At 41.2% G+C, this 72089-nt stretch overlaps 2 protein-coding genes across 3 annotated transcripts; one reads left to right on the forward strand and one right to left on the reverse strand.

The window, feature by feature from the left end:
* Positions 1–1282: 1282 nt before the first annotated feature.
* On the reverse strand, positions 1283–5396 carry AP5M1 (adaptor related protein complex 5 subunit mu 1; the record flags this gene model as incomplete). Its single annotated transcript, XM_082058663.1, is given in 12 exon segments — positions 1283–1859; positions 3320–3416; positions 3668–3712; positions 3716–3777; positions 3879–3906; positions 3910–3948; positions 3952–3964; positions 4609–4621; positions 4624–4645; positions 4647–4694; positions 4698–4748; positions 5190–5396. Coding segments are annotated over 12 exon segments (753 nt in total), but the record flags the coding sequence as incomplete, so codon positions are not given.
* A 6065-nt stretch (positions 5397–11461) lies between these two features.
* On the forward strand, positions 11462–34522 carry EXOC5 (exocyst complex component 5). Of its 2 annotated transcripts, XM_082058662.1 has the most exons (19): positions 11462–11619; positions 15632–15723; positions 18434–18581; positions 18967–19161; positions 20767–20831; positions 21269–21297; positions 21445–21554; positions 22038–22082; positions 22178–22318; positions 23376–23458; positions 23921–24130; positions 24389–24424; positions 25312–25459; positions 27060–27168; positions 27888–28008; positions 28122–28208; positions 30938–31046; positions 31504–31719; positions 32161–34522. In XM_082058662.1, exons 1-19 carry the CDS (start codon positions 11593–11595, stop codon positions 32347–32349), a joined length of 2160 nt encoding a protein of 719 aa, XP_081914788.1. In that variant the 5' UTR covers positions 11462–11592; the 3' UTR covers positions 32350–34522. The 2 variants fall into 2 exon arrangements, with proteins under 2 accessions (XP_081914788.1, XP_081914787.1); XM_082058661.1 differs by lacking the exon at positions 24389–24424.
* Positions 34523–72089: the final 37567 nt, after the last annotated feature.

The raw sequence follows: 72089 nt of genomic DNA on the forward strand, positions 1-72089 counted from the left end.
AAGACTTATGAAACATCCATGAGAATGGGCTCTTCCCAAAAGCCAAGCGTAGCCATCAGGTCAAGAGAAAGGCTTCATCTGTTTCACCACCAACTGATCCAACAACCTTGTCCAATAACCAGAGTTGTTGCACAAACCTGTTGGAATAAGACACGTGCCAATTTAACCTCATGTTTCGCTGCCTGACTCGTTCATGGATGCTTTCCATGCTGCATACGACAGGGTCTTATATTAATTTTTTGCTCCAAAAGATGCTTACTTTTTTACATGTATAGCTGACTGGATGCTATTTAAATTGACTTTATGAACTGTGACTAGGGCTTATTTTTGGAGTAGGGCTTATATTTCGAGCATCCTCAAAAATCCTGAAAAAAATCATGGTAGGGCTTATTTTCCAGGTAGGGCTTATATTTGGGGAAATGGTATAAACAGAGTTTTATGGAGCAAAGCCTTCTAATAAATCAAAACAGGTGATGGATGGCATGAAGTTATAGAAAACTGCTCAATGCTAGAAGAGAAACATCACCCACCCCAAGAACCTGACAAACAGAACATGATCTAAACCCTTTCAACAGAGAGATCCCCTCTCCCCACTCACATCGTGGTGTCCAGACACACTGACTGTAACAGGTACGGGCTGGATTCTGGGCAAAAAAAAATCATCAGTTCACCTTTTGCTAATTAAAATGGACACATCACCTGTGTGAAATGAGTCAGAGCATAGCTCTGTTTTATAGGTTCAGCTGAACGACGTTTCACGTTAATTAATCCACCCTTTAGAACATTTAGCCAACCTGTTAGATTACTATCTCAATCTAAGCATTTTTTAAATTATAGCTTAAAACTTTCCTCCTTACATAATCACTTATCATGCAGTTAAACAAGAGGTATCGGAGCAGCCGGCACACTCGGTTATTAGATGGCATTCTTCTCTTTTTTTGTGCTGCTCTTCAGGTTCTTCCATGTTTTTCACCAGCCTTTCCCAATTTGCTCATTTCCCGATAACTTTTTTAATGTGAATTTCCTGTGTTCCTGCAGATACCGATTCTCTTCTCAAAATCAGAGGTCTGCCTCTGTAAACTGAGTCCTTTTCTTTTACGCCTGGTTTTTTTTCCAGGGAAAATGGCTTGGCGATGTTGTTCTGGAACCTTCAGCAAACTCGGCTGGTTTGACCTGCTCAGAGCTAGGCCTGTGATTTGATAAAACCAGCCTCACACCTCTGGATCATCACTATTTCTGGGTTTCACAGCAATGCAGTTCGCTGGCTTGTATGAAAGGGAACTCATCACTGACAAAGGCAATAAAAACCCCTCTCTTATCTCCCCTTTTAGAAGCGCTTCTCATGCCATGCTCCCCTCGCCCCCCCCAAATCCTGTACATTATTGACTCATATGTATTCTGTAAGCATCTTATGAAAATAGCAGGTCTTGCTCTTAACTGTCCTATTAATCTGGGGTCTAATCAGATTCTTGTGACCTCATGACACATCTGTACCACTGGCTGCTTATTTTGTACCAGTTAATGTTAGAAGGGAAAGTAAAAATAGCCACGGCAAGTACATTTCAAATTGTCTTCTCTAAGCCGTTATCCACAACTAAGCAATTTAAAGCCAACTAATATTTTTAAGAGAAGGGACTTCTTTTGTTTTTCCTCAAAAAAATTGTTAAGCAAACATGCAAACTACAAGTGCTGGAGGATATTTATTTTCACTGTATCATGAAGTTACTCTCATTAGCTGTCCGTTTTGTTTAAATACAAAAATAATTCACAAGCAAATGAGTCAAATAAGGCTTTGTACACCATAGGTGCTGGTGCTTTGGAATTCCAGATGTAGCAATCAGAAGAAATTAGTTCCAGGGCTGAAAAAGAAAAACAAGCAATAAAAATAAGCATTACAAGGTGCTTATAATCAGACATTCCTTCATCCAAGTGAAGAGACTACTAATCCATCCATACCAGTTTACAGAAAAGGTATAATGGCCTCTTTAAACTCTAAGACTCTTCTTATTATTTGAAAATTGTTTCTGATAATGAGAAATTTAAAGTCTCAGCTTCAATTACCTTTACCAATGTATCAGTCATGAGCTTAAAATTCAACCAGAGGTTAAGTCAAAGGCAGGTGAGTGGCTTGGATTTTGTTCAATGAATATAAATTGCATACTCGATGTTAAACATACAGTATGAACATGTTGATTTTTGTGTTACAATTTAGGACTGATTGCGACCTGTTGCAAAATTAAGTGCAGATGACAGTTTTCGAAAGGCTTTTACAGACTTCTGTTAGCGTGACTGACAGAAGTTGCAATAGATAGACAGCAACAAATGACAAAATGGTTCCATTAGGCAGCGCTGCTCAGATTTAATGAGTGCCTATTGTGTTCCCAGTTTGCATATTTTTGGCACAGACTTGGAAGCAGGAATGTGGTAAGTCAAGAATAAGCAGATTTGGTTTCTGCTCCACGGATTTTACATAGTGCCACATCGAGCTGGAGCTGGTTCTGTACCTGGGTACTTCCAATCCACGTATCGTATCTCTGACAAAAGCGTCCTAACCAAGAGGCCAGACCATGGAGAGAGATTCTCTGCCCCCCCAGTAAAATTTCTGCCATGCAGAGCACAGTAAAACACCACAGGGTGAAGGGGAGAGAGCCCAAGAGAGAGCCTGAGCTTCCATCTGAAAGGGAGATGACAGCCCCTACTCCAGGGATGCATTAAGCATCACAAGAAAAAAATATAAAGCAGAAAACAATATTTCTGGGATGTCCCAAGCAAACCTGGAACAAGTAAACCTTTGTCCAACTTTAACTACTTAATTGTAGGCATTGACATCCAGTTCAGGATGGGGCAATGAAGGTGATGAAGGGAGTGGAGCATCTCCCGTGTGAGGAAAGGCTGAGGGAGCTGGGGCTCTGGAGCTTGATGAGACTGAGGGGGGACTCATTCATGGTGATCAATATGTAGAGGGTGAATGTCAGGAGGATGGAGCCAGGCCCTTCTGGGTGACAACCAGTGGTAGGACAAGGGGTAATGGGTTCAAACTGGAACACAAAAGGTTCCACTTAAATATGAGAAGAAACTTGTTCATGGTGAGGGTGGCAGAGCCTGGCCCAGGCTGCCCAGGGGGGTTGTGGAGTCTCCTTCTGTGCAGACATTCCAACCCGCCTGGACACCTTCCTGTGTAACCTCATCTGGGTGTTCCTGCTCCATGGGGGGATTGCACTGGATGAGCTTTCCAGAGCCCTTCCAACCCCTGACATTCTGGGATTCATAACTACAATACGCAGTTCCAGTTAAATAAACGACATTTTGAACAACTCACATGCAGTAATTTTGGGTTTTCCTGGTGCGAAGATCTGAATAGAATATTGGTCTACGTAACATCCAGTAAGTGTGGAATCTGGGATCCTAAAATACAGCTACAGAAAGAAGGAAAACATGACCAGATGCATATTGTCATACTGGCAATCCGTGTTACATGCTCTTGGTGCACAAGAGTACCCCAAAATGACAGGATGTCAAATCCTGTAAGCAAGAAAACAGAAGATTCCATGCTCAGCACAAAGAGGTTACCAATTATGTCTGATCTAAAATCAACATATTTTCATAGGCCATTTATGATAATTAAAAAAATTACTACTAAGGCCTCTTTTCACAGCCTGCGACTTACTTTTACATAAGCAGTGTTCCCAGCGCACACATAACCAGTTGGGTGCTATTTGCCCACAGTGCCAAAAGACACAGTTATAGAAACTTCCAAAGATTTAGGGAACTTCTGTCCTAAAGCCAGAAACAACATCTGTAAGAAATTCTACAGCTGTGCCTACACTATACAAAACCGACTGGGGAGGAATTAAGAACGCATGGGGTATTCTTCTTACCGATGACCCAAACCAGTAGGCTCTTCTCTCATGACGAATCCAGTTGGCCATAGCTAACTTGGGACTCTAATTAAGCGATTGGGCCCCTGCAGTATAACAGAGGAGAAAGAAAAGCACTGGAATTAGTATCATTCAGTATTTGTTAACGCCCATTTTGTTAATGCAACAAAACGCTGAAAGACGTTATTTATGCGCATACAGACAAATCACACTTATCTGAGCACACCGCTAATTTGTGGAAAGAAATTACAGAGCAGGAGGAAATCACCATGGTCTCAACCTAGTAATCATAAAAGAGCTGTTGATATTTTACTGTCTTTAGTTCACTGATAGTGTTTTACTAATGCTATGATCAGCATCATCAACTTTGTATCATCCCATCTTTAAATTTCGATGATAATTATGTGACAGCATAGCCATTGCAGTTGCCGGAGAGGCTTAAATGAAAACTATCGTTTTAATTTTAAATAACTATATTTTGGCTAAGCTGATCTGTAGCTAGGATTAGCAGTCTTAAGGAACAGGTAACCCTGGGTTGTTAGTGATCTCAGGACTTAATCCACCTGAAGGACTGTGGCAGCGTTTCAATGAAAATATACCACAGGGGAACAGGGTGCGCAACACAAGTATTAAGAATGTTACTAAATATTCTGGTATGATTCTGTATTCTGGAAACTACAAGAATTCCAAGGGGGCTGCCTGACATATGCAACGATTTCTTTATTCTTACCTGTTGAAAAATGTATACGAGCTTCACAGTGCTCAAAAAGAACTCTTCATGCTTTCATGATGCTTTATGTTAACCGTTATTTTTAACTATGAATCCTCTTCGATGAGTTGATAACATCCCAAAATTGGTGCAACAGGAACCTGGAAAAAACTATATTCGTTCTCAAGATGAATTAACACCATCATCATAAGATCAGTTATACACTGCTTAAATTGCTAAAGTACTTTAAAAATAACAAACATATTAATTGTTGACTGTACCAAACTCTTCAGGCTGCTTGCGATAAGTAGATTTGTGGTATATGCACTTTATATCTCAGCCTGGATATATTTTGTCTAATTATGGTATCTAAGTAGTTCATTAAAAGCAAGATCAGCTGTGGCAAGCAGTCAAAGGTACCGGCCTGTCCTGAAGATGACTCAGGTGACTCAAATCCTGAAGTTCTTTCCAAGCAGTTTATTATATAAAAAACATTTTACCCGCCTGTATCAGATTGAGACTCATTCAGACACGTTCAACAACACAGGTGGTTTTATTCCTGTGGGAGACTGGAAAATAACATGGGTCAGGGATGTTATTACCTGGGAAGTGTAGTAATGCAAGTTGAACAAATCTGAAGGAGGAATGAAAGGAAACTTGTACGGTCTGTTACACACAGAATCATCCAGGGGCTCGGCACTGCTGGACATCAGCATGGCAGGGTCAACAGAAGTGATGGATCTTGGAGCAGAGGCCCATTCGTCGGGACACTGAAGCTTTGGGCTGCGTTTGGTGCAGATCGCTCTACGTCACACCTGAAAAAATGAAGTCAAGAAGTTATTCTTGAATTTTCCCCTCAAGCCAGAATTAGATGTTAAAAAATGGAATACAAGAGTTAAAAAAATCACATTACATTTTTCAAACATTAATACTGACAAACACTTCCAAAACCAAGTCCCTTCCCCATTTCTGCAGCCTTTCTCACAGCAGTGCTAGTGAGGCTGTCTTAGCTAAACACCTCTTAATTACCAAGGACTCTTTAGCAAGAAAAGAGCAGATAAGCAAGCCACGGACTTACTGTACAGCTATGCTGGAATGAATGTCACATAAACACACTTGGTGATAGTCTAATTAATTCAGTGACTTCTCGAACACCTGCTTAACGGATTGAAGTGTGCTATTAATGGCCCCTGTGGTCCCACGTCAGCTTTCTCCTGGGCTTCTCTGTTTTTCAAATATAAGGTTATCCACTCAACAAGTCAACCTAGAAACCTGTTCCTCTGCAAGCAGGAACCTGTTCACCCCTATGATCTCGACCATCATGGCTGGTGGGAAGTCACCCTGTCTTCAGAAGGGCAATACTTGGGTTGGTTTCCTTCAGAGATGAGTATCCCACCTCTTGCAAGTCATTAAATTACCGCGATCCACTTTATTAGGTCTTTTTCCTCTTAAAACACTGGCAGTTACAAAGAGTACACTGTGATGATGTAGTGTGCTTCCTGTGCATAATCCAGGACAAAGAATCCTAAATACACCAATTATAGAAAACACAAATATGAATGTACTCCATAATTATCTATTCAGCCAGTATGCCCCAAATTCCAGTATTAACCAATGAAAATCACTGTCACATACAAACCAATTCGAAGTAATTATACAACCAGATTTGTTCACCAGATTCTGTATCAACAGTTTTTACATCGATCCAACAAACAGTATTTGTGGATTCAAAAGGTTGCCGTAATAGAATAAAGTAGGGTAGAAGATTAAACTTTCATTTGGTAGGAAAATTAATTAAAAAATGGTCATGTGAAGACACTTATAGAAGACTCACTCAGAAATCACATTTCTAGTAATTATTTAACACATTGCTTATTAGTTAGCTAGAGATAAACTTGGTGTTAGCACTACTGTTTCTAAGTCTCTATATGCCAAGGCTTTACAAAATGATTTCTCCCTATTTCATTTTAAATAAGAAAAATTTGGGAAAATACATGCAACGTAGCTACTGCTGGAAATTTAAGTTCCATAGTTACTGAAAAAACGCTTGAACGATCCAGGAAAAAACAGTGAAGATCAAAATATAAAAAGAAAAAGCACTGCTGACATGTCATTTTAATTTGTAACAGTTTTTTGCACTTATTCTCACACCCGGCTTCATTTTTCCAACTCGGAGAGCTGCCATCCACAGTGCCTAAGAGAAGAGCTGGTCCTTGCAAGAGCCCACTGATGGTAAGGAGGGGAGGCCGTGGCTCCAAGGTCTCCTCAGTTAGTGGAAGACACTCATTTATCAGACCACTCTTCTGAAAAGCAAGCATGGGCCAGAGGTCCCCTCCTTTGCCCTGAACTGAATAAACCGATGAATGATTGATGCTCCACAAAAACATGGTCATCTCTAAGTCTCAGTTCCAAAAGCAAGGCTTTAAGAAAGGCGCTGTGCAATGGTGCAGGCATGTGTTGACCTGTTGAAAGTCTCGGAGTGTGTTTCAATGGTGGGGTAACGCCTGTGACATGTGTCATTTAGAGCCACGAAGATGATGGAGGCAGTGGAGCATCTCCCATGTGAGGAAAGGATGAGGGAGCTGGGGCTCTGGAGGAGACTGAGGGGTGACCTCATCAATGGGGATCAATATGGAAAGGGTGAGTGTCAGGAGGATGGAGCCAGGCTCTTCTGGGTGACAACCAATGGTAGGACAAGGGGCAATGCGTTCAAACTGGAACACAAGAGGTTCCACTTTTAAATATGAGAAGAAACTTCTTCATGGTGAGGGTGCCAGAGCCCGGACCAGGCTGCCCAGGGAGGTTGTGGAGTCTCCTTCTGTGCAGACATTCCAACCCGCCTGGACACCTTCCTGTGTAACCTCATCTGGGTGTTCCTGCTCCATGGGGGGATTGCACTGGATGAGCTTTCCAGGGCCCTTCCAACCCCTGACATTCTGGGATTCTATGAAATAAGAGCATCTTAGCATTACTCATCTTTTCAGAGAATCACAGAGTGGTTGGGGTTGCAGGGACCTCTGGAGATCCTCCAGTCCAACCCCCCTGCTAACGCAGAGTCACCAGAGCAGATCACACAGGGTCGTGTCCAGGCGGGTTTGAATGTCTCAGAGAAGGAGACTCTTTTCCCACCCAAAATACCATATCAGCAGAGTTTCTAGACTCAATTCCTTTGCTGGCTGTCAGAGAATGCAAAAACATTATAGAAATCTTTGGAATATTGATACAATCAAGGATGGGTTTCTCTTAGCTATTCAAATAACTCCCAAAAGCCCCCCCGGACCTCAAAGTAACCTTGTTCAAGCGGAATCCATCAGCATCCCGATGGACAGAGCGACAGCGTCAGCACCTAAGTTATTGTCAATAAAACTATTTCACATGTAATTAAGATTCATTCTAGCTGGTGGATTTCTACTGGAAACTTCGAGCAAATCCATTCACTCATTTTTTTAATAAAATGTGAGTCTGTCTGTCCACCCTTCCTGCTGCACGAAGGTAAAGGGTGTTTAAATGGCACCAATGAACCCAAGGACGATTCACACCAGTGCAGCGAAACTTCAACAGCGAGATGTTTCTAAGAGACCAGATCACACTGCAGACAAGTTTTCAGACATTTAAGAAAACTGATGTCCCACATAATCAAATTCAACTAAAAACTTTACAATATTATAAATATTTTACTGTGCACCAGTCAATTTTTTCCAGCAAGAGCTGGTTTTAACGGGGGAGAGAAACGGATTCCACCCTGCAAGTGCAATATATGTGACTTAAAGCTTTTATGACTGTTTAATCATTTCAATATTTTTTTTTGAGTATTTAAGATGTAATCATGTCACAGAGACACAAATTTTGTACATTTTAAAACTGCTATGCCGCACCAACGTATATATTTAATTTCAAATTCCCTAGAGATAATGTTTGAGAAAAATCATACTAGCTGTTAATGCTACATCTGGGATTTTTTTCTTCTGAAGCGGTATTATTTTTTAAAGGAGAGAGGGATGAATTTCTTCTCAAGCTAACCTCAATCTATCAAGAGGAACTGGAAAGTTGTCTTTTAATAAATGAGAAAAGAAAAACTATTACTTCCACAAATGCATTGTTTTTCATCCTTTCTTGGAACTACAGACTCCCTGAGCGTCTCTTTTTAAAGACACATCCACAGTCTGCTTCTTAAATTGCCATGGAACTTGTAATGCCAGCAACGTGGCACTTTGTTTTATCTCTAACCTCCATATGGAGCGCTCCCCGTCTGCTCCTGAACACTTGCACGGTTCTTACCCCGTTACCTCTAAGTCCCACCTACACCAGCTTTTCGCAGCTGAGGAGCAGAGTCGCTTGCTGGAGGCAGCTTCATTTCCTCAGGCTTATTTGCAGCGACTGTGCTTTTTTTCTTTGATTCTTAATCAGGCATCTAGGGCTTTTTTATTTTATTTATTTTTTTTCAGTAAGGAAAAAGCAAGAGAGAAGCCAGAGCCACGAGATCCCTAAACAACAGTAGATAGAGACAACAGTAAAACACCTCATTACAGCCTCATGTCTATTTTGAAGAGCAAACAGAGTGGTTTTGCAGCTTGAAAATTCAGGAGCAAGGTTGTTGATAAGAGGCTACGTGTAACCTTGGTGAGCATCTCTTATTTTCAATGTTCCCAAAACAAAGGAAGGGGTGATATTTTGGTCTAGTTTTGTCTCACTTATGTACCAACCTGCCTGCTCCATTTGCTGAAGTTGTCCCCACACCACCGCAATCTTCTCCTCCTCCTGCTGGATCTCCCCAGTTTCAGCTGAATCATTAGATGATGATTTAGCCCTTCAGATCTCGGTTCTTCAGTATTCCCTTCTAGAAAATGATGAAAACTTAGAAAGATGACAGTTTCCAGGGATGAATGAGCTTTGGTGATTCAACAGAGACACCGTACTTGTTGCCCGAATTAAGTTATGATCAGCTCAAAAAGAAAGGGCGGAATGCTTTGATGTCCCAGATGTCTTCTCCGAGGTTAAAGATCAGGGCTTGTGTATCTCCAGCTGAGTGCGTAAGTCCCGAAACCAACAGTTTCCATGCGATCCCGCATTCTTTATATTGTTTGCGCGCTTTGTTGAATTTAAGGTCAGTTAGGAGGATAAACTTGGGGTTTCCACAGCCCTATTATTTCCTCTGGGAACGTGAAAGATCTAAGTCTGGAAATCACTTCAAGCATCAAGTCGAGTTTGCCCTTTTCAAAGGGGCTACTCCTTGTCTCTGCCACTTACTGTGTGACAAGTTACTTCACATATCCCTGTCACTACCCCCCCCTTTTCCTCCATGGCGATTACACTCTCAGATTTTTGGGACAAGGCTTTCTCTTTCTCTGTGTTTGTAGAGGGGAGGCCTCATCTCTAGTCTCGTAGGTAATACAAGGACTATAATACTAATCCTAAAACAATCAGAGGAATGTCCAATGTGGAGATCTGTCTGCATCTGAAGATGGAAGATAGCCTACTTGCTCTTTTTTTTTGTTAATCCTTCTCGGTTCCCTTTTCAGTTCTACCGAATCCAGACTAGGACTGTAGGTCCTGTCTCTTTAGCCAGTCTCCCTACTTTTCCTTTTCCTACCTCCCAAGTTATTTTTCCTCTCGCTCTCTGGAACTGAGTCCACCAAAATCACGCACGGAAACGGCGACAATCTTTACCAGACCAACAAAAGCAGCCGGCCTACTTAAAACTCTCTAAGAGTTCTGAATCAATTCCTCCTTTGCTTCACTACCTTAAAAAAACTGCCCTTGAATGCAAAAATTGAAATAAAATTCAATTACAACAGCTTTTTACTTATAGCATGCTACTACTACAGCTTTGCTACTCTACTAAATAGGCTATTTATGAGACAGTATAAGGGAAGTTACTTATAGACTGGTCCTTCTATGCAAAAATTAAAATCAAATGGAAAGTTAAATTTCAGCCTGAAAATACTATCCTTTTAGTTCAAGTACGGAACAATGTGAAGAGAATATGAGCAAAACAGAAGCAAAATACACGCTTTTCCACTTTGCCCATTTTGTTGGCCTAATCACTTCATAATCCCCACCTTGTCCTTTGCCACATAGGGACAGCGAGAGCTCGGTAAAATCTTTAACAATGATTACTTCTAAACTGGATTTTAATGGGGCTCGGTCCAGTTTAGTTTCATTTATACAGACCAGATCAAATAGAATCAGAGGAAATTAGAGTTGTGCAAAATGTAGGAGAAAAGAAAACACAGCAAAAAAACCCCAAACAAACAAAACTGAACCAACCAAACAAAAGTGAAAAGAAAAATAAACCAATCAACCCCACGAAACAGAAACAAGCAACAAAACCCAAACAAACACACCAAAACCAAAACAACAACAAAACACACACAAAAACAAACAAAAAAACCAAAATCAAACAAAACCAAAACAGATTTAGGCGGCTGTGAAAAGCACGTTATCTGAATCTAGACATTTTCAAAACCAGGTTCACAAATGTCCAGCGGCCGGGGCCGCTCTGAGGAGCCAAGGGATTTATGAAACATCAAACTATTGTTTGTTTCGCGGCCCCGGCCGCTCTGAAAACACCGGCGGCTCCGACCCGAACCCGCGAACTTTTCTCTCTCTCTCTCTCTGCCCTGAACCGGGACCAGACGCTCCCGACGGGCCGCGGGGAGACGCGGCGGCCGCCGGCTCGGCTGCAACCCCCCGCCGAGCTCCTGCGGGCACGCAGTCCGGCCGGTGTCCCCCCCGGTCTCCACACGCCCGCGGTACCTGGGGAGGAGCCCGACGCCGCCATGAGCAGCCGCAGCCCCGCGGCGGTGCCGGCGCTGAGAGCGGCCGCCTCGGCGCGCAGCTGCCGGCCCCTCCCCGGCCCGGCCGCCCGGCGCAGGCCCATTTCCGGCGGGCGGAGGCGGCGCCGCGGCGGCTGCTGCTGCTGCCGGGGCGGCGGGACACAATGGGCGGCAGCGGTGGGGAGGGGGTGGCGGGCCGCTGAGGAGCCTCGCCGCCCTCCCTGTGGCCATGGCCACCACAGCCGAGCTCTTCGAGGTGGGTGCGAGCGGAGCGGGCCGCGCTGGGCCCGGCGGTGGGAGGCGGTTTTGGGGCCGGCCGGCGCGCTGAGGGGATGCGGCGGCCTCATCCTCCGCCCCCGGACGAGCTCCTGCTCGGGCGGGGAGGGAAACGGGCCCTCCCGCCCAGGGTGAGGGGGTGTGGGGGGAGAGCGGCGCAATGGGGGACCTGAGGAACTGGGGAGCTGAGGGGAGCTGCCCCGGGGGGGCTGCAGCCCCTTCCTTCCCTCAGGCCAGCGGGGTTTCGGTCCATTTTATGCCTGGGTCTCCTTCCCCGGGGCTCTGCAGCAGATGGGTGCTGCTCTGGGCAGGGTGACAGGCCAGGCCCCACCGACAAGCAGATAATGTGTCTCCTTTTCTCCTCAAGGCACATACTCAGATGACCTCAGTGCCTGGTGTGTCAGTGCAGCTTCAGCTTCTCTGAAATAAGGAAATAACTTTACCCTCCCTTTAGCTGCAATGCAACAGAGGTGCAAAAAAGCCTAATAACTTACCAGGGCCACACGTGAGCAGGGAAGGAATATAGACTGGATATTAGGAAACATTTCTTCATGGAACGGGCTGTTGGGCATTGGAACAGGCTGCCCAGGGCAGTGCTGGAGTCACCATCCCTGGAGGGTTGAACAGACATGGAGATAAAGCTCTTAAGGATATGGGTTAGTGCTAGTTAGGTTGGACTCAATGATCTTAAGAGTCTCTTCCAACCAAAATGATTTAATGATTCTCTAGGAAGAGTCTGGGAAATTCTTTTCCCCTGGAGTGGACCACAGGCTTTCATGATGTGACCTGTGATTAAGAGAAAGTGTTTGCCCCACTGGCCGGTTCGTGGGGATGTGTTGTTGCTATGTACCCTGTGTTTGCTCTCTGAGTCACTCAGGAGCCGGTTGTTCGTTTGGTGTGTTCACACTGGGACACGCTTTGCCCAGCCTGCAGGAAAGGTCTTCCTGTTTCTCTGGAAGATCCTTTCTCCGTGGTTTATATCAATGCATTGTGTGTGCTTTTATTTATGAATCGCTGTTACAACACGTGAATGTTATGACTCGCATCTTTTGGCTTGCATGGTTTAAAAAAATGGCAGGACTAATATATTATATGCAAAGTAGCTCGGTGCCAGGTTTTGTGCCTTCTCTAGCCATCCTAGGGCTATGTTGATTTCTCGACATGATGACAATGCAGTTCTGTTCTTTGTGGGATGTGGAATGTGAGATAATTTGGATGTGGAAATGAAACTGCATGTTTGGGCTGCTTTGGGCCGTGCAACAGTTTGTTCCATTTTGCAACAGCAATAAACATGTAATTGCAAAGTAGGTGAGACCTTTACCCAGAGATGGGGCTTAGAATTATGTTTTCCAATATGGAAACCAATATTTCTTTCTCTCCTCGTTCACTCCAAAGCAAGAGAGGTTTTGTTGCTATTCACTAAATTAACGTTGCCTACTCTGTTAGTTTGAAGTCACTGCCATGAAGGTTTAGAACATGAAAACATGTTCTCATTATGGGATTAAGCCTGAGCTGCCTACTGAGTGTAGTATTTGCCTGAAATGTTCCCATGAAAGTGTATTTGAAAGTCATTTTCAGTGTAGTTTTATGATGTTGTGTAGAAGGATCTGTGCTGAAAATGAACCCAAGATGGACTCAATTCTCCTTTGTGTAATTTAACAACGATTGCTTCTAAACTGGATTTTAATGTGGCTCGGTGTAGTTTAGTTTCATTTATACAGACCAGATCAAACCAGGTTATCACCCACTTCAGGCATATCTCTTATTAAATCTGTGGTATTGGCTGAATGGATGATATCCCGTTAATTCATCTACGGCTAGAGGGAAGTTCAAAGCTGTGAAGAAATTGACTGTTGGGGCTCATCTGATAACAGGCAAAGGACTTGCAAATGACATTTGTAGTAGCTGATTTCCAGCATTTTCTGCAGAACTGGATAGGAGACTTAAAATAGGAATTAGGTGGTCAGCCGTAGGTAACCCTATTATCAAGATGGCATTAAAAAGAGCAAATGTATAGGGAAGATTAGATATACAAACAAAACTAAAAAGTTTTGGATTTGCAGTGGAATGTGTGAAGTCAGGTCTTAAAAGACACTGTTGAACCTAATTTGTTCTTTATAAATCAAGTGGGTTATTTTTAGCACACCCTTTGTGAAAATTTGGAAGAAAAAGCTCTTTTTTTCCCTCTGTTGGTCAGTATTCTACATGTAATAGTATCCCCACGGTTAATATTTCTCAAATAACAGAGAACAGAAGAAATGCTGAGAAGAGCCATAAGGCAGTTGGGAAGCTGGAGGGCTCCCCTGAAAGGAATATTACTGTATTGAATGGCTTGTTCCCAAATATTTAGATGTAAAGGTGAGATAAGGAGAGAATTTACACTTGATATGACATCACTGCATTGTGACTTTTGTTGGAAAGGATTCCTGTAAAGGAAACTTAACGTTGTGTATCAGGAAGAAGTGGGTTAGAGATGAGTGACTTGTAGAGGAATTGTTTGTAAGTGGTATCATCCAGTTATTTTTCAAGTTTAACCATGGAGGGTGAGCAAAACACGGTTACTCTGGTCAGTTTTTGAATGAGGAGTGACTGGGTCATCTCTTGAAAGGGTGAAACTTCTGTCCTGTCTAGCAGGATTCAGCATGTTGCAAAGTATATTTAAGAAACTTTTATATTTCTGTTTAATAGCCGGACCTGACTCAATAGGGCATAATGTGTTTTTGAGGAATGACAAATCTTGAACTGGCAATATTTTCTTTCCAACACTTGTTTCTAGTGATTAACACCATAATGCTGCTTTTCCCCTCCCTGTTACTTCTGGGAAGGTCTTAGACCTATTGATACAAGAACAGATTTGATACCTGTGGAGGTCTGTTTATTTTTGATTAATTTTTTTAAACCAAGCTTTATCAGAATCACTGGTGGCACGTTCATGTTTCGTGATCACAGATGAGTTGTGGTAAATGCCACTGTTAACCAGAGCTGCTCCCAGCTCTGTGTCGGGTGATGTTTCACAGTTAGAACCATTGCTACATGGAGTTGTAAAGTTTTCCATGAAATCCTGGTGGCTGGGAGAATACTTTGTGTATCCTTTACCAATGAAACTGAAATGATAAATTGTCGTTTTTTAAAGGATAGGTGGTGGACTGTGTTTGGGATATTTAATATTAACTATATGAAGAAACGTGTGAGCTGGCTTAAATATTAGGCCAACTAAAATAGGAGTTCTTGGCTTTATTATGAGCCTTCAGAAAACACTGTAGGGTGGAAAAATAATCTTAACTGTTTACCATTGTGCAGTATATTTATGGAAGATCCAGCAAATATTATGAAACTTCAGTGACCTTGTGGTTTTTAGCATTACTCATGCCTTGTTTTTCTTTCTTGGGAAAGTCAGGTCCATCATCCGTTTTTTTGCTTGTTTGGTGGGTTCTTTTTCCTTTTTATCTGCTTTGTTTCTACAGCTGCGGTTTGATGTTGCATAGTGTCCAGTGCCAATCTCGCACTGTTTTTGCTGCCTTGGTCAGTTCTGCTTGTGATGCCGTGTTGTCAACTTCATCAGAGATCTGAGCGACTGCAAAGAAAACTTAATTTGCGGTGGAATTTTTAGGCAGATCAGTTCTCCTGTGTGATTCGCGATGGAATATCTCACATCAGTGTAGCTGCTGCACGGTTGGGACACTTTGTAATCACAAGTGTAAGGTCACCTGGAAATAAGATGGGTAATTTAGAGCCAGCTCTTCAGAGACCTGCAGCAATTTGTTTGTTACTTGTTTGGCAATCTCAAGACTAGATGTTCAAACCCACCACATTAGGAACAAAGTTCTCTATATTAAATACGTAAACATAAGAGGTGACGGGGTAATTGTCAACACTTGTACTTGCTCTCGATTGTGGTAAAGCTTCCGAATGCTTTCAAAATGATGTGTAAGCAGCTGCTTAAGGACTGACCTGCTGTGGCACATTGTAAGGAGTTTTTATTCTGTGGCCAGGAGCCTTTTGTGGCAGATGAATACATTGAACGTCTGGCATGGAGAACACCTGGAGGAGGTTCCAGAGGTGGAGAAGCTTTTGATCCGAAAAGGTAAAATGAAATCGCATAATGGTCAAAGTGAATGTAACTCTAATTGTACTGTTTTATTACACATGTAACAAAAAGCCTGTATGTAGCATTGGTGTGTGTCCAAGGAGGTTTCATTTGGGAGAATTGCTAGAATTTGTGACCATGAGCCAATTATTCACAACCAATTATTCAGTAACAAGAGCAGGGAAAGTCACTTTCCGATTTAGACCTTTTGAATGAAGGAGAATTGACGTTACTTGTCTTTGTCAGACATGAATGTTTCAAAGCACTGGAGTTGCTGGATTAAAGCATAATATGAGGCTTCAGTGCTATGATAGTTAAGTCAATTTAATGAGTTTCTCGCTAGTTTAGATTCCTGAGCTGGCTTGTTTTAAGACCCAGTGGCTTACAGTCCTGGCTCAAATAAAAGGCACAAGCAAGTAGGATGGGAAGAAAGGCAGGAACATGGCAATGTTGACTTAGATGATTTTAAACTGAATTTGTATAGTCTGAACCAAAGTCTGCTGCCCAATGGAGCTGGGCTTGTGCCCCTTTTGCTCTTAGCTACACACTGTGGTGGCTCATCTTGAGCAAGTTCTAGGCGTGTAATCCCATGATAAGCTAATCTAACTCACTAAAATGTCAGAAAACTAACCTGATGAGAAAGAAATAATCTCTTTTTTTTTCAAGTTGTGTGGGAGATTTGAGGGATTTTCTTGAGGTTGTTGTGTGGATGGGTTTCTATTAGATGGAGACTTATTTCTGAACTAGCCAAAGGAATCTCAAGGCCAGCGCGAAGGCTGAAAAACACCACCTGCTTTGGGAGTGAGGCAATTCTATAATAACAGGGCCTCAACAAGATGTATATTAACGAGACCTATTAGCAGTGAGACTTGGGCGTGTGGACAGCTCGTGAACATGGACAATATCCAGTCAGCTAATGCATGCTTGGAGCGTGGACGCGTGATCAAGAAGTAACTGCATATATAAGGAGGCTTGTTTCTGTAATAAACGGCTTCGCTTGAATTCATATTGGATTGTGTGGTGTCCATGAGTTTTCACCCTCGCAAAGTTGGATTAGCAATCTGGGGGGACTGGAAGAGCCTGGGAGCAGGTGCAAAGGAAAGAGGTTGTGTCTCTCTGAGCAGGTGGTGAGAAGGAATGTAGGTATAGAAAGGAGCAAGCATAGGGTAGGGGAAGCAGGCAGGGAGGAGGTGGTGCAGGACCTGTTTGTCCTGCACTTTTTTGCTGGCTTGGTTTTGCTCAGCCTAAGCTCAACCTCAGCCTAAGCTGCCAGCTCTGTGGTTACCAGGCCAGCAGCGGGTGGTGCTTTGGTAACTCAGATGGCACCGTTTTAAACGGTGGTTTTCAACACCTAAAGCTTCTGTTCTCCAGACCTCTGGATCTTCTTTTGTTTTGAAAGGAGTGACTCTCTCAAATGGTGCTACTTTGTAGCTTTTGTACCATTATTGGTAGTCTTTCTAGGGATGTAATTAACTCAAGTGTTTTCAGTTTTCATGTGATTATAATTTAGGGAGATGAGCTTGACCTTCTTCCTGTTATAGATATTGGTCATTTTAGCAGCAGAAGTTAAAACTGAAATTCAGTGATCCTCCATGCAATTAAAGAGAATTGCATTAGTATCATTTAGGTATTGCTTGGAGAAAGCTCTAGATCGGGGGTGTCAAACTCACTTTCATGGGGGACATATCAGCCTGGTGGTTGCATCCAGAGGGCCAAATGTAATTTTAGGATTGTATAAATGTAGAGGTGGGAAGGGCTTCACGTTCCCCGTATACCTTCTGAACAGATTATATGTGAAAATGCAGATTCCTGAGTGGTCTAGAAATAGCTCCCAGAAGGGATTCCCATATTCTGTTTGACATTAAACCTGGACAGCAGAGTTCTCAGATCTTTCATATGTTTTCAGTTATTGGCATGGGTTTTATCACCATGGAGGATCTGGGAATAATCCATTCCCTGAACATCAGTGACTGGGATCTTTAGAAAAGTATAAGCTGAATAGATGACTGGAATGTGACAGAATGGACAAAAACAGGAATGAGAAAGAGAGAGATCTCGGGAATGGAATGGAAAAGAATTGAGGAAATTTAAGAAAGCATTCCAATGTACTTACTGTGTTTGTCCCAAAGGGTAAAATGTGAGCGTGAAAGAAAAATCAAAGTGATGGGAAAGGACAGGAAAAAAACCTTAACATGGCTTATGTTACAGAAGAAGTGAAGTCAGGAAACAACGTGGTTATAACCAAAGCAACATTATGAGACTATCTGATTGTATTCATTGCCTATTAATGGGATGCTGATTTATAAGTTTACAGTAACATCTACAGGACAGTAGAAAATGTTTTCCTGTTATAGCCTTTGCATTGAAGGGATGTAGTGGCCTCGACTCTCTTTGCCCTGTTGAGATTTATTTAGGAAAGATGGGTGTATAGGGATTTTTGTGCCTGTGGTGGAGGCACATTCTTGAGTAATTAGTATTTAGTTTTTCCCTTGTCCCCCAGCATATCATGTATATGGTCATATAGTTTTTATGTAGGCATAGAGTTCTGCACAACTAGGGTGATGTAGTTTAAAACAAAATATCATTTGTAAGTTAGACATGAGCCTCATAGGCAGGTTCTTTTTTTCTTTGAGGTTTTTTAAGCTCTCTGCAGAAGACAATATATTTCAAACTAAAGTCTGCTTTACTGTATTTTATTTTAAATCAGATTATTGGAGGAATTTGTAAATCATATCCAAGAATTACAGGTAATGGATGAAAGGATTCAGAGGAAGGTGGAGAAACTAGAACAGCAATGCCAGAAGGAAGCCAAGGAATTTGCCAAGAAAGTACAAGAGCTGCAGAAAAGCAACCAGGTAAAATCTAAAGACTATAGTCAGTGCTAAGCTGTGCAAGTTTTAAAAGCATTACATGGTCTATTCACATTTCTTGGTACAGGGTGCTACTGTTCCAGATAAAAATAAAGAGAGTTTGATGGAAAACAGTTTCCCCTGTCAAAGGGGGCTTATCTACGTGTTCCGTTAACGAGCATAGCTGTTCTGAAACTCTTCACAATAGTTAAAAGGAAGATACTAAACCTTAAGCAGTTGCGTATACTTAATTAGCGGTTCTGAGTAGTTCTGAGATACAGCACCTGGAAAGCTGGTGCCTGCATTCATCGTGCTTTTTACTGAAGTAACTCTGGTGTTTCCTAAAGCACAGTAAATGGAAATCCTGAGTTCTGTGTCTCTGTTCTCCCAGGTTGCCTTCCAACATTTCCAAGAACTAGATGAGCACATCAGCTATGTAGCAACTAAGGTCTGTCACCTTGGTGACCAACTGGAGGGGGTAAACACGCCACGGCAACGGGCCGTGGAGGCTCAGAAGCTGATGAAATACTTTAATGAGTTTCTGGATGGAGAGCTGAAGTCTGATGTTTTTACAAACTCTGAAAAGGTAAGAGCTGTCAGCGGGATGAAAGCAGTTCAAAGCAATAAGCAGTACTGCCCTAATTACAAGCTGCTACCATGACTTACCATGGTCAGGCTTCAAACCAGTGAGTGGCTGACTTGTTAAAGTTTCATTGTTCTGAAATGGAAATTAACAACACTAGGCTGCAGATCGCTGATAAAACATTTGTATTCCGTGATGCTTAATGTGGCAACGTTGGCATTTTTAATTTTATGAAATTATCGGAGATTTGAGAAATGCTGGGAAGGAGACTTTAGAGCACATACAATATCTGCCTTTTTCCTTTGAACCCCTTGCCTCCGATCCACCCTGTAATGCAGAATGTTTCTGAATACAACTTCTTTGTGAAACTTTACTCTGTTGGGTCAGTCCACTGGCCTTGGATACCTTTTTGTCACAGCATGCCTTTGGGCTTTGTGTAGTCCTGTGGTTATGTCTCCACCCTCTGAATTTAGAGGAACCAGGCAGGAAAACTTCAAAGAAACGTGAAAGCATTTTGTTTTTCTTCTGCTTCGAGCGTATGTTCATAAAGCAAACGTAATCTGAGTGGTGTGGCTAATAGAAACATATTGAAGGAAAAGTGTTCAGCTGCAAGCAAAAGGGCACATATTATATTTCCCATTGCAGTTTGAAAGAACAGTAAAGTGTGGTGGGTTTTTTTGGTTTGTTTTGTGGGTGTTTTGCTGTTGTGTTGTATTTGTTTTTTGTTTTGTTTTGGGGGGTTTGAGGTGTGTCCTAAAGAATCTTCCCACTCTCCTCCAATTCTGTGCAGTGCTGTGGTTGCAGTCAGGAAAAACATTCCAGTACGTGGAAACAGTAAAAACTTGGTTTGCACATTCAGCAAAGATACGTGCTTAAAATGCAGCTCATAAAGGAACCAAGAATAGGTTAATAGTCATCCCCTCTCTACTGAGCTGAAGGTATCTGTCAGGGAAATGAAAAAACGAATCATTTCAGGTAGTTGTATTCCCAAGAAGTCAGTTGCATAGTGACTTTTGATTGATGGTCTCTGGATCTATGGTAATTGCCAGTTGATCGTTTGCCCTAATCAAACAGGGAGCACATAAAAGCTTCTTGACTTCCAAGGAAAACAGAGAGGTTTCACCTAACAGAAGTTCTTCTACGGACAGCCTTTTCCAGACCTGCATAAGTTTTTCTTTCTTTTTTCCTAAGTAGAAATAAAACATACATTTACAAAATATTTAATGGTAACATGGCAAATAACAAAACGTAATTTAAAGAGAATTGTGTGTTGTCTGCTGAAGTATCATATAGAATTAAACTTTCACTTATAACTTGAAGTTTCATATAATTTTCTGTTAAAAACAAACAAACAAACCCCCACACAAAGCAACAACAACAAAAACAAACAAAACCCCCTCAAACACAAAATCAAACCAAACAAACTAAAACAAAAACAAACCCCAAAACTTTAAGCATCATCAAAGTACATATGGGGACTTTAAGTGGGTGATTTCTTCCATGGGTGCATCAACTGCACCTATAAAAATTAGGCAGTGGAGGGGGAGGAAAGGAATAGCCCACAATCAGACCTTCTTTGCTAATTATGTCATGTTTTACTCTTAACAGATTAAAGAGGCAGCTGATATTATTCAGAAACTGCATTTGATCGCCCAGGAACTGCCTTTTGACAGGTACAATTCTATCTGAACTTCTTTGGGAAAAAAAAATCTTCGCATAAGTATAATTTTCTCATGCTTCACTTGTCTACTTTTTTGGTGCTTTACTTAGTGATTCATGTAGCCTTTAAGATGGATTGTGTCCTTATTTCTCTCTTCTATTCTCAAACTTATGTTTGCGCACTCATGTTGTGGGATCATCCTTACATACACATCCTAAACTGCTTAGCAGACTTTTAATGGGATAATTTTGCTGTGCTGACTTAGTGCTAGATTTGAATTAGATGCTTGTAGGTTTTTGTGGATATATAGCGTGTAACTTTTCTGTCATCTTTGTGTTACATGTTTTCGTTTTGAAGCAGAGTGGCTGTTATTCATGATCTAGGATGGCTGTGATTCTTCTCGTGATGTGGATTTGAATTTAATCGTGGTGTTTTTTTTTTTGTTAACAGGTTTTCTGAAGTAAAATCAAAGATAGCAAGTAAGTTATCAGTTCTGTTCAGTCTATGTTCCTGTAGTTGAGTTGTTAAATATGATTAAAGAAGTACGCAATACTGTCGGTGTTACGGTTTTGGTTGGTGCTTGCATTACGTAGCCTGATGGATTTTTGTTGTTATCCCCTTTCCAGGTAAGTACCATGATTTAGAGTGCCAGCTAATTCAAGAGTTTACCAGCGCACAGCGGAGAGGCGAAATCTCCAGAATGAGAGAAGTAGCAGCAGTTTTGCTTCATTTTAAGGTAAAAACCAAGGGTTTCCATTTAAATACATAAATAAAACAACCCATGATACACTAAGTGCTTGTTTTAAGTGAACATGTTTGCATGGGCACAACCACCACACCAGATAATGTGAATAACTTTAAAAATACTGAGATGTTCCATCTGAAATCAAGTGCAGGGGAATAAAAGAGGCAGACGATGAGGCATTGGAGGTGGTGTCAGTAGAGACTATTCCAAGATATTATTTTCTTGTATATGTATGAACTGACTTCCATGCTCAAGGAAGAGTGTTGAAACTTGTGGTGTGTATCCACATAGAGTGGTGAAAAGTGATGTTATGTTAGGCTTGTGACAAAAATGGGTTTAAAAGAGTCTACGCTTTCAATGAATCTATTTTTTTTTTGCGCTAACTTTTTCACAGGGATTGTTCCCTTCATTTAATTCTATAATGAAAGCACAGAGAACCTGCTTTAACACCAAGTTGTTTTGCTCCTTCCACAGGGCTATTCCCATTGCGTTGACGTGTACATAAAACAGTGTCAAGAGGTAAATGCGTTTTGTTTTATATGTATCTCTTTGTGTGTTGACTTATTTATCGTATAGTTCTGAATATATTACAAAACGTGCTTCTGAAACCCTAGGGTGCGTTCTTGAGGAATGACGTCTTTGAAGATGCAGCCATCCTCTGCCAACGAGTGAATAAGCAAGTTGGAGAAGTCTTTAGCAATCCGGAGACTGTGCTAGCCAAACTCATTCAAAATATCTTTGAAGTTAAACTTCAGGTATATTTTAGATTTTAACACGTTGAAGTTTGTTGAGGAAACTTTTCGTTAAAAAGTATTATATCTAGTAGTAACAATTAATGAGAATTTATAGTATTTGTTATCTTGGATGAGGATGTGGAGTCACAGCTGATTGCTCTGTAACAATTCAGACAGATAATCAAGCCTCTATCAAATAAAGCTGCTTGTACTTTGAACACAGTGCGACTGAAAATAGTCAAATTCAATATGTAAAATTATAAGGGAATCAGTGTGTTTATTAGCTAATTCACAAGATGCATATTTAATTTCCTCTGGATGCCTTCTATCAAGAATATGTCAGGAAGTTTCACATTTAATTGTTCATCCTTGGAATTGAGTTTCATGTGTAAGGTTAGCATCAAACAAGCCATAATAGCTTATGTTGTGAATACTGTCTCACAGCTACTGCAGTATTTATGTGAAAGTCTGGAATAGTTGGAAATATTAAGTTTCCCATCCTGCAAATACAGTCACTTTAATGTGTGAAGTCAACAATGTGACAACTTGTTGCAAAAAGCACTGTCCCTGTAGACATAATTCTCCTTATGGTTTAGAGATCGAGCTTGTGTTTCAACCCCAAATTTGTGTGTTGGGTTTGACTTAGTATTGTGTGGTAAATTATATTTGTCCAAATAGTCAATGACAAGAAGGCTCTAAGCTTGCATCTGCTTTGTGTATGTTACAAGAAGTGAATACGTGTCTCCTTTGCTTACTGTCATCTGCAGAAATGCCCCTAGGCCACTGGTGTTTTTTATTCTTGAAAAGAGGAGATTTCATGATTGTTGGTCAAGCATATTTTCGAACCAATCTGTCTCTTGTCTTTGCTTCACACACTACTGCTTTGTATTCCTAAATAATTTTCTTCTAAGAGATGCATTTAACTGTATACATCTGTAAATTAGAGATTTAAAACCAAAGAATATATGAATTACCTTAAGATGTACACTTAGCAGTAAATTACATATAATCTAGCGAATCATGAGTATGATCTGTGGTTGCTAGTTTATCTTCTAACAGATGTACCCAAATTTTACAGAGTTATGTGAAGGACCAGCTGGAGGAACACAGGAAATCAGATGCAGAACAGTATCTTAAGAACCTCTATGATCTATATACAAGGTATTTTTATATTGATGATGAAATTATTGTTGTAGATATTCTCTTGTAATACACTGATTTATTATCAAGACGTGAGAAGAGAAGCCAAGTGTAAACTTCTCATAAAAACTGAAGGTTTTTTGTGGGCATTAACTTCGACAGTGTTTGCTTTCCTGAAGAAAATTTAAAATTGTGGTTATTATTTTTCATGGCAAGTATTTAGTATAGTGATCTTTGAGAGTAATTCTAAAAGTGTGCAAAAGCCAGTCGTCTGCATCTCGCCAGCGACTCATTTATTGCAATTGTACCATATAGAATTGAACACGAATTATGCAAAATTCTCGACTTAAATGTAGAGCTGCTAGAAGTCTTAATCGCAATCAAGATTCTGTTGTGCTATGTGCTTTACAAACATGTAATACTGTAATTCATACAAATTCAACCCTTTCCTCCTCTCCCTTTCTTTGTTTCTTTTGCATAAAGAACTACTAATCTGTCAAGCAGATTGATGGAGTTTAACTTGGGTACTGATAAGCAGACTTTCTTGTCTAAGCTTATCAAATCCATTTTCATTTCCTACTTGGAGAATTACATTGAGGTGGAAATTGGTTACCTGAAAAGTCGGAGCGCTATGATTCTGCAGCGCTATTATGATTCCAAAAACCACCAGAAAAGGTCCATTGGCACTGGAGGGTAAGTTTCTTCTGTCAAGTTTCGTGCTTTTGAAATGAAAGGGGGGCGGTAAGGGGAGAAACAGTGTTTGCCATGTCAGATGATGAACTGCAAGAGAGCAGGTGGCTAAAATGACCTGCAGCTTTTTAGAATTTGCTGTCACTATGTTAACTTCTGCTAAAAAAGTGTCTTGCTCTCAGTACATGTGAAAGGTGATGCATGATATTTGTATGCTCGTGGGAAATGAAAAATACCAGTTAAACCTATGTTTCAACTTAGGATCCAGATCCACAAAAGGACTGAAGCAAAATTAAGGTACCTAAAGCATGTATATGTGTGTATCTAAAAGCATACATTTTTTTTCACCTGCCCAGGTCTTGTGGTCCCCTCCCAAGACCTAGGAAGGGGAAAAGACCATAACAATGTCAGTGAGAAAGCTCTTAATGAGCCCAGAAGATGCAATGGACTTAGAGAAAGGTAAAACAAGACTTCATTATCCTCAGGGTAGAGAAACTCTAATAAAGGAGTAGCAAGAAGTGGGAAAGGAAGAATTAAAACTTGTGTGAAGTAGAGGTGATAAGAATATTGCACCTTTCAAAGAGCTACTGGGTTCAGTGTGTCAAGAATGAGAAGTGACTTGGAGAGAACAGCAGCAGCAAAAGTAGTTAAATAAATTAAAAAACAAAGATGAAAATTTAATTTTCCTGGGGAAAATTAAATGGATCGTAGTGACTGACTTTATGAGTTGTTTTATGCATGGAAATGTGTTGGAGCATGCTTGACTAAATCAGGACCGCTGAGATAGTGGATGAGGATGAGAGGATTTGTGGGTATGGCAGAGATAGAAAGCTCTCATTAGTGCTTTGAAAGTATTAATACAATGTATGACAGAATGTATGGAAGCTAAACTTTGTCCACAGACCATAAGTGCCGCAGGATTCGATTGAAATGACTCTTGTTCCTTATGAGGAGCAGCTGGTGTCATGGTACAACACAGCTGACCACGCGATCAGACGCGATAGTTTTGCATTTACTGGCAATTTTTGTTAAGCTTGCAAGACTGTCTCAATGCTTGTGTATCCTAAACCGTGTCTTGAGTTCTGTTTTTTAAGTCAACAACTAAAACATCCAAAGTCATTGTTGAATTTGAGCATTAAAATTGCCACCCGGTGAAATCTTCTTGTGCTATGTCTTTGCTCTAGTATTCAAGACCTCAAAGAGAGAATAAGGCAACGTACAAACTTACCGCTGGGGCCGAGTATTGACACGCACGGAGAAACTTTTCTGTCGCAAGAAGTGGTGGTTAACCTTCTGCAAGAAACTAAACAAGCTTTTGAAAGATGTCACAGGGTGAGTTTGCTTCCCGTGATCTCCATTAGCGATGGAATTTTTCTGTGCGGAATTAAATCTCCAGGTTCGAGTTTTGATTCAAGTGTGATAGGAAGAAAGGAAGGACATTATTAAACAAATTAATTCTCTTGTGAATTTTTTCACTGTATCAGGGTCATGGTGGAGTCCAAGGATTTGCTTTTTGAGTGTGGGTCTAGTTGTATTATATGGGTTTTAATACTATTTTTAGAAGAAGGGAGGAGGGTTAAACCTATTTATCTGTGTTGCTTTTCTTACTAAATTAGACCTGAGATGCCTTTCATGTAATTTCTTTTTCCTGCTTTAAAAATATAGAGAATAGTTCAACAGTTGTTGTCCTGTGTCAAGTGCCATTTCTTTGGGCATTAGAGAATATCACCAATAAAATGCTGGGAGAAATAATCTTTAACATTGTTTCACCTTGTTAACTCTGTATTGTTCTTTAAACGCTTTAGTCTAACAAGAACAGAAAAAAGGTGTTTCCCTTCTGATTAAATTGCTGGTTTTACTGCCTGTCAATTAGTATTTGGTACTTTAGTATAAATTAAACCCCTTGAAATTTAATTGTAAACTTAAATGCTAGGAATTTTTTAGTAACTAAACACGCTGATTTCTAATGAAATTTAATGCCTCTAACATTCTAAATTAGCTCAGTGCAGGAGAACTTAACATTTCAGATATTAAGAAGTTTTAATATTTTATGAACTTAGAGGGGCCAAAGATATAACAAAACACAAGTACAGGGCTGTAACCTGCACACACTGGGATAAAAACCTTCTCAGTGGTGAAAGTCAGTGACTGCAAGACGAACAGGTAGATGATTTTTCTCAATACAGTAGTTGCTAGAGATTGTTAAATTAATGATATAAACAAACTTTTTGCAGTTGTGCACAAGTTTGGTTGTTTTATTATTTTCTTCCCTGTTGGGATTAGATTTTTTTCATACTTGTTCTAACAACAAGGGGATGTATTTGGGTAGAAACCAGATGTTGGCAGGTAAGGAGATTTTTAGAATTATAAGTTTATAACTTCTCCATTATCATACACACCTCTGGGGTTTTGTTTGTGGTCAGGACACCTCGCTGTGCAAAAGAAATTAAACGTGTCCCTGGGTAATTAATTGTTGTATTGATATTACGTGACAGATGCGTGCAAATACACAGCATGTCCCAACTGTGACTGCTTTAGGAAAAATCAGTTGTTGATTCTGAATGTAACCATCTATCGGAATATTTTGGTGTTTGGAAACCTCTGTAATGGTGTTTTGTTGTTGGGGTTTTTTTGCTGCGCAAGTGATCCTAGAGCAGCTGCCCTGGCTGCTTGAGAAGGTCCATCTAACCCAGGCTCCTGTCTCTGGCCAGAGGCAGAAGCTCAGTAAAAGAGGAAAAAGGCATTTTAATGACTATTAAACAATCTCTACCCTTAGTAATACTATTATTATTAGAAACACTTTATACTTTTCAAAATTCCAATTATTCTGGAATGCTTGTTATATTTTAAGCTTAACCCCTATGCGAGATCAGATAAACTTTCAAATGTATGTAGAACTGACCTTTGGGATGACTTTTTTTCTTCTTTAAAGCTCTCTGATCCATCTGACTTACCGAAAAATGCTTTCAGAATTTTTTCTATGCTTGTGGAGTTCTTATGCACTGAACACATCGATTATGCATTAGAAACAGGCCTTGCTGGTGAGTATAATATTTTCTGAGCATTTCATCTCGTTGGCCTTTTTGGGCAGCTGATCTTTGCGGGTCCTTGCTGTGCCTTATTGATTGGCCTTGTTTAGAATGTACTGGTTAAATGAAATTCGTTTTAATGTGTTTGGGAGTCGGTATTTAGTGTCTTCTGAAGTGGAACTTCCATTTAGGGAATTGATGCACAGACAGAAACGTGCTGGTGTCTTCAAGCACGTTTATGTCACGAAAACTGGGACATCAGCACTATCTGCCTCTTTTAATTGTTCTCTGTGCCACAGCAGGAGAATATATTTATATTAAGGCTTTTAGTGTCTTACATTATGTAAGAAGTCCATGTTTGTTTGTATACCTGTCCATTTTAAAAAGTGACAGTAAATAGGAAAGCTGTTTGTATTAAAGAAGCAAAAATCTAGATATTCAGAACCCCCCTTTCCCATGTGAAAGCATAAAACTTGTGTTCTAAAGAAATATTCAAATTGGCTGCTCAGTTTTGCTTGTAGAAACTTTAAAAGCAATATACTTCTATGCTTATGGTTATTACCTGCTATAGCTCTGAGAAGTATTCTATATATGGCACCATGGTAAATTTTTGAAACTCTAAGCCTGCGATTTAAGCATTCGTGGAAAAATTCCGCATATTTAAAAAATCATCATGCTAATTATAAGAACTGCGTGTCATTACAATCCTAATGAAACCTTCTTGGCTTTAGGCATTCCCTCTTCTGATTCAAAGAACGCAAACCTTTATTTCTTGGATGTTGTCCACCAGGCCAATACTATTTTCCATTTATTTGACAAGCAGTTCAACGATCATCTGATGCCATTGATCAGGTACCTTATTTTGATTAGCATTTCCTGAATCGTGTTGTAATTAGCAGACCCAAGAGACAGATTTGTGTTATTTTAATGCTCTGTCACACACTCAACCCTTTATACTGTTGCAGTTCTTCTCCTAAACTATCCGAATGCCTTCAGAAGAAAAAGGACATCATAGAACAAATGGAAGTGAAGCTGGATATGGGTATCGATAGGCAAGTAGAGATTTAAACCTTCTGTTCATCATCATTTGTTATAAAACTCCTTTGTGATGCATGTTAGTTTTCCTTTTAAGGATGAGTTGTTTCTGAAGACAAAATTTTTAATTATTATTATTTTAGATCTGTAAGTATGCTTTATTGTGCATAGGAAATTTTGATTCATTGGTTTGTTAGAGAGTCCTATTTCCCATGGCAGATTTCTGACCCATAAGGACTTCTAGGAGGATCTTCAAGTATTTGTCGAAGTTGAAAGAGTGCAGTAATTTGGTTTTACCTTACTGTCTCGAGCTACTTCTTTCTTCTTTAGGGAAAGGAGTGATGATTGAAATAGGTTAAAGACTTACAGTATTTCCATTAGGAGCAAAGTTTGACAAAAATAGGTTAGATGATTTGCTTGAATCTGCACGGTGCTATGGATTAGACCCAGTCATACAAGTCTGTAGACCTGGAATAATTTTGATTCTGACGTTGACTTGCTTTGAGGTTGTGAGTGACTCATTTTACAGCAGAGGAAAATAAAAAACAAGCTTAACATTAGGAAATGGAGGTGTTGTGCAATGCCCTACTTTGGTCCGGAAAGCACATAGTATTCGTATATTTCAAGGTGGAATTAGTCAACCTAGAACCTGTTACATGAACTTTCTGTGCCTGTTTTCTCTCTGCAGTAACAGGAATCAGCCATCCTGTGGGTAATGAGGGCTACTCTGGAAATTAATATTGAGATTTTTGTAAGGATCGCACCGTACCAGAGAGGGATGAGAACAGTGTAGGAAAAACAGGCTTTGTATTTGTGTCCTACTAGCTGCTTTCTGCAGAGAGATGAAGAGGAGAATGGATACGTTATGTGCACCTGCGTTTTCTGTAGGTGGAAGAAGAAAGGTGGAGGCTGTGGAAGTGACAACTGAGGAGGCTGTAGGATTAGATCTATTAATAGACAGACATAGCTTGGTCATAAGCATTACAGTAGTTTGCAACTGTTTGTGTAAAATAATTCATCTCTTAAAAGTGATAGTAACACTTAGGAATCACAGAATCCCAGAATGTGAGGGGTTGAAGGGCCCTGGAAAGCTCATCCAGTGCAGTCCCTCCATGGAGCAGGAACACCCAGCTGAGGTTACACAGGAAGGTGTCCAGGCGGGTTGGAATGTCTGCACAGAAGGAGACTCCACAACCCCCCTGGGCAGCCTGGGCCAGGCTCTGCCACCCTCACCAGGAAGTTTCTTCTCAAATTTAAGTGGAACCTTTTGTGTTCCAGTTTACACCCATTGCCCCTTGTCCTATCACTGGTTGTCACTGAGAAGAGCCTGGCTCCATCCTCCTGACACTCCCCCTTTCCATATTGATCCCCATGAATGAGTCCCCCCTCAGTCTCCTCTTGTCCAGTTCCAGAGCCTCAGCTCCCTCAGCCTTTCCTCACACGGGAGATGCTCCACTCCTTTAATCATCTTCATTGCCCCTGTTGCCCCTGAACACATCGTTGCCCCTTCAAGTCCCTGTTGGAAAATGGTCTGTTCAAAGGTTTGTGGATGCAAAATGCAAAAATGCGTTTGTGCTTTGGCACATAGAAAAGACAGATTAGTTTTGAGATTAATGGAACATGTAAAATGTTTCTGTGCCGGCTTACATGCTACTGATGCTGTTGAGAATTGATTTTCTTGCTTAAAGGAATGATTTAGTTTAAAAATAAAAGCAAATTTCTCAACATGGGTGATTTCAGTGTTATCCAGTCTGAAGAAGTCCAACAGCAACTTATTGAATAGCGTTCATAGCTGCTGTCTGCCTCTGGAAAAGTGATTTATTAGCCAAATAAAATTACTTCAACTGGTTTTCTTTCAGTATTTCTGTGTAAAAAGGAGTGAGGGGGGTGAAGAAAAGGGGAGGGGAAAAGGAGGAGATGAGAGGTTCTTGGCACTGAGGTGTGGAACCTCTCGCCTTGCTTTGCTGTTTGACCTTTGGTTCAGACTTAACGTAAACCAGGGTCTTGACCCTAGATAATGTTCTGAAAAGATAAAACCTGTGAGGGAGAAATAAATGACACTGTAAAACTCTATTAGATTTCTGGGAACAAAAGAAATACCAGGCTCTGGCGGAGGAAGAGGTTTTTCTTCCCCCCTCCCTTCATTTTCCAAGTGTTTTTTGTTACTTGCTTCTGAGTAATACACAGTGTGATCTCATTCTGCTAAACTCTTTGGAACCCTCCTTTGCTGTCTGATTCCCTCGGCATTGAAGAATTCCATCCAGTTTCTCTGAAGAGCTGGATTTGAATGGATTACTTGACAATTAATGTGTCCTCGTTAAAACCAGCTGGCCAACCTGCTGTGTGCTGGGCTCCAACCACTGCACTTGCAGGAAGGAGCATTTTTAGGGTTGCTGGTTGTTTCTTTAGTAATCTGATTCTCATTTTTCCGAACCGCTCACATAAAACCACGCTTATCTTTTTGAGAGAATTGCATTGCTACTTCAGAAGAGTCCACGTGCGTGTGTGGATGTCTGTTAAATGAGTATTTCCTTTGATATGTCCTAGCATCGCTTGCTTTTTACACTAAAAGCAAGCATTTATTATATCTTCTGTAGATTACTCAAATGTTAGGGACTAGGGGAGTGCTCCTCGTTGTTTTATACCACTTACTTTTGCATAGAATTGTATCAGTATAAGTAGATACAAAACTAAAGGCAATTAAAATGTTCCTTTCCAAACCCTGTCTGTATCTGTAACTTTAAAGGACACTGAATTGTATGATTGGACAGATGAAGCACATCTTGGCTGCAGAGCAAAAGAAGACAGATTTTAAACCAGAAGATGAAAACAATGTTTTGATTCAATATACTAATGTGAGTAAACTAAGTCCCAGCTCATCCTATAGCCTCAAATGTTCATAAACATCCTTACCAAGCTCGCATTAGACAACATGTGTTTGATTAATTTACTTCGTTATCCCATTTTGCACCAAGCAAATCCTCCCCCCACATACTCCCCCTGCTTGATCATTGTTTGAATTAAAAGTCCAAATTAAACTGTTTTGTTCTGAGCTGGTATCAGCTATAACTTAATTGAATATTGTGTCGCATCCATCTTTCTCCTCAGATTTTTTGCAACTTTATGTGGCAAATAAAAAACTGATGGAAAATTATTAATTGGAAAATTATTAATTCCAATGATGCGTTGTGCGAAGTTTAAAGACTTAATGACTGATGTTCAGTTTATGATGTGGAAGCCACTTTGAGAAAAATAGATTTCTGGAAAGTTACCTAATTCTTTTCTTTCTTTCTTTCTTTCATTTTTATTTAGGCTTGCGTTAAAGTCTGTGGCTACGTTAGAAAGCAGGTGGAAAAGATAAGAAACTCTATGGATGGTAAGAATGTGGACACAGTGTTGATGGAACTTGGAGTTCGTTTTCATCGACTCATCTACGAACACCTCCAGCAATATTCCTACAGCTGCATGGGAGGCATGTTGGCTATTTGTGACGTGGCAGAATATAGAAAGTGTGCCAAAGACTTCAAGGTAAGCGTGTGCAGGTTGGTTTTGTACAGCCAGGTTGAAATTAGTAGCAGGAGTCTATTTTTAGTCAGATATCTTTATAAAAATAGTTGGTTTCTATTTGTACATCAGCATTTTGTATACTCGTGTTATATATTCTCTTACTATACTAGCAGTTCTTTATAATGTCCTCAAGAGCAGTTTCCTGATACCATTTGATTGCTTGCAGGCTACGTGTGTTTATTGAAGAAGTATCAGATTTGCATTCTTATGTGTTCTGTGTATGACTTTGTGTGTGTACAGATGTATACGTGTGTGTGTCTGGGCATTTTTCCGCACACATGAGGAGAGATTGATGGGTGTAAATTGTCTGTAGGGAGGAAATATTTTGAGAATGTAGGTGAACATAAGAGTTCAAGCAGCTCAAACTCTGAATATCTTTCTCTGTTTTTCTCTTAACCACAGATTGCGTTGGTGTTACAGCTCTTTGATACCTTGCATGCACTTTGCAATCTTCTGGTTGTAGCCCCGGATAACTTAAAGCAAGTTTGCTCAGGAGAACAACTTGCTAATCTGGACAAGAACATCCTTCACTCCTTTGTTCAGCTGCGTGTTGATTATAGATCTGCTCGTCTTGCTCGTCACTTCAGCTGAGAGCACGGGAGGAGATGTTGTACTTTTGGGCAAGTCTCAGTTATTAGAAAGCACAGGGAATGATTTCTTACCAAACCATGGTTGTAACTTATGTGGGATAGTGACTGTTCAGAATAAAGCAGCAGCCATATTTAAACGTGATCATGTAGAAGGTGAGCAGGTGAAAATCTGAAGGATATTTCCTATAAACTAAAGTTCTCCCGGTAAAGAATATTGCAAATCTACTTGCTACTGATCTTTTTTTGATTGGAAATGTTGGTGTAGGAAATCAAGTGGTGCACTGAAAGTATTTTAGTCTTCAATATTGAATTATCAGATACCATTTGTTAGACTTGAACTGCAGAGCATAGCGTAGGTAATGGATTACATAGAATAGACCAGTGTAAAAACATTTTTCATCAATTTTAATGACTTAGACTTCAGCACAGCTAATCATCATCACATTATCTTTGATTGGTGTTTCTAAGTCATTTCTTTCATTTGAAACATTATCCTGCTCAATGTAATTTTTTGCTCTAATTAATTAGCTTGGAATTTCTTTGAGATGTAGGAGTAAATGCAGCGCTATCCCAGAAAGATGTAATTTATTCATTGTGTAGCATTCTAAACAGAACTAAAGTGGTGAAAAGTTTTGGGGTTTTTTTGGTTCTTTGGCTTTGGGGTTTTTTTGCACTTAATAGTCGAGGGCCCACCAGAATGTATTGGCATTGTATGATCTGACATTCTTGTTTTTGACACTGGCACACTGAATTTTATATATGCTCCTAAAATAAATGCAGCTGCCTTGTCTAAGGTGTTCTTACTACAAGCTGGAGGTGCCTGTTGTCGGGTTAATAGAAGAGAACTTTCTCCTGTCTCTTGTTTTGTATGTAAATAAATTCAGATTATAACGAGGTGAAAGGATAAAATGTGGCCACGTTGTTCAGATGTGGGCGGAACGGACAGTGGCTCCAGCAAAAACCTCGAGCTGAAAATTCCTGTGTTGAAGGTAATTGATCCACAGTACCTCAGCAATATCAGCCGTTGAAGCGTGTGGAAGCTTCTCTTCCATGGATCACAATGTTAATATTGCAGACAGGCTACTTTTGTGTCTGTTTCGCTGCAGGGTGGTTCAGAGATGGACCCATAGTGCGCATCCAGCAAATTGAAGCAATGGTGATGTTTGAAACATCTGGGGTAGCTTTTCCACAAGCAGTTCAAAGCTGTTGTAAATAGAGCTTTGTTCAGAGTTCAGAGTGAGCTCTTGTGGAAAACAGGTTGGAGCTGCTCTAGTTTGTGTCTTCAGTCTGATTTATATCATCCCTGAACAAATCTGCTGTGACACTTTATTTCTACTGCGAGCTCAGCGTGTGTTACGGAAACCTCCTTCTCTCCCATCTTGAGAGCAGCATTTCTATAAATTTCCTTTATGGGTCAGTCAACTAAAATAATTTTCCTGTTTCTTAACAACTTCCCAGGTCTAGTGAATATTGATAGGCTTGTGTAGAACTTCTCTTGGTTAGCTGAGGTTCTTCTGCTTCATTTTTGATTTAACAGAGCATTATATCAGTAAACAAGAGCAAGGATGCCAGACTGTGTCTGAGTATTTGGAGAGACTGGCTGCTTTGTTGGGCTCCGTAGCTTTATTCCTTGGCCATGGCAAAGCCTCAAAGAGTTTTGGGCACTGGAGGAGGCACATGCTTGTACTGCTGCCATTTATTTTTCTTTCTGATGTGAATTCAGATGATACCTCTGTTACCTCTGTAACTGAAAGCCAACAATTTTAAGGCTGTGGTTTTATTAACCAATACAAAATCTTTCTACAAAAAAAAGTGTCAATTTGTAAACACTCCAGACCAGTGGCCATCTTGAGATTGTGGATCACAGAAGTGCTTCAGAATTTGTTGTGTGATTGTTTGACTTACTTTAAGGTTGTATGACACGTGTTTACCATATTTCTCGCTTTATTAGCTGTGTTCTCCATGCATCTGCTCATTGCGATATTTTCATTATGCCTGTTAACAGGGGACAACGAAAAGTAGGTGAATACTTAAACTTAGACATGTAAACTATTCCTCAATAAAAAGAATTCCCTCCAGACGCTTTTCTCATTTCATTTCCATATTCTTCATATATCTTTATACTCAATTGTATAAGCCCTTCTATTAAAAATAAAATAATTTTACTGACCAAATTTATCACTGGTGTGAGCTTTCCCTTTCCCCTTCCTTTAAAAACCCTCCGCAGGCACAGACTGAAAGAGTTTCTATTTCTCGAGAAGGCGACGTTGTCAGTAAGTTTACTTTACAATACAAGTTGGATTGGGATGGGGTGGGGAACTCTAATTTTCATGTAGAGCTTTTCTAGCATGTAATTTGGGCAAATATTTCCAGTGGCTTCTGAATGCAAGAAAGTACTATCCAAAATACGAATATGCCTTTTAACGTTCATGCAATCAGTTAAAATGCTGCCTTTCTAATGTTCCCTCCTAGAACATGGGCATTTAACGAGCTGGCAACCGAACGAGTGCCTGAGAGGGGGTGTGGATGTGTGTGTAATTATGTTGTCTACAATTGGGGGAAAATGGCTTTGTTGTAGGCTGGAAAAATAAGCTGTATTTTTACAAGTCCTATAATTTATTAACGTGATTTGGTATTGTGTTCTGTTTGCGTGTGTGCAGAGGGCAGGAAGGAGTTGGTGTTCTCGAAGAATGATTTATTTTTTTTTTCAATGCAAATAAAAACATAAAAACTTGGGAAATGGAAAAAGATCTTGATACTTAGAGGGTAAGACGTGAACTAAAAGAATCATAGAATTATTTTGGTTGGAAGAGACCCTCAAGATCAAGTCCAACCATTAACCCAGCCCATGTCCCTGAACCTCATTTACGTGTCTGTTCAGCCCCTCCAGGGATGGTGACTCCACCACTGCCCTGGGCAGCCTGTTCCAATGCTTCACAACGCTTTCCAGGAAGAAATTTTTCCTAATATCCAATCTAAACCTCCCCTGGTGCAATTTGAGGCCATTTAGTCTCGTCCTAAAACAGAGTCATGGAGAACATGCAGTTTCAAGTAGCAGAGGAGGAGGAGGAGGTTAAAAAGTGATTAATAGAAACCTGTCATACATGTCAATGTCAGAGAGCAAGCAGGATATAAATTAACATCTCTTTACAGCTGTGTCCCACCCTGAAATGAAGCGAGCTTCTGGAGGAGGGGGGCTGGCTGCAATCCTTTGCCATGGAGCTGTTTGTTCGTCTCGCCGCGGTTGGATTCCGCAGGAAGAGGCAGGACCGTACATCTGCTCCAGAGGACGGTGATGCTCTCAACGTGAGCTCTGCTTATTGCCACTGTAAGGAGCAGAAACGCATCAGCAACACCCAGTCCGACTGGAGGGAAGAAGAATTTGCCAGAGCTAAGCTTATTTTTTCTTTTCTTTAAAGATTTAGAATGATCTGGACAATGGTAAGTGATTGCTCAACTTGAGACTGGCATTGTACTGGCAGGTGGGAAGTCTGTTCATCTCACAATAAGAGAACTTAGATTGGGTTTTGTTTTCTTTTTTCTCCTTAGCTTTCATAAATTCACTTTAAATCACTCGTGGCTTCAGTGTTTTAGCTCCCACAGATAATTTCAGCTGCCCGTGGAGCATCCCTCTGCCATCTGGTTGCTGCTGGGGTGCTGTGGTCATGTTGTCTGAACTGTTTGCTTCATTTCTGTAGGAAATGTGGCAAAAATGCTGCATCTTACAAAGTGTCGTAAGAGCAAGAAGTTCCCTGGGTTCCTTCCTGGGCTTGAGACATGTAGACCTGTTTTTCAGAAGCCCATAATTCCAGTTTCATTAATGTGCACGACAGTAAAACCAACGTGCTCAGTTTTAGGTGTCATGACAAATTCTAAAACGGGTGTCCTTTGGCTCAAGTTTTCATGGTCATAACTCTTAATTTGTATTAGTGCTTGAGTTGAAGTGGCTACAGATAGGGAAACCAGGCTGAGGTGATGGTTTTTCCCATACAAAGAAGTGGTTAAATAATTGCTTGTCTAATTTCGGGTGCAGGTAGCACTTCACACTCCTTCACGCTTCTTGTCCCAGGAGCACAGGGAGGGTGATCCAGCCATCGCCACCAAAAGCTGCTCTTCTGGAGGACAAGTGAAAGGCAGGAGCACCTTTCCCCTCCTGATGTTCTGCTGGATATTGCCTTATAATTCCTTAAGGTATTATTTCCATTACCTCTGTCCTAGTGTAAGTGGAGACAGATTTGTGTTTTGCTGTCTACATTGGAGTATTTTTTTCTCTGGACATCAAGGCTGCTGCGTTATTTGTTTTTCTTTCTCAGTGTTTCTACACCTGTTTAAAGGAGGGGAGGGACCCGGACCTTTCTGCCCAGTTGTGTTCACTGCTTTGCTTGTCTTTTTCCCCTCCATCCTAATTTCTTATGGTGGTAGGAGATTTCTGTACTATCTCTTCTGCTCAGGTTGCTCAGAGCCCCATCCAGCCTGGCCTGGGATGTCTCCAGGGATGGTTCAGCCACCACCTCTCTGGCCAACCTGGGCCAGGCTCGCACCACCCTCAGTGTACAAAATTTCTTCCTGATATTCAGGCTGAATCTTTCCTCCTTTAGTTTAAAACCACTACCCTTTGTCCTATCACAACAAGCCCTGCTTAAAAGTCTGTCCCCATCTTTCTTATGGGCCCCTTTTAAGTCTGCAAAGACTGCAATAAGGTCTCCCCAGAGCTTCCCTTCTCCAGGCTGAACAAGCCCAGCTCACGGCCTGTTCTCATAGCAGAGCTGTTCTGCTGTTCAAGCTTCTCTCTCTCCTTTCCCTGAAACCCCAAATTGTCCATAACGCCGCTGGAGCCGAAGTGTGAAGAAACATATGCTGGTTTGGGAGACAAGGAACCACGGCAGCAGTGGCTGTTGCTGGAAGCTTCCTCACGCTGTGTTTTGTTGTTCTCAAACCTGAATTTCAGCAGGATAAAGGAGAGAACAGTCTAAGAGACATCAGTCGTCTTCATTCTTCCCCTTTGTTTGCGCAGTGGAGCTCCATAAGTTTTTGGGGCTGTTTCTGCTCCTTACCTCTTTTCTGACTGGCTGTTTCCACCACAGTTTTTCCTTGCAATGCGTTCACCTTCACCTCGCTTCATCTGTTCTCAGGGCTGCCCTTGTCCTTCTCAGCCCTGTCCCAACTTCGTGTCTGGGCATAAACGAGCCCTTGCACTGTTGGACATCTGCTTTTCCCATTTTGAGCATCAGTCTGTTAGGGTCAGGAGCTGTTTTTCTACTAAGTATCCAACCTCATCAAGGGCACCTCTTTGCTTGAAAAGAAAGGTGAGATAGTGAGATGTCCCTCAAATAGATTCATAGGTGCGTGTAATCAGGGTTAATCCTGCTGAAAGACATGATTGAGGTTCACCTTAGTTGATGCTGCCAATTGGAGATGGTCATTTTGAACTTGACACTGTTTTGATGATCTTCCATGTGAACATGAGCAGAAACCTGTTTGCTGGGAGGTGCCAGAGCCTGGCCCAGGCTGCCCAGAGCGGGTGTGGAGTCTCCTGCTCTGAGACATTCAAACCCCCTGGACCCACCTGTGTGATCTGCTCTGTGACCCTGCGTGAGCAGGGGGGTTGGACTGGGGGATCTCCAGAGGTCCCTTCAACCCCAACCGTTCTCTGATTCTGTGATTCTGTGTGGTGTTGGAGTGTTACAGAGAAGCCAGCTAACGTGAGCTTGTGTTTGAAACATTTTAATAACATTTTACTCTAAACAATTCATTAAAATGACTTCCTAAGTCTTAGACAAGTGGATTTTTGAAGGTTGCTCATTTTACTTATCCACCCAAAGTCAATTTGAGTATGAATATATAACATTTTACTCATAATAGCAAACAACTTGAGAGAAGAGACATTTATTCTGGAGGCAGAGATTCAAACTAGACAGCAATGATGCATTACAAATATATAATTATTTGCACTAATATTTGAGCAGGTGGAATGGATTAGTACATAGTCAACATTGCACTGCTGATAACATGTATTTTTCTATATTAATATGTACTGTGCAACATGTATTAAAATTGTCAATAATTCATTTTAACAGAGATAGCAATATTTATATTGCTGTGTTCTACAGACAGCAGAATGAATTGTTAAAATGTGCAAAGCTGGGCTAGATTTAACTTAACTTTGTTTCCCAGTGTGTGTGGTTTTAATTTCTCATTAAAAACAACAACAAACCCCAACACCCATCAACCTAGAAAGATTTTTGCTCTTCTGTGGAATTTCTGATCCAAATCGCTTTCACTCCTGCTCTCCCTAACCTTGTAGGAATCATCTTGAAATGAGACCTCCAAAACTCAGCCCTTGTATTAATGCTGGGCTACAACTTTGGTTTAGGTGCTTAATAGGTGGGTTCCATCTGTGGATTTTTCTGAACTAGCTGAAGATCACTGTTACATTTTTATTTCAAAGACCTATTTTTGTCTTCTGCTGTGTTGGCCGTTGTTTTTCCCTCTCACCGCCTTTTTCTGGAAGCCTCTGAGGGTAAAGTTTGTCTGTTCAACTAGTGAATGTGTCTCCTTGTTATAAAGGAGCGAGAGGAGAGACTCTTTAGGCCTTCTTGTCACTGGAAAACCCCACGTTAAGCAGAAAGTGCGACATGGGGTGGGACAGTCAGTTTGGGTCACATGCAGCAGCAGAGTTCCAAGCCCCCAAAATCTGTGCGTCCATCTGAAGACTTTAAAAAAGAACTCCATGTCCAACCAGACACGAGTTCAGCCAGACTAGTGAATCTCTATTTTTGTGTCCTTTTTTTTTAAATCTGTGCTCATACATATTAATCTCAGAAGGGGCTGTGGGCATGAATTGCTCCTTCCTCTTGTCTAGGTAAGGTGTTTATTCTGAAATAGCGTGTTAGATTTGAAAAGCTCCTTTAAAAGTCTAATAACATCCTTCTGTGGTGGTTGAGCGTCTGCCACAAAGGCCTGGGTGAACTGAGCCCCCAGTCAAGACTAAAGAAAATAAGGTCTTGCTTAGCTGTTGAGAATCAACTTGCAGATTTTTAATTTTTATTATTATTATTATTATTATTATTATTATTATTATTATTATTATTATTATTATTATTATTTATTTTTCCTGCAACAGTGAGAGCCTTAAATAGAAATTTTGCAGCAGAGCTTGAAGTCCAGGTCTTCTGAAGGAGGGCAGACGTAGCCAGCTTATATTCACTCAACATATAGGGCAGTGTGCCAAATTCACTGCTGGTGTGAGCAGCTGTAACTTTGCCAGCTTCAATGAAAATATGAATGTTTAAAAGTCCGTAAGCACGTTAGACGCATACCTTTGTCTTTCCACAATTAGTTTTGTCGCTTACATAGCATGAGCCTTTCTGTAGCACATAATCCAAAGCCTAAATATAGTAATTCCAATGCACTTGAGATCAATTAGATTTGTACTTTTAAACTCAGTTTTGTCTATAATGTTATGTTGCTGAAGGGATTTGGTATTTAAAGTGTCTGAACAAGTCGAAGTGGCTCTTGGGCATTACAATTTTTATTTAGCTGCTTTTAGCCCAATCACTAATCAAATTAAAACCTACCATGACTGGCGTGTAACTCAGAGCAGACGGTGGAGCGGGTTTAGCTGATAGCACTTAATTTGTTGTCGAGTGAGGTGCTAAGGTGGTGCTTTTGTTAGCAGGAAAGAACGTCTCTTTTCTGAAAATTGAAAAGTAGGTTAAAGGAGCTTTTTGGGAACAAAATGTTATCCGTCCACGGTGTAGTAGTTGGTGGTACGGCAACGAAGATGCTGAAGGGAGTGGAGCATCTCCTGTGTGAGGAAAGGCTGAGGGAGCTGGGGCTCTGGAGCTGGACAAGAGGACACTGAGGGGGGACTCATTCCTGGGGATCAATATGGAAAGGGGGAGTGTCAGGAGGATGGAGCCAGGCTCTTCTTAGTGACAACCAATGGTAGGACAAGGGGCAATGGGTTCAAACAGGAACACAAAAGCTTCCACTTAAAATTGAGAAGAAACTTCTTCGTGGACTAAGAGAGAATTGAGCTATTCCAAAGTCTGGTTTATCCCGGCATATAACAAAAGTAAAACAGATTATTTGCTTCCTACAAGTGTCTCAGCCGCTTCATCAGTTATAAAGGGATGCAAGCAACTTGTTTAGACCATGCCTAAAGGGTGAGATTGCCTGATCTAATTGTAGAGGCCAAGGAAGCCTACTGATACTTGTTATTTTGATCCCTGAAGACTGTCTGTAATGAGTTCAGCTTGTTTGGATCATTGGATTCCTTTTTTTCCAAATGGCAAATGGGAGAATCTAGAGCTGATTTTGTTTCATGTGGAATTCTGGTGGTGGACTAAAGAACAGAGAATTTGATAGAGGGCAAACACTGGGTTTCAGCGTTGGGTAGTTGTCTTTACGAAGGCTGCGCAGTAGCGTCGCTGATGGGTTTATCTCCAGTGACAGTGCTGTGTGAAGAAGCGTGTTAGTGTACGTGGTGATGCAGGCATGAAAACTGTGCTTCCTAAATTGCTTTGATCCCCGTCTCTTTGGCGATCTCAAAGCCAAGGGATGAGTCTTTTCTGGAGGAGCCATTCTGTTGTGACTGATGAAGAAAACAAGCAAATGGAGGAATAAGAGAAAAGAGGTTAAACTGGACAAAAGGCTTGGACTGAAATCTGAAAATTGCTTCCTTTATTTCTCTTCGCTTTACTCTAAACAAGTCTTTGATTTCTTTAATCTGACACTGGCTAACTTCAAACAAAATGAGTTTTCTTCTAGCTTGGTTCCCTTCTGCTTGGCATCTCTCTCCTTCCACACCTGCTGGTCCTTGGCAGAGAAGAACAGACCCTCTCATTCTGCTCCCCCTTGGATCGCAGCTCTGCCTGCGTGAGTGACAGCTGCTGTCTGACCGTTTGCTCGACTGATGATTGTGCATTTGTCTAACGCTGCACAATGAGGTACGACACAAGTTAGACAATCTACAGATGCCATCCGTCTGTTCCATCGCTGCCTTCTCGTAGAAATGGACTTTCTTCTGTTCTCCCTGATAGTTTCTTTTCCATATCTCTTAATTAACTCCTCAGAGGTGGAGTTCTGCAGTGCTGGTCCTGGCCTGAGTGACTCCGTAGGCTTTTCGATATTTCAGAGGTACTCTGGCCGTCTGTTGGGGTGCATCTCGTGTCTGTCTGCGTCCTGCAGGGCTCTGTTGATGAGCTGTCCCCATATGTCCTCACTACTTTCACCCTCTTGTTTTCCTGGATCATCTTCTAACCAAGTCTTGTCAGGCTGTAACAGAATTAAGTCTGCTGTCCTTCCCAGGGGAGCTGAAGAATTAGAGAACTTCACCCCTATGCAACAATGACTGTTGTTTCTAGCCATCATATTTGCCCTTCTCTGTATGATGAACTGTGAACCACAAAACATCTTTTTTCTCCCATCAAAGAATCACTTGGGCTTCCAGATGATTTTTTTTTGACCAGTTCCCTCAGGTTAGGACTTTGAGACTCCATAGAGCTGAAGGCTACCACCAGCATCAAGGAGAAATTATTTATTTCCTTTTGAAGAAAATCCTGGGTTTGGCTGGACATCCTCTCAGATGCCTGGTCTCTCCTAGGGTGCTTCCATCTGACCCGCCGTTCTCTTTCCTCTTTGCCTTGGGCCTACCTTACCTGGAGGCAGTTTTGATCCCCCCTCCCAAGCCACCACACACTCTTCAGCCAAGGCGTATTTGGCAGGATGGACAGGAACTATTCCAAGAATAGGATCTTTAGCAGTCAAGCAGTTGCTTGTCATCTTGTCCCCTCCAGATTCACAGGTGGCTTCGAGCTTCCCCGTCTGGCAACACAGGAGGCAACTGCTAACAGACCCTCATCGATTCAACTCCATAAAACAGAAGCATTTGGAATGACAGGATGAAAGATCACCTTTTTGCACAGTGATACCCTGAAGTCAGGCCTTTTATTCTGCAAAATCTTGGAAATTGTGTTTGACATCAGCCTTGATGTGATGAAATACGGGTCCTGTCCATCCCAATCTTGCCTTGTTGTGTTTAATGTTTGATTAGTTGGTTCATGGCATCCCTATCAGTCCCCTATGCCTATTGAGAATATACCATAGACTTGCTGTGCCCGTTTCTCTTATGTGAGCTTAACATTTATTGACTTGGATTTTCCTGTAGCAATTCACCTTTACAATTGGCCACATCATCTATGGCTGCACTTAGCTGTGTGGCAAGTATAGCTTTTACTGCTTTTATTCCTAAGTATCTGACACACAGGGGATAATTCAGTCTGAAAGTGACCTCAGAAAGCCATCTGGTCCACCCCCCTACCTTTAAAACAGGGTCAGCATCGAATTCAGGCTGTAAAAAACACCAGGTTTAACAGCACTGGACAGAAGGTGCAAAAGGCCCGTTTGCTGATGGCGTGTATCTAAGTCCTGTTTTCCCAGGTGGGTGTTAATTGTTGTCATATGTGGTTTTTTGTGGTTTCTTTTTGTTCGTTTGTTTGGTTTGGGTGTTTTCTTGTCTTTGTGTGTGTGTGTTTTGTGTTTGTCTATAAGGGCTGCTCTTTGAACAGTAAACAGAGCTCTGGTTTCCTGGGGAATGATGTCCAACAGGTTGCTGCTCCTGAAGGCTCTGAAGTCTCCCTTAAGTCACCTCTGTGCTATCCTGTGTCCCCCAGCGTCTGGGTGGATGAGTGGCCATTTGTGCTGTGGATCCTTTTGAGATATACATCTCATGTATCTCATATATATTAACATATGCACTAACGAGACACCAATTCAAACATTTCAACTGATCAACAGATGGGATAAGCAACAAACCATTGCTGAGCTTGCTCTGTAACCTTTGTTTTCTTGGGGAGCTAATTTGTATTTCTGAACTTTGCATTGAATGTTTTGCACAAAATGTATTGGAGCATATTTTTAGGGTTCTATGTCTCTGCCACATTTGATTAAGATGGACTAAAGGGCTAAAAAAACCTCCACTCCTAGAAATTCAGAGAGAAGCATCAGTTTGGATACATCCAAGGTGAGACCGTGAGTTTATGTAGAATCGTTTTGGTTGGAGAAGATCTTTAAGATCGAGTCAACTGTTCACCCAACACTGCCAAGTCTGCCTCTAAACTGTGTCCCTAAGAACCTCATCTACGCATCTTTCAAACATGTCCAGGGATGGTGCTGGTTTCAGTTTAAGGGAAAATTTTAGGTATAGTCCCTAACACTGGAAATCGTGAAGTCTGTAATGGAGGTGACATGCAAGGCATCACAAGGTCTGTACATTAAAGGGATAATTAGTCCCCTAGCATGAAACTGTTCACTGATCTATAAAAAGCTCAGTCTATAGGACTAGAGAGTTATGATTGGGAATAAATGACAGATCCTCAGGTAACAACCCATCTCCAATTCTCACCAGATTTTCCACCTGCCAGCCAGCATCACCTCAATCGCACCTCATTTAAAGCTTTGCAACTCTGCTCGCAAACCAGGTTCGGTCAGACACTCCCCGAAATAATTGGGGTGTGCTTCACCAGATGAAATGGAGGCACTGAACTCCCCATGAAAAGTGATACAGGGTTATTCCTGTGCAGTGTTCCAAAGGCATAAATCTAAAGTAACTAGTCCCCAGGTTTGAGGGCTTAATCTTCATTACAGTCTCCAGTAGCAGCAGGGAGATCAGCGTGGATTTGTCATGAGGTTGTTCACCTGAAATTCTTCATGAGGGCTCTCTGCTCTATAGGTACCTTCCCAAAAAGGCAAAGAATATTCCCCAGAAGTCAGAAAACACTGGTTCGGGTGCTGTGATGGAGAATTTGTTTGGTGAACAGGCTCATGTGACAGTGAAAGAGGAGTTTGGGGCCACATCATGCAGAAAGGGAGGTGTAGGTAAGCTATGGAGTAGTTGTGGTGACCTCTAGGAAGATTCCTGAGGTGAATGAGACTTCTAGTCCATGTTTCTGGTATTCAGGCTTGCTCAGGTACTGCCTGTGTGAAGGGCAGTCTCCTTTTATAAAACAACAGAAAAACAGCTTTAAAGCATATTTAAAGGAGCAAATTCTTAATCCAGGATGAACACTAGACATTTCTTGCAGTTCCTAGGCAAGGAAAAAAACATGAAACACTTCCCCGAGTGTTTAAGCTCCTGATTCTTGAAGGAAAGGTTTTATTTTGTTTAGTTTTCCTCATACCTCTGTGAAATTTGGGGTTAGTTTTTGCGATGGGGCTGTCATCCAAAGTTGGAGGAGCATGGCTATGGATCTCTCCTTCCAATACACGAAGGAGGGAAGGTGCCTCACTTATAACTCAAGCAGACAAACAGTTAAGCATCTTAAGCTGTGTAAGCAAAAAAAAAAAAGGGATAAAAAGTTGCCAACGTATTTTTGACAAAAGACAGGAAAATGACAGGCTGTTTGGGGTATGTGAAACATTTTTCCTTTCATACATATTGACAGCCAGAGGGGGGTTATTATTGAGAATATGGGTAAAGTTACTGCCAGTTTTTTCTGGTACTCATGTTTAAAAAGAAACTATGGAAACCAGGAGTAGGAATATTAATTAAGTTCAAATTTGGAATGCCTTTGCCAGGAGTGGCTGCACGAATTCAATGAAGCAGCCTGTTGGGTTGCAATTCACTACGTTGTTTGCTGTTTAATAGAATGCTGAACTTTTCATAAATTAACATGTTGTTTCAATAATCTGATTAAAAGGTTATTTGTTGATAAGATTAGCCTTAGCTGAGGTGGGGTTTTTGGTTTTTTTCACTTTCTTGCTTAAAGAACCGATGTATATTTTCTTTAATCAGTATACAGCCATAAACTGTACCTTAGGGGCAAGATCATTGACTCGTTTAGATGGTGGAAGTGCAGATGAAGTCGATGCAGCTGTGACAGTTTACACCAGTTCAGGATATGACCCTTGTCCCCAGATTCTACTGAGCATCTTAATTATAAAGATTTTCTAAAAATATTGATTTTTGAAAAAGATTTCGATTAGCTGTGGAAGTTGATTTAATCCTATTTTTATAGAATAAGATAGCAGTGGTGATACTTTATTCTGTTCTAGTCTTCTTCCTTATACTTGACTGTGTTACATGCTGTACGTTTAAAAACGTCATAAAGGTATGTGTATGGGTGTGTATAAATATACATATATACAGAAAGAGATGAGGGGAGACACACTCATAAAGAGATGTAGGAAGAAACCTTTGCTTACAGAGCATCACCTCCACGGACATTGGAGGTATCTGCAGTGGAAAGCTGAGTAAACTCAACACTTCAGCATCCTGTTTAGAAACTCAGGTCCACAAAAGTATTAGAATGTCTAAATCCCGTTATTTTGAAGAGGTTTTACATGTCTGAATAACTTTAATGGGTCTGTGCCATGATGTGGCGTCCCTTAGTGCTCTGCAAATGTTGGTTAAGTCCATGGTGACGGATGTAAATGTTGGGATGTGTGTTGGCTCTGGCAGAGAAACAGAAGCACAGGAGGACAGATGGAGATGCCTCCAAACAGAGTGGATGGGTCCTTGTTTGTGTAGACAGCTGCCCTCTCTACCCGATTCCTTGTGCACCTTCTCTGCTACGTGGATTTAGCCACACTGGAGTCTCACAACTGTTCACCTGCCTCCAGCTCTCCATATAGAATCATAGAATCATTTTGGTTGAAAAAGACCATTGAGATCATTGAGTCCAGCCATTAACCCAACCCTGTCACTAAACCATGTCCCTGCGAACCTCATCTATGTGTATTTTAAACCCCTCCAGGGATGGTGACTCCAGCACTGCCCTGGGCAGCCTGTTCCAATGCCCCACAGCCCTTTGGGGAAGAAATTGTTCCTAATATACAATCTGAACTCTCCTGATGCAACTTGAGGCTGTTTCCTCTCATCCTATCACATCTTCCTTGGGAGAAGAGACCAACACCCTCCACGCTTCAAACTCCTTTCAGGCAGTTGTAGAGAGCGAGCAGGTCTAACTTGCACATGCATGTGCATCAGTCGGCATGATGGTTGTTGAGCAGAACTCTCCAAAAGCCCAAGAATAACCTGAATTTTACATCAGATAAAGATAACCGCATACCTGTTTGCCAGGAAAATCAGGCACTAAGTGATGAGTTAAGGGCCAAACAGAGCACCCAGTTCTGTTAACTGTTGCCATAAATTAGTCCCATTTTGCCCCAACCCTGAACTGAGCTCACTGAATCGTCATACACGTTCAACGTTAACATCTGCTGACCAACACCCCTCTCCCACAGTCACTTTTGAAGGGACAACTCTACCTTTGCAGAAGCGAATTGTAGCTCAACCAGGGGAACGTCGAAGTGGTGGAGGGCGACTGTTGGCTGGTGTGCAGGAGGACAGGCCGAGTTATCCATGGGATGCTGCTCCGTTTTTAGGAGTATAATGTAATATATTCCAAGTAATCCTCTCCAAACCCTTCATGAGAAAGGCAGAGCTTCAGGAAGGCTGCCAGTTACGCGTAAGAATAGAGTAGCTGCTCTGGTTTTTAACTGCCTTACATCTTTGCGGTAAGAATGGTGACTGTGTTCAGAAAGCGCTTATTAAGCCAAAAATAACCCCCCATTTTTCTGTGAAAAGCGAGTTATAAATATAATCACAGTCAGCAGTAGATCTCAAATCTAAATTGTATGCTTTGCTGAGGCTTTTTTTTTAATATATTTTTCTGCAAAGCAGAGGTTAGCAGATGGTAAGGATGCACTTCCCTGGGATGGCAGAAGGGAGGCAGCCTTGTTTCAAGTAATGCTGGTTCTGGGCGTTAATCCAAAATGCACAGTAGGCAGAAGTTAAAAGGAAGTGCTTGCTTTTAGGTTTTTAAACTATATCCCTTAATCCTGGGTGATGATTGACAATCATGATTTAGAGTACGAGGTGCCCCTTTCTAATCCGGCAAGTTTGATGTTATTTGCGTATCTAGTATGGCTTTATTCAACTAAAACTAAATGGGAGCCTGTGCAATTGATGCCACATTTCAGAAATGAGCCTGGACTCCCAGTCTATTTACAGATTAGTGGATACACAGTATCCATAGTACTGGCCTTTTTTAATGTGCGTGTGTGTGTAATTTAAAGACTCCAAAAGGCAAATTGACAATTAAAGTGTTTCTTTCTGGGTAAGAATACCAGTGGGAGACTTTTTACACAGTTCACCGGGAAGGGAAGCAATATACAAGATTATATTAATCCTAGTTTGATAATTATAGCAAAATAAGAATACATGTTTGTATTTAATAATGATTAAAAAGCTATCATTTATTGGCTTTGTGGTTTTTGTTATAACATATGTGCTTGGTCTTGATTTCAACAGAAATGCTTCTCTACTTGCTCAAGTTTGTGGTAAGTAAATGTAAAATGAAGAGAACAAAACAGTTAATGAGTATTTGCCCACGGTTTGGTATTTGTAAAGGTGAGGTGAGACTTCTTATCACCTGTGATCAGGAGCTTTTAAATGGATTTTCCTTAAAGAAGTAATAAATCATGATCATTAGAAATGGCAAATAGAGGAAGCATTAGAAAAAAGCTGGATATGACTTAAGCACATAAAGCTTTGCAACATCTTCTGCATTTTACAGGGTTTACTGTTGATTTACCCAACGCAGACTAGCTAAGATGCACACTCGTGCTGATTGAAGCTTGGCATGTATATTTAGCATTAATCACAAGCAGCTGTGGTGGAGGGAAACCTTCTTTCTAGCCAGCCAGATTATATTAGATTAAAATGATCCGTATGTAAGGTGTTGCAATACCTACTACTGGGGCAGGAGGGAAATCACATTATACTTGCAACTAGATTAACACAGGGATTGAGCTGACAAATAATTCTCTCCTGCTTTTTATTTTATTTTATTTTATCAGGTGGAAAAAATAAAACGTCGCCGCATGCTTCTGTAATTGCTTTGGATGCACACGCCGGCTCCTCGAGTCGACGGAGGATCCCGGCAGAGCCCGATGCTATAGAATATATGCATTTAAACCCCAGTTACCCAGCTGCGTCTGCAGGGAACGCAGCTGCCTGGAAGCTGCAACGGGCCAATTAGTGGATGATGTTGGGTGCATCGTTTTGCGCTTTGGATGCTGGAGAAGGTAACTGACGGAGGGGTCTGCTGTTGGGACAGCGCCTGGGGAAACAGGCTGCACCCGTTATAATTTGGTGTCCCATCCATGGTGAGAGTGTGCTACCACGAATGGGGCGTAAACACGTGCTGCGTGCTTGCAAAACTCCTCTGAGAGGGCAGGAATAATTTCCTTTGTGGCTCAAGACTGTCAGCGGAGGACAAAGCGTGATGTTTTCTGTACTGTCCTGGAGAAAAAATAGCTCAATAAAATTTTGTGTAGAGCTAAGGAGTGGAGGGCAGCGGGGCCGAGCTGGATTTGCATCAGGCCAGTGTAGGAATTTGGCTGCCAGCGGGGCAGGGGGAAGCAGGGGGCTATAGAATTCACTCTCTTGATTGTGAATAGCACCGGGGGCTCCATGCAGAACGGCTGGGATGGAGCTGTGGTGGGCCTGGGCATCCTTCCAGCATGCTCTGTCGCAGAGGAAATTCCTCTCTTTGGTAGTTTCATCTGAGCAAGGAGGACAGGCCAGGATCCTGATTATCTGGGACTCTTGAGGAACCCATCCATATCGTCACCTTGCTACACGTTTTTGTGCTGACTCTTTTTTCTTTTTTCCCCCCCATAAACTCTGATAGCATCAGGCTTTGGGACATCATTGGACCGTCTCTGAACCAGGTCTAAGGCTGTATTCTCGCATCCATTTGCTTCTATGCTAAGAGGACCTCCTTACTCTTCTTCTGGTCTCACGCACTGAATGTGAAGCTCAGAGCTGGCTCCTGCTCCCTGCAATGGAAAGCTGGTGTCTCACCCTTGCAGTGCAGTGCTGCTGCCCTACCTTGTGAGCCAACTGTAGCTGTCTTGAGAGAAGAGCCTTGTGCCGTGAGAAGGACCATGGTGCTGCTCTGCAGCTTGGGTCCTGTGTCCACACAGCATCGTGAGAACTGGAGAGGGACTTTTTACAAGGGTGTGTAGTGATAGGATGAGGGATAATGGCTTTAAAATGAAAGAGGGCAGTTTTCTATTAGATATTGAGAAGAAGTTCTTCCCCACGAGGATGCTGAGGCCCTCGTCCAGAGAAGCTGTGGATGCCCCGTACCTGGAAGTGTTCAAGCCCAGGCTGGACAGGGCTTTGAGCAACCTGTTCTAGTGGAAGGTGTCCCTGCCCATGGAAGGGGGTTGGAACTAGGTGATCTTTAAAGTCCATTCCAACCCAAACCATTCTATGATTCTATGATCTTGTGCTCTCCCCAAGAGAAACGTACGGCTGGGTTGCAGTTGAGCACTCAACCTGATCCTCTAACTCAGCCAGTGAGATGTCACACAATGGGAAAGAAAAGTCCTGAGAGGTCTGGTCTGTCACTCAATTACAGCTTCCAATTTATTGATGTGTACTGCAATGTGTCTCAGAAAGATTCTGGCCATCTTCCTACCTGGTCCTATTAAATCTGACACCGTGGGACCATGTTTGATGCTTCAGGCCATTTACATGTGAAAAGATGCAGGAAATATGTTGGTTTATACCAGGATTTGGATGTCTGTTGTTTTTCCAGGCAATGACTCAATTTTCGATGAGATCTTAGGCTACTTTGCAGTATATTGCTGCAGTATCGTTCAACAGGGACTCTGAAGCACTTTCGATAAGTCAGAAGTGGAAAGATCTGAAAAGCAACATGGTTTGGACTCCTGTTTTCACTCAGGAATCCTTGAAAATTGAATCTGTCGAGCTCAATTAAACCCTCTCCTGTTTAATGAATACTCTGGGTACCTGAAACACATGCCAGTAAACCTTAACACCATATTCCACAGCTTATGGCTTCTTATTGTCTTCCTTTGCATTTCAGAGTATGCCAGCAAGCTGCTGTACGAAGGATCAACTGAACAACTTTGGGGTAGAATCACTATCTAGGTATGAAATCTGAAGGCCTTTTAAATGAAGCTCATGAAACCTCTGTCTTCTCAGTTTGTGTATTTCTCCAACAGATTTGGTGGGAATGAAGTTTCATATTCCTATTTTTATGTGGGCTGGTTTTAGCCATGTGTCTACCTGTAAAGGTGCAGTGCAAGGACATCTGAAAGACGATGGAAGTGACAACTACAAGTGCCCAGAGTAACTTTTACAGGTTATAATCTTGCATATTTAGGAATCTGACCTCTCATAGCCTGGAACATGGCCCCAAGCTTTGGTAATAATGTGTTGAGAAAGACAAACTCTGTGATGATGAACTGGTGTTTTCTCCTTATGTAGGTCACAACTTGAACAACGCTTGTCAGTGCTCGAAGATTAAATGTTGTCACCAGTCTCCTAAGAAAATGCTGTTTTCCACCCATGTGAAAAAACATCTGTTTCTTGTAAATTTGTAGATTGAAGCGGTGGTTGTTTGGACAATTGATGTCTTTAAAAGATGTCTTGTTCTGTATATCTCAATGAGATTTAAAAATCAATCAAAGTCTGAAAACTATGTACTCTCCACAAACCTAATGAATGCGTGTCTCTATGAGAAATTGCAGCTTGCATTATATTTTGAATTAATTGGCAAACAGTTACATAAAGAGATCATATTAAGGTCTCTGAAGAAGGAAGCTGGGTTAAGAATGAGCTTTCATCTTTAAATCTGCTTTTTCTGACTTTTTAAAAGCTCCATTTGTCAAGATGTAGTTGACTCTTTGGTTTTGTGTATAGATTTTCTATCTTTGTTTTTCTTTTAAACAAAGCATATGGGGGGAGGCAATATAACATCAAAGCATTAAAATAGAGAGCTTTAAGGGAAGGAAATGAGAGATGTTAAGATTAGGTGAACGAGGGAAGGCAAAGGTGTGGAGGAGATGTAGTCAAGTAAATACAGACATGACAGTGAACTACTCTGATGAGACACAAGGCTAATTAAAGGAACAGATTTAATTATTCTCAGATATTTTACAAGACATGAGAATGAGACAGGCTGAAATCTCAGTCCTGCTGTAGCTCCTTTTTTTAATATATATAATTTTCCCCTATGAAGACATGGAAAACCTCCCTGAGATCTGACCTCATGAATCATGTCCTGTTTTCCTTCCAATGACATTGTTTCAAGAGGCAGGGTGTGTTATTGTTTCCTGGCCCTGCTTTCCACTTGATGTTTGGGGAATCATATTTGAAACTTGGGTTTTAACCAATTTGCAGCCTCTGCTCCATCGGAAGAGTAGGGCCCTGGGTATCACATTTATCCCTGGATGAACCTTGTTTTAGAACTCAATTTGTGGGCCAGAGCATCATGAGGAAGAAATTGTTGCCCAAGGGTGGTGAGAGCCTGGCCCAGGTTGGCCAGAGAGGTGGTGGCTGAACCATCCCTGGAGACATCCCAGGCCAGGCTGGACGGGGCTCTGAGCAACCTGAGCTGGTGAAGATGTCCCTGCTCATGGCAGGCTGGGCACCGGGGGAGCTGGGAAGGTCCCTTCCAACCCAAATTATTCTTCAATTCTATGATTTCCTGTTAGTCAGAGCCCATCTTGAAATGAAATGACTGTCCCTTACCCATCCCTGCTGTCCTGGGTGGAGATGGCAGCTTGCTTAGACCTAGTCTACATCTCTTGGGCTATAGGCTGGCCTATGTGGATCTTGTTCCTCAACTACTCTCAGGAAAGGATGGAGAAATATGCAAGTGTGAGTTGTTTGGACTGTGCTGAATAAAGGTGACAGAATTACTGTTTTAAGTCTGAGCTGCAAAAGACTCATCAGTCAAATTCGGCGGCCTCCAGGTCTCTCCGATGAAAGAATCCAGGTACGCACCATGAAGCTGTAGGGTTTCTTGGGACCAACCACCTGGATGTTAGGCTTTACGGCCCCTGATTCATCAGTGCCTAAGTGCTTCAGTGGGTCAAATGCGCAAGTCTAAATTCTTCTGAGTGCTTGATCTGCATCACCTGAAAAGGAAACAATCTGTAAAAATTATATTCTGAAAATCAGGCATGGTCACACTCAAGGTTGGAGGGGTGTGTGCTTGCTGCACAGAGACTGAAGCTGCCTCTCTAGAATTTAATGGCAAATGTGTTGCCTTCCATGGTCCAGATCATTGTTGACCTGCTCTGTTATCATCAAAAAAGAAAGAACTGTATGACAAGTTCAGCTTTCCCCCGCACGCCTCGCCCCCTCCTCCTTCCATTCCCCTCGTCCTCCAAAGAAAACTTCTGTGCGCTCGCCTCTTTCACCGCCTTGGCACCGTATTAGAATACTTGCAGCAAAAGGAAAGAAAAGGGAAAAAATCCTGAAAGCCATGCTGTTCCCTGTAGGTTGGCACCATCGCTTCAGCTTTCATCGGCGGGAGCAGCGTGCCAATCTCACGCCAGCACAAACAGATGTGACTCTAGAGCTTTGAGTGTCCAATGAAAGAGGAATTACTCGCTGAACTACGCTCCGAAAGCGGCCAAACGCACCAGCCTTAGGATTTTCCATTGAGACAGACGGTTTCTCAGAGCTTTGCTTCAAGGTGCCTGGATTTCGGTCGTCTTTATTTATTTATTTTCCCTCCCATTGTGCGCTGACATTAGTCCAACATTCAGCATATGATTTCTGCTTCGTAAGAATGTTATCGGACCAGGGTAAGTGCATTGGAAGGCTGTTCACTGCTCTCTGAAAACCACTATATACATAATGCAGGACCGTATGTATAGTTGGGATGAAATGTATTCCACATGCATTGGGAGCTCATGTGTATTGAAAATTTGTGCAACAGATAAACTGTATTTTAATTTCCACAAAACCAGCCAGTTTTCATGCTATTTCAAGTATATAAAGCAGTAAAATACGTACGATTCAGTACGCTCCGCTGAATCGGAAAAAGGAGGTGCTTAGTTGGCAAAACCACTTAATCCAGACATCTACAAGGGAAATCGTGTAAGTCCAACGATGCTTAGTGGCAATGAGTGCCACTTAATAGGGATTGTAGTTCTGCTTAACTGGGACACCTCCAGATGATTTATTAGGCTTAGTGGAAGGGGGTGAACAATTTGCTGGCGGTATTTTTCCAAACACATCCCTTTTTCTGATGTGCAAAAGAAATCACTGATTGGCCTGCAATATTTGGGGTAATACTTGCTCCTCAGAATTTTGCTAAGGTGTCCCTCTGACTACTCCTTGCATGGCGATACAGTAAGAAATCACTGCTTGCTCATGAGCCAGAGCAGACAGTTGGTCATGGTGGATTAGCTAATTTTCGCAAGACTAGCAGCATCTACTGTGATCATCTGTCCTGACATCTGGCTTATATTAGCCAGAGAATTTCATCCTGAATTCGCCCCACCAGGCCCATCAATTTTAGGTTGAAATACAGTCCAGATTTTTGGAGTTGGAGTCACAAAATTGAATTCCTTCTTTGGTGACGCCTTCCTAGTGTTCATACAATAAAAATCAATCTATAGATGAAATGCTTTCAGTCCTTGGAACCTCATAGTGGAGTGAGAAAAGAAACAGTTTTTGGACAGTGAACCATATTGAGAAGCATTGATGTAGCTGAACCATGGTCTTCAAGACAGGATCTATTTTGTTTAAGACATATTGGAGGTTTTTTTATTTTGTCTAACTTGTCTTTGAAAGCTCTGTACACCATTATATCCCTTGGCACTATTTCCCTGTCTTTCACTACTATTGCTGCATTGCTTAAGGGCTCCAATGGCATTGAATGTCATTCTCTACAAAACAAAAGGTAAATATATGGTAAGAAACTTGAGGATCTGGAGAAATGGAACAAATAACCAAAATCAGGTGATATTATCCTCATTCTACTGATGGAAAGCTGCATCTTGGAGAGATTAAACAAGTTCTTCAAAACTCAGAGCAGGAGCAGGTCTTGAACTCTTGTGACTTTGCAGCCTGGTCCTGTCTTAACTGCGAGACTAACTTCCTCCTGAGATAAGGAACGCTCAAGGTAAGATTAGGTTCAGAGACTGGAAAGCAAGTTGAATGCTGAGCCATATGACAAGATGTTCTTGTGAATTTTTAATCGTTGGCTGTGTGGACATGTGTGAAAAGCAATAACCTGAGGAAGTCCATCCTACATTTTGGAAACCACTGTAGTAGTTTTGCAGCTCTTGGAATGAGTCTGAAGTGAAAAATCTGTTCTGTAGCACATTCCCTATCATGTTCCCTCTAGATAAAGCTTTAAACTTGTCAACTTAGTGGCTGTTATTCCAGGAATTTGTCCTTGGAACTAGCTGACAATATCCCCAATATTTGGCTAGAAAGAAATCTCTTCTGGGAAAGACTAAGATGGTGCTATTTGGTCACAAATTGATAGTTATCTGTTTCCTTGTTATACAAATGCAATGCTCTGTGATTTTTCTACCAGGAAAACAGAAAAATTCATATTTAGCTAGTCCCTTTTAAAGTAACTTTGAATCTTTTAGCAGCTTCAAGATAAAGGTTGTTTTTCTCCACTACCTGGTTCATACCTCTTTGCTTTTTCTTACAATTACCAGTATGAGTTTAATTCCAAGAGACTAAAACTATGTTAACTTCTTTTTAAGAACACACAAAAATGGAGTTGTACTGCTGTGGTTTTCTACTTCATGGAACCTTCCTGGAGGTTTGGCTGGGATATCAGTTCTGTGGAAATCAGGACTTTTAAGGAGATTGTAGAAATTGAATTCAGCAGTACAGTTGAATATACCTTAATTTTAAGTATACAAATGGTCTTAGCTCTAGAGACAGTATTTATGTACTCTTAGTTAACAGTGCTTCCAATGCAATGGTACTGATAAATTTCCAAGCTTCTCCTTTGCTGTCACCAGCCATGTGAACACTTGCAATCCAACCCAGTGCAAAGACAAATGCCAGCAAAGTAGCATCCTTAGAAGTTGTTCCTTCAGCCTGAGCTCCTTCTGTATCACCTATGGAAGGACTTAACATCATCTTCCCTCACAACTCCCCAAAAGGGCTGGTTCTTCCTTTACATTACTCTTCCTGAGGGTCTTCACGCACTGAACTAAAGGTGCATTGAGGGTTAACTGTGCAGATGATCACCGAGTTAAGGATCAGGCTCAAACACAAATGTACCTGTGTAGACATACTGTGAATCACTGGAAAGCTTTTGAAAATCTCACCTCAAAGGTCCAACACAACTGCCGTTGAACTCCAAATACTGACTTCAATGGAAACTCGATCGGCCCCTCAGCAAGGAATTCTATGCATGTCCAATAGATTTTACAGTGTTTGTTTTGAAAATCACTTTTAAACGGGTATAGTGTGCTGAAGCGCTGTGTCTGTGTCCCACTAATTAAGTGGAAGCAAATGGAGCACGTTCCTTTCTCCTAAGGAAACGTGGCATGAGGTGGGAAAGCTACAATTAAAACTGACTCCTGCTTTTCCTAGGAATTTGTTCTAGACTCACATTGTCTAATACTTCTTGTTCTTTTGTTCATCTCAGGTTTGAAATATTTCTTAAAGTCTGCCCAGTGTGAGGCAAAGTCCATGTTTCTAGTGAAGGATTTTTACTTTGATCACTGTGTCATAAGGGCTCTGCTGCTACAACAGAAGGCAAAGACAAATTTTGTTCATGGCAGTCTGTTAATTCCTGCTCCATAGTCTTGCCTTCCCACCTGTCTGGTGGTTTCTGAGACTTCACTTTGCTCCTTGTGAGAAGTCAGGAGCTGGACTCATCTATCAGATCCTCGAAACTGTGTGCAGTTGTGAAATTTGGATGAGAAATAACTTTGAAAATCTAGGAGCTGGTGTGTTGGAAGTCAGTTACAAACTCTCATTAATTTTTTAGATAGTGGTATGGGTCTTAAGATGGGCTATGTGTATCGTATAAAGTTCATTTCATGCCTTTTATTTGGCCCTTACCTCCCTGTAGCATCAGAGGGCCCGTATCCAGCAACAACTTCTGTGCATGGTTATTTGTCCATTCCTTTTCCAGTTTACAATTTGCTCATTCTGAGCTGATAAGTGTTTGCATGTATATATCTGCGTGTATCGGGTGTAGATTTGCTCAGAGCTTAGAAATGATCAAACAACCATTATTAGTAAGTGTGACAGTGTGTGTTCCTACACTGCATGACATTAGGACATATGTACATTGCTCCACTTTCCATCCATGTAATATCCAAATGCAGTAGCACTGCTGGCAAGGAACTGCAAAAGAACCTGTTTGCTGATGAATGTGCATTAAAAAAGAAACAGAATTTTCCACTGAATGTATAAGCTATTACCTATGTTGATGTAACCCCCTCTTTTGGAATTACATGAATTATTTTATGATCATACGACACATTGATTAAGATCTAAGAGAGACTATCCAAGGTTGGATGAGAATAATAAATCAATAATGATTAATGGACCAGAATAATAAATCAATCATGATTAACAGCACAGAATAACGTTCATGTGCAGATTGTCTTTGGCAGGAACGGAACCTGCATCAGATGTCGATGTGGAGACCCCTCATGGGACTGTAGCCACTGTGCTGGTCCTGCCTGGTGAACAGAGGGAAGGAGTCTCAGAGCCTCACGTTTCACTCTGTTTCCATCCTTTTCGTGGCTGGACCAGTCCAAGCAAAGTCAGTCAACACCTATGATGTCCAGCTGATGGCAATAGCAAAATTGCTATGGAGTTAGAAGGGCAGAATTATTATGCATCCAATGGACTGATGTGATCCCAATGGTAAATGTAACGCGGGTGACTTGATTCTCATCCGAAAACCGCAGATTTTCTTACCCTTCAGTGGAATTAGACCCAGTTTCCTCAATTAAGTGAGAGGCAGATGCATATGCGTGTGTAAGACCACATGCATCTGTTCCAGTCCATATGCAATATCAGTGAAAACTTGTATCTTTGTATATCTTCTAGTCTGGGCCACATAGTGTAATGTGCAATTGGCATTTGTTTTGATAATGAAAACAATGTTTTATGCCATGAGGATCCCAATTCCATACTTGACTGCATAGTCATTTAACAAATCTTTCACAAGAAGCAGAACTTTTCCATGAACCGTCCCTTTTCTCTCCTTTTTGCTATTGCTTTAATATGCTGATAAGACAATCTGAGCAGCTGAAACATGTGAACTTTAAATTACTTAAAGGTCGGCGTGTTTGAAAGTCAAGTGCTTTATAAGCCACGCCAATGAAAGGTCTCCCAGTTAGTCCAGAGAACTTTGGTGGTGTTTTGGTTTGTTGGGTTTTTTTGGTGTGGTTTTTTTTTTTTTTTTTCCTGTCATTTCTGTCCTGTTAATTTGAGCAGAAACTGTAATTAGATGTAAGTGGTCTTGTTCCCACAGAAATGAATGGCAGCATCTGGAGAGAGACAACCGTTCCAAATGCTTTTGGCTACCCACTCTCTACAAGTTAGCAGTATGGAGCAAGGGCCCGAATCCAGACTTCTGTCGGCCTAATTTTATATCTGTGGAAGCACAACACTAAATCCAATATTCAAATGCTGTGCCGTGATGGGTGTAGGACAGAGTGCATTCCAGACTTTTATGTTGCCGGCTCCTCTTGGGAGGCCGATCCTTGCTGCATCTCCAGGTGGGATTGGACATGTTTCTCCAGATGACCAGGGCTGGGAAAAGAAGGGATAGTTGGCCAAAGGGTTGGCTTTTTGTTTTGTTTTCTTTTCTTTCCTCCCCATTTTTCCTTTTCCATTTCATTATCCAGTTTGACAGTATCTGGGCTCTGCTTCCCCAGACAGGAGCACGGCTGTGTTTGTAAACAGTAATTGAGTTAAAAGATGTTTTGTGTCAGAGCTGAGCTCATTTCTTTATTTGCTTTCTCTGCTGCTCCCATAGAGAAGTGCAGCCCTGCGAGTGTCCGCCTCGGAGCTCTGGGTCTCCACAAGGTCACACAGCTCCTTATCACCACCAAAATACGTCTTCAATGAACATTTATCATAATCAGCACCAGGGTGTTGCATTTTTATCAAACTTTCTGTCCCCTAAAGGAGAATCAGGCTTGAAGCTGATAGTGCCATTTGGGGCTAAATATTTCCATTCAACCTCTCCAGTTAATTGAAATGGGTTGAATTTTTTTCCTTTCTTCAGCTTTTTAACTCTCCTGTTGTGTTCAGTAGTAATTTGCAGTCTTTCAGATGCATTTTCGTCTCTGGCCAAACACTATATGCAGCTAACTTCACTTGTACTGGGACTGGTTTTTAAACTGAGACTGGGCATGGCACTTAGTGCCATGATCTGGTCAATGGGCTGGAGTTGGACCAAGGGTTGGACTGGATGATCTCTGAGGGCTTTTCCAACCCAGTCGATTCTGTGATTCTGTGATCACTCACTTCATACAGTGTGTGACAACTATACGTGCAGGACACACGTGATGGCACCTTTAAGTGCCTTTTATTAAACTTTCCTGTCAAGCAAAGCCAATTCTATTGTTCTGCCTCGCTAACACTGGTGATAACATAGTCTTTTCCCTACTTGCTGCTGTTCTCCAGGGCTGTGTCTATTTTCTTTAAAATATGCAAAGGGAGGGGGAAGGAATTTAGACTTTTCTTTTTAGAGCTGCCTGAAAGATTTACAGGAACGGTTCCTACGATTCTAATGGGACTTGTGTATCTAAACCCTTTCAAAGTGCTCAAATCTCCGACTTCTGCTGTTACGGAGGCATCAATGATGGCCCAATAAATGAGGGGAATTGAGATTTACAGTTGAAGGGTTGTCTCAAACTTACTGTTGTGTATAAAAGAAAATACAGTGTTTCTTCCCCAAAGCCAGGGTGCTTACCCTGAGTGCAGAATGAAAGTCTGAGCATTTACAAGTAAATCTGTTATTCAGTATGGGGAATTAAATTAAATTATTCATCCTTTAAGAAATTTAGGAGCGTCAGACTCTTCTTTCCTTGGTAATTTCAGTAATACAGTGGTAAAGTCACTTCAGACTTGTCATACGGCTAAGATTCAGTGACATCTTTTCTCTGTACATTTAACAATATAGACTGTATATACAAAATTATTATTTGGTCACAAATAGGTATATTCTGTGGACAGTAATTCATCCTGTTATATAGAAAGAATAATCTTGGTATTGCAAAATAATATTTTTACTCCTGGGTTTGCAGACATTAGAAATCTTTGTTTGCTGTTACAAGTTGCCCCCTTTTCTCTCTGTCAAGGGCATGCTGGTAGTTGTCTGTAAAAATTCATGGATCTCTGAATTTTTTTGGAATACTCATTTTTCTTTTGGTTATTTCCTAGGATGAATGCCTGTAGCGTGGCCTTCCCAGAGATGCTTAATTGGCCTTCCTTCAATCACACTCAACATTTGCATCCTATTGATACAATTTGGATTTAATTATGCTCACTGTATTTGGCCTTGCCTATATTTTCCATATTTTCCTATTAGATCTTCTCCAGGCACACAGTCTGAACTCAGGATTCATATTAATGCTATACTTTGAAATGAAGGGGTTTTTGCTTAGTAAACATGTAGATATGGTGATCCACATACGAGCAAGAAGACCTGCTGTTTTCCAGTTCAGTCTAACATTAGTCTGAAGAAGGCTGATCTTGACTGGCTTTTGCAAGACCAGCTTAATGATCCATGAGAATCCATGATCACAAGCAGGAAGAAGAATCATTTATTTTTTTTCCCCTTGGTTGTTAGGAGACGAACAGTGCTCTTTTGAAATTATTCCCTTTCACAAGTGCTATTTGCCATAAGGGTATAAACTACCTGAACTATTACCTTTGGTTAAGGAGGGCTGTTATAGATAGGCTTATCCAAACCCTGACCTGTCTCTTGCCATTTCTTCAGGCATCATCATATTCTGGTAGAGGATGATTATGAAGGGCAGGAGAAGACTTTAGGTGATGATAATGTAGACTACAAGGACAGAGAGATGGACTAGATTACTAGAATCATAGAATCATTTTGGTTGGAAAAGTCCTTTAAGATCAAGTCCAACTTTCAACCTAACACTGTCAAGTCCATTTCTAAACCATATTCCTCAGAACCGCATCTACATGTCTTTTAGTAGTGGGTAGTAGCTAAGGTAAATGTAAAATTCTAAATGTAAAATTCTAAATGTAAAATAAGAAGAGACCTCCTGGGTCACAGAGTTGTGTGACATCCTGATCCATACAGTGAGGAAGTGCCATTCATAAACAGATCAAAGTCCATTTTAATTCTAGCTAGGGCCTGTGCTCTTGGGTGGAGAGGGAGAACTGTCCTGCTAGTCCACTTAGCCAGGCAACTCTACACCCACCTTACATCTTCCTCTAATTTCCAGTCTAAATAAGATCAGGACTCTCTTGTGTTCATGTGCATTACTGTCCTTTGGCTTCAGTAGTTTCTCCCTCTAGGCATTAAATCTACAGATTTATTTACAGCAGATCTATCCCCTCCCAGCCTTGTTTTGCTAAGGCTGGATAATTATTCTTTATGTGCTGTCTTGCCCTATCAATCCCTGTGACAAAGCATGATGCCATTTCTCAAAGAGTTATTGGATATCTCAAGCTGCTTTAATAAGAAGTCACTTAGCTTTTTTTCTCCACCAGCTCTTGCATTATTCCCTGAACAAAGCCACTTTGGTCTGCGGAAAGTCTAGAATTCAGCTCAATGTCAGACTGACATCCAGTGGAAGCGCGGTAGAGCATCTCTATAGCACACCCACCTGGCAAAATCGTGGTTGTCATTGCTTTAAATTTATTTTATTCTTGCTTCACCGAGCAGGGCAAAAACTTGCCAAAGCCAACATGTGATGAATGAAATGGCTTTCGTTGTAAGACCTGTCAATACACTTCAGCTTCCTTACAATAAAAGGGTGACTCCTTTGACGTGGGGGACTTGCACCTGTCTTCCTTCTGAAAGCAATACATTCTCGATATGCTGAAACGCCACTCTTAGGAAATCAACAGAGTTAATCTATTGGGAACACTGAGGTCTCAGGGCCAGCTGTTCAGCTTTTCTTAGTATCGTAGCTCCATTGATCTAAAGCAGCTCTGGTGACACGCACTGACTGCTCATACCAGATAAAAATCCCTTTTTTAGTTATTTTGTGCTAGGAGAATAGTGATTAAGGCTGATCTGGGAACAGAACAAAATGGATTATCATAATAAGTAATAACTTGGAAAGGGGAGGTGACTATAGTTTGGCCATTTCATGTTTAACTTTGAGTGGGAAGGGGTAGGGGGAAGCAGGAGATGCTCTGGGTTTGGTTTACCCATATTAAGTAGGCAGTGGGCAAAATGAACCTTTTTTCCCCCATTCCATGTGGTTCCCACATGGCCTTTTTCTTCCCAAGAGCCACCAACATCAATGTCTGGGACTTGGTCCCCTTCCCTTTCCCTACTCACAGCGTTTGGTCACCAGAATATATTGTTAAATGGGTTGTAATGGCTCCTGAGGGTGGGCAGACAGTAGCTGCTGCTTCAACCTCAAGGCGGGCAAAAAGAGAAATGTCAGTTATTGTCCCATTTATTACGATGAGATTTTAATAATCTTTTTAATTCTCCATAGAAGGCATATAGCTCATGGATCCTGGAGAACTTGTGGGATGCTGGGAGAACCTTTGACCAGGACGATTTTCCCCATCTCTTCCAAATGTCTTAGAGGCAAACAAAAGAAGAGCTTAATGCACTTGAAGAAGCACCAAGTGTTCAAGGTAATTTGAAATCCTTTATCTGTCAGTATTCTTGACAGCAATCAAGCACAATAGGAAATAAATAAATAAATTTAAATCCCGTAGCCATGGAAGCACACTTTAGATCAGATTTCTATTTGCATGCTTCATACATATACATAAAACATATTTCATGTACCAAGTTAAATAATGCACAATACTTAAACTATTCTTACTTTTTATCCTTTGGTTATTGTAATTACAAGTAATTTTGTGAAGGATTTTCTATTTTTAAGAAATCACACTTTTGTACTTGATCCAGCTAACAGGATTTTCTTACATTACTTCATAAAGAGACCATCTTTAAACTTCTAATGTTATTTCTTATTCATTAGTACATATGCCTGTAGGGTATGTTCATAAATGGGTTAAAGTTACAAAGTTATGCTTATAAAAGCTCATGGTAATTTGGAGTATCAGGAGGATTTATTAATTTTGAAATCTTAAAAGAGCAAAAGCTAAAATGAGATTGGATTAAGTATATTCTTGCATGCAGTTATTCTAAACACCCTTAAGGACCGCAGACTAACTTACAGAGGACATTATGCAAATATGAATATATCTCTAAGTGCCTCATAGGCTTGCTGATGTAATATTTTACATGGTTAGTTAAGTACATCAAGTAAAAGGTTTGACCTTGATATATTGTAAAAGGTACTTATCCCACAACACCCAATTGTTTTCAGTGCCATTGTGAAATATATCACTCAAACGTGCAAACAATTTTGTGCAGAAATCTCATTAACTGTAGCTCCAGCAGCCAAACAGCTGTCCACAATACCCAGGCTCTTTAGAAAACCAAAGAACTGCTTTATAATTTATCTTTATCAAAATGCTGTTTATATTTATCGACAGTACCAGGCTGTACTTATGTAGTGAGATGACAATTTCTTAGGAGGACAAATGGAGTTTCTAGGCTTTATTACTGGCACCTGTTCCCATTACACAGTTCAGTTATTTTTAAGGACATAGAGAAGGTGGAAGACTACAATGCCCTAAAGTCAAACACTGTTTTGGGGAAGGGAAACAAGTTCCAGTTTTGATCTTGGCTTGAAATTTCTGCAAATTCTTGGATTTGCTTTCCTCTTTGACTATGCAGCAATAAGCTTGACTATAGGGACTTTAACGTTACATTTTCCTGTATCTTCACTCCTCCTGCCCCCACTCCATTCCATCTATATATGTGTGTGTATATTTATATATATATGTGTATATATATATATATATATATATTTTATTGAGGTGGTAGTGAAACAGAATAGAAAAATGGATTGCTAAATATTGTGTGTTATCTCTCCTGTGTGTATCTGAAGGGAAGATTGGCTGATGTGGCACCTGCAGATTACTTTAGGGTAAATCCTTGTTTGTTCTGTTTAGCATTTTTGTGGTTATCACTAACAGAACTGGAGGGAGAGACTCTGGAGGTGGATGGGGTAGGTGTGGGTTCTTTATATTAATCAGATGGAAAAAGCAGATATTCAGTCTTGCACACCAAGACATCAGCCCCCTTCTTAAGTCTATATCATATCAAGCTGTTCCTGTGGGGTTCAAGCAGTAAAGAGAATAATCTCTCTCAAGTCCCTCCAAAGTGGCCAAAGTGTTCCAAAAATATTTATGACACATTATGCTGACTGCAAATACTCACTTGAACTCACCTTTCTCGTGTGGTGGTTTGAGAGTGATAGAACAGTTGGGGACATAACAAAAAAAAAAAGAATTAAATAATGCAATTTCATTGGGGTGATGTTGATGGTGTGGGGTGTCGCACTCTGAGTAGTGTTTTTTCATTAGGTCCATCTCAGGAAAATGATGAATTAACTCTGAAGTACAACCGCGAATGTTTCATTAGCATTTGCCAGCTACCTGGGAAAACTTGACCTGCTGGATGTGGCACAGAATGAAATATTATCCCAGAAAAAAAAACCCCATACAGCCTTGTATGAGCAAGAGTCATTTCTGTGCCTGCCTGTCATGCTGTAGGTTTGCTCAGTGGAAAAAGCCAATGGTGTTCATATCAGATGAATGGCTCTTAGATCTTCTCTATGGTAGGATGTTACTTTTGAAACTGATGTTATATTTTGGGGTGAAACGTTAGCTCAACATTTGGTTTGGGGCTCTCTTGTTTTGAAGATTATGCCCCCTGAGAGGAGAAGAGTTTGGAGGCAAGATGAGGTTTGAGAAATCTGAGTCTTATTTGTAAGAAAGCCTGTGATGGATACATATCACCAAAGGTGTTGCGCTTATTTGGCTGGAATTTGAAATGAACCCATTTCCATGCCACAAAGACACATCCAAGGTGCATGTGAGTATATCCTGTGGAGAAAAAATGGAACAGAATAGTATTGCTACTTACAAATACTCTTTTTCCTTGTTTCCCTCCTTTCTTTAGAACAATATGTTCATACAGGTAATTCTGGATATCCATTTCTTCTGTTGGCTATATCTAACCAGAGTAGGCTTGCTTCCTAAAGGATAATGAAAAAACCCTATATTTTGGGAAGGTTACTGACTTATTTTGCTTTGACTTGGAAAATGTAGTTACTACTACTTTACTAAATGCAGGCATTACCACTGGGATCTGTCAGGACGTGGTGCCTCAGAACAGAAGCTTCCATCTCTGCAGGAGTCGATGTTAATAAAGAGTTGGACGGATCTTTAACGAAGTCGACTACTTGAAGTAAAATGCCACACACATTATAATTTAGGACCTGATCCACAGAAGTGTGGTATTTGGTTAAGCAGTTGGGTGCCTCGTGAATTTACAAACACAGTTAAACAGATTAGGTTAGGTTGGTAACTCGACAGAAATACTTGTTGGTTCCTTTTGGCATCTGTCTGCAACTTTGGTCTCTGAGAAACCTGCCTGAATGTCTCTTAATTCTGCATGGTGTTTGAAAGAATTTATTTTCTTAAAATGAGTTAATTAAATAGGTTCTTAGCTATGCAATTTTTTTTTTTTAATCCTAGTTTACTGCTGTGTGTGACCACACTACATTTATCCTTTTTATCTACTAAGACCTCATAAACAACAACAAAAAAGTCATTATTAATACATTCATAATGGACACACACAAAAGCTGTATGGAAGCACATGCAGTGCGGTATGTATGCACATAAAGCAGCAAGTGGTATTCCTCCATCCAAATCTGGCTCATTTTAAATTCAGTTAGGGGAAAAAAATATCACTGAAAAGATAACTTATCGCACTACTGAAGATAGCTTTTCTTTCCTTTTTTTTTCCCCCAATAGTGCTGAGTGTGTGGACACATGAGCTGTATAAATCAAACCATAGCAAAATGTGGATCTCTTAACACAAGAATAAGTACAATGCAGTTATTTAGTGTCCTGTGCCAGGGAGGCAACACAGCTTAACCCACAGGGACCTGGGTGGAAAGCCAAGAGAGCTGGGGCAGATCAACTGCAGACATATACAGCTGAGTAAGTGAACATATGGGTCTATAAGTCAACCAGACGTATACAGCTGTGCTGGTCACCCCGTGGTTCTGGTGGGAAGCGAAGATGCCCTTAGGGTACAACTCAGTTGACCAGCTTTTGACAGCTACTTTAGAAAAGGTGAATTGCACCCTATACTCCACTGATTATATTGACTGGATCTTCAGTGGCTTTAGAGAGAACCCGGAGAGATTCATAATCTTATAGTTCCTCCCATCATCTGCTTACCCCCTATGTTGTAACTTTGAATTAGGGTTCACCTCTGGCACTATATAGCACCATAAATAATTTGGTTTGGAAAGGACCTCCCAATCTCATCCCTCCAACCCCCTGCAATGAGGAGGGACATCTTCAACCAGATAGTGTTGCTCAGAGTCCCGTCCAACCTGGTCTATATAACACAATATGATGCTGATTCCAGCTGGCATTTCTTGGTGTTGTTGAAAAGCAAATAACATTTTTTTTTTTCAAGAAAATGTAGCAAATATTTTGCACAAATTAGAAGAACATCAGATGTGTCCTGGTAGTGAACACCTAGTATTTTGGACAAATACAAACTACTAAGATTGCAAAAATTAAAGTAAAGCAAGAATCACTTACCTCTCAAAAACCACTACTGTTCAGGAGAGAGCTAAATCTACAGCCAGTTTTATTCACCTGACCCCTCTGTAATATGTTGGCGATGTCTTGATGTTGTGACATTATGTCTCTGTTTTGGGATGCCTGTGTGTGGGGGGACAGTGTGGGAACTGGCTTAGCCTGCTTGTTGGTACTGACTTGCATCCTGTCATCAGAAGGTTAACGTATAAAGGAGCTGGATGGCTCTCAGCCTTATTGAAATTATTGTAATACTGTAAAGCAGCACAGCTGCGTTGACTTGCACCTGCTGAGACTCTGCTCTAGAATCTTTATGAAACAATTACAGAGAATATATAAATAGCAGATGATTAGGTCTTGTGGGAGGAAAGGTTCTGTAACACTAATATATCAGTTCATGGCTGTGCTTCCAAAGAAATCAATGACAAAGCTTTCTGATAACTGGGATTTTGGGATAAGGTGTGTCAGTGATGATAACTGAAAGTTGGGAAAAATGCATTTGGCCATATGTTTTTTTTTTATAAAAATTCAAATATTCCAACAAGTAGAAAAAAAAAATCTCTTTAGGTGGAATTTAAAGGTCTTTGAACCCTAGATGATGTATCTCCATGTGATTTGAAAGATTTTATTTTTAACTCTTATTTTTTTAAATTTAGGTATATTTAGAAATGGAAGTATTGGTTTCAGACTGAGGGACCAAAATATTTAGTTTAGGAAGTATTTTTCACCAAAACAATTTGTGATAATTGCATTGACTTGCTGTGCAGTTTGGTTGACCACAGTTTGTCTCTTACGAAAGGTGTGTTGTGCACAAACATCCTCTGGCTTTGCTCATTTCTTTTGTTTCCAAGGTCACTGTCAACATCTACAGATGTCCCTCCTTTTTCTGTCTGTCTTGCCCTGTTTCCATTCTCAGATACTCTTTGGCCAACAAACCACATAAAAGGTTAAAACTATTGTCTCTTCAGGTTGTGGTGTGGGGTTTTTTGGTGTTTTATTGGTTGGTTGTTTTTTGTTTTGGTTTCTGTTGTTGTGGTGGTTTTTGTTTGCTTGTTTTTTTAAGATATATATCACAGAATCACAGAATCAACTGGGTTGGAAAAGACCTCAGAGATCATCAAGTCCAACCGTTGGTCCAACTCCAGCCCATTGACTAGATCATGGCACTAAGTGCCATGTCCAATCTCAGTTTCAAACCCTCCAGGGCCGGTGAGTCCAGCACCTCCCTGGGCAGCCATTCCAATGCCTGACCACTCTCTCTGCACAGAATTGCTTTCTCATCTCCAGCCTCAGTTTCCCCCGGCAGAGTTGAAGCCCATGGCCCCTTGTCCTATTGCTGATGCCTGGGAGAAGAGCCCAATCCTCACCTGGCTAGAACTGCCCTTCAGGTAGTTCTAGAGAGTGCTGAGCTCAGCTCTAAGCCTCCTCTTCTCCAGACTAAACAAGCCCAGCTCCCTCAGCCTCTCCCCATATGTCTTGTGTATATATATATATGTATTTTTAACTTCTGACTTCCTTGTATTTTCCATCTTTCATAAAGTGCAGCTAGTGCTGGTCACTGCTCTGACACCAGATCCTTTCCCTAGCACACCTTTCAGAGCTCTTCTTCCACCCCGCCTCTCTTCCAGAACATTTCTTTTTACATTCCTTGCCCAGACTTCTCTTTAAAGGCTTTTGCCTCTCCTCCAAGCCTCTATCTATGGCCACAAACCTGGCCACATCCCCATCCCTTTGGACACCCTGCTGTCCTTTGATTTATCTCATGTTTGGTTGCCATTTCCAAGACATACTTTCACCTGCCTGTATTGCAATATTTTTATGCAGCAGTGATTGAAGGTTGAAGGCAAGTGTGGAGAAAAGTGCAATAAGAAGTGGCCAGGCGATCAAACTAATGAATGCTCTTCAACCTAGCTGGACACTAGATCCAGTTTGGAAACTGTATAGACACGTTAGCATGGCACTGTGTCCAAGTTAAGAAACCCTAATAAGATGATATGGCTTCATGTGTTCTGTAGCAAACATTGTGTTGAGCTTGGATCCATATATATCCACTTATATGAACATATAATTTTATTTTTCTTGAATCTGCCTCAAAAATTCCTCATGTCTCCTGCCCATGCTGTTGGGAGCTTTCCTGGTGGGTTCTGCTACAACAAGCCATCTGCTGTGTGCAGGACTACAGTTTGTGCCTCTTTCTTTGATGAGATTAAGCAAAACAAATATGGTGGTTGCACAACAGCTCATCTCTGACATTTGTGACCATTGCAAATGCATTTATAGGCTGGAGCCCTGGGTGCAGGACGTCACTAGCTGGTCGAAAGAACTGGCAGGTGTAGCAGTGATATGGAGGTGCAGCTGAAATTTAATTTTCTCCAGACCCATTTTCCACAAGCTGTGCAAACTTTCTTTAGCTAAATAAATACACTTAAAGACAAAGATTTCCCGTTTTCCTAGAAATACTTATGGTAACAACTGCCTGTGCTTTCTCTCCTGGAGCCTTAACAAACAGTCTGCACATTTGCATTTTCTCTAATAGTCTCAGCAGTAAACTTCCTTCCAAAAAGAGGGGGAAAAAAAGAAATCTTGTGTTCCCTGAATGCAGAAAGAAATTACACATTCTGTCTCTGTCTCTCGTACATACAGATACACAATTTAGTACTTTACATCTTCAAAGCACTGCTCAAATAGGGACTAAATTGTGTTTGTAAACTCTCGCTTTGGGAGACAAGTTCAAATGGGGCTTAAGTCCCAAATGAAATGTTGCTGATCTCAGTCAAGCTCCTAGTGGACATTTGCCACAAAAGCACAGCATTGTTTGCTTGTATTGATAACAATTAGCATTATTGCTCTGTGTTACAGCACAGCCCTGATCAAAGACATATTGTATGATGCACTGGGTGCACACAGAATAAAAGGCTGGCCCGGCCTCAAAATGTGTTCTTCTTTCTGTTTTGCAGAGGAGGGAGAAGGGGCTACAGTCCACAAATACAGTTGAACTGATGCTTACTACTCTCCAGGTTTATTACCTATTTTGCTAAATCCAAGGTAAATTTATGAAGTGGTGTGACCATGTTCACGGGGGGAGTCTATGTCAAAGCCAGGAACAGAACCAAGCTCTCATGAGCCCATAGAAATTGTGTTAACTGGAAGGTTACCCTTCCTCTCCAAATGGAGTTTAATGAATATAACACACTTCAATAGGTGTATTCATAAGAAGTTACCCATTATGGATGTAATGCATGAGTTTTTCTCTCTTGGAAATAGGTTACTCTTACTGGCCATTTCCTGGTCAGGTTTTGATGAGTCCCTTTCAGGCACAGTTCCCATTGAAATAGGTTTGCCTGAATGAGGACTTAAAGAACAACTGAATAAAGACCCCTATAATTGCTCTATAATGATTAAATGGTTCCCATGAGCAAGGCAGTTCAGAAAGACGTGCTTTCACTTAGCAACATTTGCACTGCCAAAATGAAATAGCCACATCTACTGCAGGCAGAACTTAATTCATTATTGTTACTGCTGTTATTGTGGCAGAATGGGAAGGATTCGACCAGGGGAGTGGTAGACCCTGTACAAGCACATTGGCCATGCAGCCTCGGGGACCTTGGTCTGCTCCCTTGTGCGCTGATGTTGTATCCATTTGAAATAATTTCTTTACTTGGCCTTATTTTTGCCCCATGTGTTCTGCTCTTGACATGGTGTTTGGGTACAGATGTTAGTGATGCAGTTTAAAGGCAATGTTTCTTCAGAAAGACTGGTCTAGAGAGAAGACAGATATATAAACTTCATTCTGAGGTGAGGTGCAAACTGTTCCTTCAGGAGTGACCAGGTCTTCATGTTCTATTAAGTTAGCCAAAAAAGATTGTTTATTTACTCATTCTATTAGGTTGGTTTGTTTTGTTGTTGATGTTTGTTTGTTTGTTTTAAATCTACATGCTGTGGCTTAAGAGAAAGGACAAGAATTGTATTGAACTCTTTAGTAAGGAAAAGAGCAGGACAACTTAAGGGGTTGATAGAAAACCCACCTGAGAAAATTTCACCCTTTGAATCTATGGCTGCTGGATCTGGTCTTAGGACCACTATGGAATGGTCGAAGGCAGCAAGAAATGGTGGGTTATGGACTGTTACAAAGCAGCAAGAGGAGGCCACATGGACAGAGCAACCTTATCAGGGTTTCTAAGAGTGTCCTCTCATTGTGCATCCATCTTCCATGAGACATTTGAGGATGTTTGTTGGGAATCTGGAGGCTTCCCCAGTTGATTTTGAAATTCTCAAACCCACTTTGGACACACAGGCCAATGTCACACAGTGAATGCTTGCACCCCATCTTTGGAGATTTCCCTTGAGACTGTGGCTGCCAAACAATGGAGTTGAATCTCTAAAAAATGAGGAGCTCATAAGAATAAGCTGTGCATTGTCAGCTGTAAAGAGAGAAGAGTGGTTTTTTTCCTCAGGGCCATATTCTAATCTCAGATGCACAGTGTGCATTACCATATAGCTTTAAAAAGCAGATATTTCTAAGATGATATGTGCAGTTGTGTGGAAACCTCTCAAAGAAACCAACATCTTTCAATAATTTTTCATGCACCCAAACACACCCAATGACATGAGCCCCTGGTAGACCATGTTTGGTTAAAGGGTAAAAGAGAAGATGGGGAAGGTAAAGACAATTATGGGTGAAGAAGTGGAATACACTGGAGCTGAGTTTCCTTTCACTTCTGAGAGGGACATGTGGCTGAAGCATTGTAGGTTGTCTGTCTTATGATAATATAATAAGACATCATTGGACTATAAGAGTAGAGGGTGTATTGGGTCTTATAGTGGTACAGAGGTAGTAAGGAAAGTTAACGTATTTTAAGAGACTATGGGATTTGTTGGTTTGTTTGTTTGTTTTGGCTTGCTTTGTTGTTGTTATTGGTCATCGTAGTTTGTGACAGGAGCTGATCATTCAGGCCATTCAAACCAGAATTAATTGGTGTCAACAGCTGACTGGTGTCTGACCTCAGTCTGGCTGCTGGGAAACATCCGCTAGCATAGCAAAACCATCCTGGCAGCAGGCGGTGATTAATCGCAGATTAATGGCCATGAAGAATCTCAGGAAACCACGTAATCAATGAAAAGGTGTCTCTTCCGTCCCTACAGGCTGAATATCACAGTTTTCACACATCTAAGAGTCCCAATAAGTATACCTCATGCCTTTGGGAGCTCGGGATGTGGGGGTTTCAATAGTGGTAGGTAGCAATGACTCCCCGCAGTGCCACACTGCAAGATGGGGCCGGGCTAGGCAGCGTTGGGGAGCAGTGATGCCTGGCAGCCTGGGCAGCAGTCCATGCCAACTTTTCTCCAAAACCACAGAGCGGGACTTGCCAAGCAGCCCTTGTGCTGCCACAGCTCTGGCTGGCAGCCCCGGGATGCAGCTTCCAGGGGATCTGCACTCAAAGTGGGCAAGAGGCAAATGGTTGCCCCTGGAAGCTGGAACATCTACTGCTAACACCTAAGCCTGCGATGGTTAATAAGTGTCCAGCTTAACTGAGGATGCTTGTGATCATATGGTAGCATTTCTTGTCTAGGCAAACATTTGAAAACATTGCACAGAATCACAGAATCATTTTGGTTAGAAGAGACCCTTAAGATCATCAAGCCCAACCATAACCTAAATCTAGCACTAAGCCATGTCCCTAAGAACCTCATCTACACATCTTTTAAACCCCTCCAGGGATGGTGACTCCACCACTGCCTTGGGCAGCCTGTTCCAATGCCCGACAGCCCTTTCCATGAAGAAATGTTTCCTAATATCTAATCTGAAACTATGGATTATATAAAGAGCATGAGACATCTCACCCAACAAGATGGGTAAAGTTTAAGCCATGGTGCGGCACCCTTATTTCTCTGTGCCTGGGTGGTCGGATGTGGTTTTGTGCACCTGAGATCTGCTTACCTCAGTTTCATGATGTATCTTGGGTTATAAGGGTGGTGTCTGTGGTGGGAATGGCCCAGTGAATGCTTTGCAGGTGAGCACCTGATTTGAGAGGGTG

Source organism: Streptopelia decaocto, assembly GCF_964273445.1.
Source record: "Streptopelia decaocto genome assembly, chromosome: 7".
NCBI classification, from domain to species: domain Eukaryota; kingdom Metazoa; phylum Chordata; class Aves; order Columbiformes; family Columbidae; genus Streptopelia; species Streptopelia decaocto.

Excerpts from the sequence above, each read along its gene's own strand:
- EXOC5 (XM_082058662.1), top strand. The coding sequence starts at position 11,593 with ATGGCCACCACAGCCGAGCTCTTCGAG. Across the intron at positions 11,620-15,631 it reads CCACAGCCGAGCTCTTCGAG|GAGCCTTTTGTGGCAGATGA; the intron begins GTGGGTGCGAGC and ends TTCTGTGGCCAG. Across the intron at positions 22,083-22,177 it reads ACATAAAACAGTGTCAAGAG|GGTGCGTTCTTGAGGAATGA; the intron begins GTAAATGCGTTT and ends CTGAAACCCTAG.